The sequence below is a fragment of the Xenopus laevis genome, chromosome 4L, assembly GCF_017654675.1.
Source record: "Xenopus laevis strain J_2021 chromosome 4L, Xenopus_laevis_v10.1, whole genome shotgun sequence".
Taxonomy (NCBI): domain Eukaryota; kingdom Metazoa; phylum Chordata; class Amphibia; order Anura; family Pipidae; genus Xenopus; species Xenopus laevis.
The window spans coordinates 15,619,595-15,691,083 of record NC_054377.1 but is presented as its reverse complement, the minus strand read 5'-3'; the positions used below and the strand labels follow the sequence as shown (position 1 = coordinate 15,691,083).

The window sequence follows — 71,489 nt, the reverse complement described above, 5'->3', positions numbered from 1 at the left end:
GACAGAATTGGGAGGGGGAAAGAAGGCAGGGTTTAGATGGAGGGCAGGTGGCACACCGCCAGGTGGAGGCATGCCTAATGGAGGTGGCAACAGCCTAGGAGGTGGGGGCATTAAATGGGTATAGTGTAGAGGGGGAATAGGGGGTGGCCGGTATACAGCATTCAGTGTGGGAGACTGAGGAGGAGGAGGAGGAAGAGTCATAGTGGGTCGTTGAAGTGTCATGACAGGGATGCGAGAAGGAGGTTCAGAATAAGAGATGTTGGTGAGCAGCGGCATAATCCTTTTTGGAGCCTCGGCTGGAGGGGACAACATGGCAGGCTCGCCCGGGGTAGAAGACCCATCTGTTAAATCTGAAGATCCCTTTGAATTTGCTCGAGGTGGAATCTCTGAAGAGAGAAGAAAAGGTTGCTGTAAATCAGAACGCACAATGGAAGATTATTGGCTTATAACAGATTTAAGTGGAAGTACTTCTCCGCCAACACCTCACTGGTGCAGTGTACTACGCATTGTGAAATCTGTGGGTCTGTATTAACAAGGGGCCGATAACCTGGTGTATGGGTACTGGTACAAAACAAACATAGGAGTGTGCCAATCTAAGCTCTACATGTTTTATTAGCAGAGAGCAAGAAACCCATCATAATCCTTCAAGGTAAACCCTCCTCACAAGGACTTGGAGAGGCTTTTTGGACGGCGGGGAGCATAAGTTATTAAGGGTAAATGTCCCAGTGTGTGCAAGAAAACATTATATTGCTTTCCAGAGTTCTCCTGTATAGCATATTGCCGTGACGGGGTGTGGGGGTTGTAATTGGTCGAGAGGATTAGGAGGGGATGCTTGTTGTCTTACTCTTGCGTGAAAATGCTTCAAAGAAGGACAGGTTCTGCCGATTGGCTGGTCGCACATCCAGCTTCTTCCCATTCAGCTTCTTCTGAGGCAAATGCTCGAGTATAAGATTCATGGAGGATTCAGAGGAGACGATGACCTCTGCAAACCTGCCAAATGAACAGCCAACATATGTTTTAAGAACACAATCACATCGCTCCACAACATCGATCAATTTCCAGTGTTCCTTACCCTTTGGACTGGCCATTAGCCCTATTCTCTGCAAATTTTAATTCCACATGATCTTTGATGCCCACGGAGCGAATTAGAGCGAGCAGCTGCTGATCTGTTGTCCACTGCAGTCAAAAAAATATATATACAGAGTCAGATGCAATTTATTGGGGAGCAATACATGGCAAAAATACAGTAGAAATAGATCTGAGTACAGGAGATGCTAATTTGCACTTGATTATATAAGTATGTAAGTGGCTAAAAGGAGCAACAGTCACATAGAAATTCTGGTGCCAACTCTATGAAAAAGTGTTTGATGCTTGCATGGATCTGAAAATCCCTATAAAGATTTGGGGCATCATTATGTGGCCTTTAACATTTAGTACAGGAATCGGACACCACCATTTTTCTACTTACTTACACTTCAGCCTCCAGAGGGCAATTGACTATGGTGGCCCCAATGCTTTACCCCTTTAGTATAAAGTAGAAGATGCCAGGAGTCCTAAACAACTGGGGACTGAATGTAATCTCCTCGGGGTGTGTCACAATTAAAGTGGTCATACACGGACAGATTAAATCTTCTGATTCAGCCCAAATCTGGCAGATTATACAACATTTTATTGATCGGCAGTTTAAAAATCCCATCAAGACAAGGACTGCATTGGCTCATTGATAAAGTCCTTGCCCCGAAAGCCTGTCCAATATCACCCACCTCAAGGTGGAGCTCTCAAGATATCGTTTAGCATCTCACCTCATCCTGACCATCACTTACCCAGGAGAAATTTCCAATGTACATGGACACCCTGTTGCGCCCACTGTGGTACAGGACTTCAGGAATCTTGTTGTTTGACAGGGGAGAGGTGCTCTGTACAAGAGATGGTGGTTCCAGGACATTGCTGTTTCTGTTGCCATCAGTATAAGAAGAAGGAATCGCTGGCACAGCCAACACGTCGTCATACAGGTCAACCTGCTCAGCAGCAAACTCCGACTCCTATGAGACACGTGTAGCTCCAATTCAGAAATGAAATTGAAGAGGCCAAGAGACAGAGATAACCCCCAGTGATGGCTACTTGCATTAAGGGGATTAGAAGATATATTACAGGGCTCAGAGAATGTCCTTATGGCAATTCAAATATTATATGATATATATTATTGTACATATAGGTATGGAATCCGTTATCTAGAAACCCGTTATCCAGAAAGTTCCGAATTACAAAAAGCTGTCTACCATAGAAGAATTCTAGAAAAGTTGTGAGAGAACCATCAAAGCTCTATTTGTCCATTTAGGTGGACTCTATGAACACAGTTTGTTAATTTAAATGCTTAAGTCAAATAAATAACCCAAATTGACATGTCCACGAATGCCCTATGGTGTAACACGATTTAATTCGTATTTATCCAAAAGGCTTCCCTTTTCAGGAGCATTTTTCAGAGGTTCATAGTTCTCTCACAACTTTTCAAAAATTCTTCTGTGGTTTTTACAGTGGAAAGAAATGTTTTATAAATTATAGATACAAATTTTGTTTCTTCTTCTTTTTATTATATTTTTGTAACAAATGGACTTTAAGGGTAAGGCCAGACGAGGAGATTCGGGGAGATTTTGTCGCCTGGCGACTTATCGCCACGTCTTTTCTCCCCGAACTGCCCCAGCGTTTTTTCCCCATAGGCTCGAATGAAAAGTCGCCTGCGCTAATGCACACGCGGCGATGCGTTTTCAATAGTCGCCCAAAGTTGCCTGTGTGCATTAGCGCAGGCGATTTTGCACTGTAGCCTATGGGGAAAAGACGCTGAGGCAGTTCGGGGAGATAGTCGCGCAAAAGACGTGACGATAATTCGCCAGGCGACAAAATCTCCCCGAATCTCCTCGTCTGGCCTTACCTTAAACGAACACTGTAACACGAGCTTATGAGACACACCGTTGACATCTTGTGGCCAAAATGAATTTTACAAGTACACATAATTTATGCACTGATTTTTATCACAGATTTTTTGAATTTGTATTTTTACACAGTTTTACACACTAATGTATGATATATATGATGTATATATCATGATAATAACACTATTTGGGTAAAAAAAAATGTTATGCCACTTAGGTAAAGATGGTCACTTGATATATTTGGATATCAAGCACTGATTGGAGAATTCAAATGTGTTCGTTATTTAAGATTGGTCGAAATGGTTTTTTATCATCTTTGGGAATATATATAAATGCAATTTACAACACAGAACAATGGATCACAGAGACTTTGTTTAAAAGAAAAAAAAAATGTTAGCCACCCCCAAGTGAATGTATTTACCTGAAACCCTGGGCCGGTGCTCCTATAAGGAGAAAACTGCACCGGCCCGGGGTTATACCAATGAGCACCACAGAGCGATCCTCTTCAGTCTTCTTCTTGCGGCTGCGCATGTGCAGTAGAACAAAAAGCCGAACTTTAACTAAAAAGTCGCCTATTTCGTTCAACTGCGCATGCGTCTGCCCCAGGAATTTTGAAGAAAGAAGAAGCCGGAAAAGGATCGCTCTGTGGTGCTCACTGGTATAACCCCGGGCCGGTGCAGTTTTCTCCTTATAGGAGCACCGACCCAGGGTTTCAGGTAAGTCAATACAATCACTTGGGGTGCATAACATTTGGCACCCCAAGCCTTTCCTTCTCCTTTAAGCTAAAACATCACTAAGCATGATTTATAATGTTATAACGTTAAGGGAATTTTGTGTGTAGTCGGTGCTTCGTGGTATCAATTGTGTCACACAACTCACTGAAACTTGTGTACGGTAAAAACCCTTTTGTGAAATAAAAGGATATTGGAAACCACCATAGTCTCTGTACTTGGGGATGCTCAGTAACGCAGCAGCCAAACCAACACAGCTCATTTCAGTTCTGCCAAAAGATATAGAACATTAGAGCGCTTGATTGCTGCCTATTAATAATCTTCCAAGTCAAAAAATCAATACAAGACGGAACAAAGCAAAGGGTATTTTGATTGATCCCCGAGAAGCCCCTAGTGATCAAACGGCAGGTGCAACGTTTGCTTCAGGTCTAGTAACCCATAGCAACCAATTATACATTTGCTTTCAAATAGTGGAGCAGTAATTGCTATATGCTGATTGGATACTATGGGTTACTAGATCTAAAGAGACCTTTGCATCTATAATCATTCATTTGTAACGATCTCTAATCTCCATTTATATATGTGACCTATGAGTACCTTTAGCACTCAGTAAGTAGTACAGGTATGGGACCTTTTATCCAGAATGCTTGGGACCTGGAGTTTCCTAGATAAGGTCTTTCCGTAATTTGGAACTTAATACCTTAAGCCTGCTAAAAATCATTTAAACATTAAAATATCCCAATAAGCTGGTTTTGCTTCCAATAAGGATTAATTATTTATTAGTTGGGATCAAGTACAAGCTACTGTTTTATTATTATCATTTTTTTTTTTAAAAGTGAATTATTTCATTAAAAAGGAGTCTATGGGATATGGGCTTCCCATAATTTGGAGCTTTCTGGATAACAGGTTTCCGGATAATGGATCCTATACCTGTACCACAACACATACACACAACTGTGCAAAAGGTGCGAGTCATATGACATAACGCTCAATAATGAGGTATACTTCCCAAAAGAGTGTACTACAGGTATTGGACTTGTTATCCAGAATTATCGGGAACTCAGGTTTTCCGGATAACGGATATTTATTACCACAAGTGAAAAATTAAAACCAATTGCAAATTGTCTAATTGTATAATGACATCATAATAAAAGTTAAAAGTGAACATCCTCAAGGTCCTTTAATCAGCTGGCTTCTGCTATATTGGTTAGACCAGTGATCCCCAAACAGTAGTTCATGAGCAACATGTTACTCACCAACCCCTTGGATGTTGCTCCCAGTGGCCTCAAAACAGGAGCTTATTTTTGAATTCAAGGCTTGGAGGCAAGTTTTAGTTGTATAAAAACCAGATGTACTGCCAAACAGAGTCTCAATGTAGGTTGACAATCCACATAGGGGCTACAAAATGGCCAATCACAGCCCTTATTTGGCACCCCAAGAACATGTTTCTCCTTTTACTTATGAATGCTCATGGGTTGTAAAGGTTGGGGATCCCTGGGTTAGAGTCAGAACCAGTAGTGCAGAGAGTATAAACAGTGACAATTTTAACTACATTTGCAGATCACTTTATAAGGACTGAAAATAGTAAATGCAAATTAGAAAGCGCTTTTCCAAATTTTGGGTGAAGTTCCCGTTTAAGCAATAAACACGGCTATTTAAAGTGTGAGAGCCAGGCAAGACAAGGCCGGAGCAGCAGATTATTATATATATATATATATATATATATATACACAGCATATTAATATATATATACACAGCAGTTTAATATATATATATTGAATAAAGTACCTCCTCTTGTAAAATATAAGGATATAAGTTACCGAGGAGTTTCATGACCATCTAAAAGTACGAGGCCGAAGGTCATGGAACTCCGAGGTAACTTCTAATATCCCCTTTTTTTGCAACTGGGGGTACTTTATTTATTATAATACACAAGTTGCAGTGAGTCATGTGACAGAAATGACATCAGAACTCAGCGTTTATAACTGATGACATCAGAACTCACCGTTTACAAGGATATAATTTACAAGAAATTCATGGCTTTGTGTATTATATGTATTATATATACACATACAGCAGAAAGAGATTTAATATATATTAAGCAGATAGAGATATAACAGGAGCCAGAGGGGACTGTAAGTACAAATGTAAATGTATTACACAGAGAGAGGGACAGCAATTGGCATTTCCCCTATATATTGAGGGGGGAGGAGTTGTAGACAAGGCCAGACAATAACAAGGCTGGGAGATTAGTATAGGAATATAAAGGAATGACATAGTCCCATGCACTCAGAGGGGAGGGAGAGCAGGACCAATAGGCGCCTGGTTCCTGGGATCTATCCAGCCCTGTAGCCAATCACAGCAGCAACCAACACGCGTGTGTATTTATTATACGGACACGACAGAGAGATAAATATATGTACATTTCTCTTTGTGCCGCTCCGGGTCTCCCCCACCTGGATGAACTCCTCCTCGGCGTAAATATCAATCAGATCGGCCCCGTCCGCCATCCCCGGCCCGGATCCCCCCGAGCGAGGATGCTGAGTTCGGATAGAACTTCCCCCCCTCCCCACTGTCTCCGCTTTTTCTCCGCGGCCGTTTTGCTTCCTCTGGTTCTGTTCCGCCACACTCGTATTCTTGCCCAATGATCTCCCTGCGCTCTGGAATATGCTGAGTTCCCAGACTCCCGCGCAAACCGGAACTTCCGCCGCGTGAGATAGGCGTCACACGGGACAAACTTCCGGTAGAGAAGGTCGGGCGCCGGAAGTGTTCAGGGGTATTGACTGACACTCTGACCCGCGAGATGTTCTTGGCGGTGATGCTGAGAAGAGCCCCGGCGGTGAGAAGCTGTGACACACTAGCAAGCTTAAACGTGTCATATATGTCTCTCTAGCGCTGCTTGCACTACAGCTCCCAGCATCCTCTCTGGGCTCTAACACAGTGCTCTTCAAATATATTTGACCTCTTTGAAGTCCACTATGTCATCCAAATCCCTTTGTTATACATATAGGAACCTCCATGCCAATAGTTCAATCATTTAGCACATAATAGGGGGCTGTAAGTCTTCGCCCCTCTTAGGCCTTAAAGTGAAAGTTTACCCCTTGTGCTGAACATATTTGTGTTTTAATTAGATCACTAGTTTAACAGATAATGGCACCTGCTAGCAAAACAATTGCAAAAAAGATGAAGGAAGGGGATTGTGAAATGTCCTCATATGAGTTAACTGTTAGTATGATGTAGAGAGTGAAATTCTGAGACAATTCGCAATTGGTTTTCTTTTTTTATTATTTATGGTTTTTGAGTTATTTAGCTTTTTATTCAGCAGCTCTCCAGTTTGTAATGTCAGCAATCTGGTTGCTAGGTTCCAAATTCCCCCGGCAACCACGCCTTGATTTGAATAAGAGACTGGAATATGAATAGGAGAGGGACTGAATAGAAAGATGAGTAATAATACATAGCAATAACAATACATGTGTAGCCTTATAGAGCAATTGTTTATAGATGGGGTCAGTGACCCCGATTTGACAGCTGGATGGGGTCAGAAGAAAAAAACTATAGAAAATAAATAATGAAGACCAGTTAAAAAGTTGCTTAGAATTGGGCATTCTATAACATACAAACATTATCTTAAAGGGGAACCACCCCTTTAAGTTAGGGAGATCCAAATAAAAGAAAAACCCAACCCCCGAGCAGTCTGAAAGACTGATCCCAAGAGTCAAGAGTGAGTCTAATGTCATTTCATCCATATACGTTTGTACAGTACACAGTGAAACGAAACAACGTTCCTCTAGGACCATGGTGCTACACACAACATCGATGTACCAGACAACAGACAAAAAGTGCAAGTGCAAAAATATACAACTCCTGTAAGACAGGACAGCACAGTGCAGGGACAGGACAATACACACTCAGCAGATGTAATATGTTAAGTAAATAATACTAAATGTCAGACATGATGGATGTATTATTGTGATATGATAGTAGTAAGAACATGATAAAGAACATGATAAAGTGCAGATGTGCTCATAGAGAACAATTGTATCCACTGGCTATTTATTTATATAATAAGGTCAGATGGAGTGTGAGAGAGATCTGTCCTGTCCCTGAGTATTCAGGAGCCTTATGTCTTGGGGGAAGAAACTGTTACCCAGTCTGGTAGTGAGGGCCCTAGTGCTTCGGGACCATTTTCCAGATGGCAGGAGTGTGAACAGTGAGTGTGAGGGGTGTGTTGGATCAGCCACAATGCTGGTGGCTTTACGGATGCAGCGAGTGGTGTAAATGTCCGTGATGGAAGGAAGAGAGACACCTATGATCTTCTCTGTTGTCTTCACTATCCTCTGTAGGGTCTTGCGCTCCATGACAGTGCAGTTCCCAGCCCAGATAGTGATACAGCTGCTCAGGATGCTCTCGATAGTCCCTCTGTAGAAGGTTTTGAGTATGGATGGTGGGAGATGGGATTTCCTCAGCTTGCGCTGTTGGGCTTTCTTGGCTATGTAGCTGGTGTTGTGGGACTAGGTGAGGTTCTCCTCCAGGTGGACACCAAGGATGCATTAGCCCAAGGGCCACAGGATGTGGGAGTTACCACCAATAGCAGACTCCTCCTTTTAATTAGAGATGCACCGAATCCAGGATTTGGTTCAGGATTCGGCCTTTTTCAACAGGATTCGGATTTGCCCGAATCCTTCTGCCCAGCCGAATTGAATCCCAATTTGCATTTGCGGGGTGGGAAATAGCGTGACTTTTTGTCACAAAACAAGGAAGTAAAAAATGTTTTCCCATTCCCACCCCTAATTTGCATATGCAAATTCCTGTTCGGTATTTGGCCGAATCTTTCATGAAGGATTCGGGAATTCGGCCAAATCCAAAATAGTGGATTCGGTGCATCCCTACTTTTAATCAGCTCTACAATATTCCCCTCCCTTCCTTCCCTCTGTCCCTCCATCCTCCCCTGCCCTCCTACCCTGCCTTCCTTCTTTCTCACAAGAACCAGGAAGTTGGAGCCTGAATATAGTTTCAGATTCTCTTTTTGTCTTATTTAGCTTAGAAAATAATAGAGACCATATTTGTATGTTTGGCACAAAACCTATGTATTAAAGGAACAGTAACACCAGAAAATGAAAGGTATTACATGAGTGTTTTAAAGGAATGACAACATCATGTACTGTTGCCCATTCAGGCATAGGATACACAGTAGATAATATATAAGTTCTGAAGAATCCCACTGTATACTATAGAGCTTATCTGTTATCTTCTGTGTATCCTGAGCCTTTTCTCCTTTTTCAGCTTTGAATGGCTGCCCCCATGGCTACACAGCAGCTTGTTTATATGAACTATAGTAGTGTTTCTGAAGCAAACAGATCAGTTTTACCAGTGCAGGGCAACACTACTTGATATTTTCAAGGCTCCAATCACTCCAGCCTTTATACATTATACGTTTGGCTAACTAACTAAATTAGAAACATTTTTTATTTTGCACAGGCTATCTATTTACCCAGTTTTTATTTTTATACTGAACTGTTTATTTAAGTTAGTTTCCTTTGACAGTGTATAAAAATTAAGTTATACAGCTTTCTCCTATTCTCGATATACAGTGTAACCCATTTTGACATACGAAAGCCACAAATTAATCATCGTTCTCATTGTTACTTCTACTAATAACTTGCAGCCTATTTGCCAAGAAATATCTGAGCTCCATGACGGACACACAGCTTTCACAATATGATCGTCTGATTAATATGCCAAGCAATGACTGGGACATCTATTACTGGGCTACAGGTAACCTAAGCTTTTGTACATTTTTTTTTTCAAGCTTCATATACTGTCTTTCTCTCTATGTCCCAGCTAATATTCATAGAAACTAGGGGTGTACTGAATCCACTATTTGGGATTCAGCTGAATCCTTCATGGAAGATTCTGCAGAATATCAAACCAAATCCTGGTGATGGGAAACATTTTTTTACTTACTTGTTTTGTGATGAAAAGATGCGCGATTTCCCTTCCTGTCCCTAATCTGCATATGCAAATTAGGATTCGGATTCAGTTCGGCCAGACACTCGGATTCAGCAGAATTTGAATCCTGCTGAAAAAGACCAAATCCCGTACCGAACTCTGGATTCTGTGCATCCCTGTTAGAAACGCTTCACTTCTCTGTGTCTAGGCTTCACTGTGAACTCCCTCACCACCCATTCATTCCCCCCCCAGTTCTATCGATTCTGTTATTATTTTCTTGTAGGAGCCCAGGACCCCCCTGAAGCGTTTAATAATGAAGTCATGGATTTGTTGAAAGAATTTGCCAAGAACAAGGACATGGAACAGCGTCTACGGCAGCCTGATCTGGAGTATCTCTTTAAAGAAGCTCAGTGACCAATATGAGACATACAAGCTGTGGATTAAAGGAACAGTAACATCAAAATATCAAAGTGTTTTAAAGTAATAAAAATATAATGCAGTGGTTCTCTGCCCTGGTAAAACTGGTGTGTTTGCTTCAGAAACACTACTATTGTTTATATAAATAAGCTGCTGTGTAGCAATGTGGGCAGCCATTCAAAGGAGAAAAGGCTCAGGTTACACAGCAGATAAGCTCTGTAGAACATAATGGTGTTATCTGTTATCTACTATTTCACCTGTGCCATATAGTCTTTTTTCAATTTCCACCATTGCTACACAGCAGCTTGTTTATATGAACTATAGTAGTGTTTCTGAAGCAAACACATCAGTTTTACAAGTGCAGGGCAACACTACATTATATTTTCATTACTTTAAAACACTTTCATTTTTTGGTGTTACTGTTCCTTTAAATGTATATATTGAGGTGTCTAAGGGTGGCATATAATAACCTGTATTAGCTCGAAACAGTGAATCAAGCACATTTTAGCATGTTCACATTACCTTTGCCTCTTGTTTCTAGCAATTTATGACAACTGCAGATGCAAAAATATGCAGAGATTGTATAATTTGCTCCATGTTGAGTGCAAAACGATGTACCTCTATCATAATCTCCTAAAATATAACTATGCATGCACAGCGAACTTTGTTTTTATGTGCAATAGAAAGCTGTGTATGTAGCAAATCTATTTTTTTCTAAAAACTTTTAAGATAATTGAATCTTGAGTAAGTGTGCAGTTTTTTGAGAAGTCAGTGGGGCTCATTTATTAAACAGTGAGCAAATTTGCTCCTGGGCAGTAACCCATGGCAACCAATCAGATGATTGATACCAGCGTTGAAACTGCAGCTGACTGATAAAAAGCTAATCACTGATTGGTTGCTATGGGTTACTGCCCAGCAGCAAATTTGCCCATTGTTTTTAAATGAGCCCCAGTCTGTTTTGCAACAGCTGAAGATATGGAACTCTGCTCCAGCTTAACCTTAGCTTTATTCAGTTGACAAACTGGGAACTCTGGGCATGTTATTTAGTTTGTAACACCACAATAACTAGATTTCATTATTTCTAAAGGTGTGATCTACACTTATTAATAAAGGCATGGAATCCATTATCCAGAAACCTGTTATCCAGAATATAGGAATGCGATCTCCCATAGACTTCATTTTAAGCAAATAATTCCGATTTGTATAAAGGATTCTCTTTGTCTGTATAATAATCATAAAAAAGCAGATTGTTCTTGATTCCAACTAAGATCGAATTAATCCTTATTGGAGGCAAAACAATCCTGTTGGGTTTAATTACTGTTAAAATGTTTTTTTTAGTAGTCTTAAAGTGGACCTGTCACCCAAAAAAATATTTATAAAACACCAACAAATTCTGCAGCATCGTAATGGGTGTATACATTAAACGTATGCGAAAACATACAAATATAACCAATACAATGTGAACCCATGAAGTAGGGTCCTGACATCCAGTGGACATAGTCCTGCAAGGTGTATTTATCAAAGAATGAACTTTCACTTTCGCCCAATGATAAATATATTGTTAAAAATCCCATAGAAATGAATGGAGAGTGGTGGAATTGCACTCTAGAGGACTGTGGTGATCTCTAACTTCACTCTTTGATAAATATACTCCCTATGTCTTTTTGTGCTCGATACTTTACCTGCACCCAAGCAAGTTGCTATAAGAATTAAGGCAGGGTTCCTCATTGCCTTGTGTGTGATATAGATCAATATATAGTGGCTTGCAAAACACACACACATTGTAAACTGAACTTCGATCAGGCAGTCAATCCAGTGTTACTTTGGCCTTGCGTTTGGGATCATTGCCCTGCTGAGAAACGACCTTTCTCCCAAGTTTCAGTTGTTTAGTAGCCTGGAAAAAATGTTTTCTTTCAACATCCTGCAGCTCACTCCTCGGCAACTGGTTTAGATATTAAATCCGACTACTGGCGATTAGTGAAAGAACTGAGCAGAGAAGGACTTATCCCTCAGGCAGCCAACAGCACTGCTGCTGTAGTGTAAAACTGCTAATATCATGAAAACAGAAACTCATAGAGCTCTGTGTACAATTTTATACATTTGTTTTCTTCCTGTTTAATGTCTGCTTATAGCAGATAGGCAGGGCCATTCCTACCACGAGGCAGGGTGAGCACCTTGCCTCAGGCGGCATTAAACGGCCAGTTACAAGGGGCAGCAAAAAGCCGCCTCCTGAAACTGTAAGAACTATTGTTCATGGGGAAAGTCATGCCGCTACAGCCAACTAAGCAGTGTTACTGTTGCCATGGCTACCGTAACTATGACACCGTAGTCATTCAATCCTATGGAACAAGCCGGCTGAAGTCTGAGCAAGATTCTGCATAGAAACAGTTGCAATGGGGCGCTTTCCTCTCGGTGTCATGTCTCCCCAAATTCGGGAAAGTTTAGGGGGAAACTGCGACGCGCTGAATTGCTACAGCACCACGTATAACAACTCTTATGGTAAGGCAGCCGATGGGATGAGATTTAATGAAATGCAACAGAAAAACAGAGTTTGGATTGGGCTGTGAGGTTTGTGGATACAGGGTGGGACTTTCAGTGATTGTGCAGTGGAATTAGAAAGAATAATGCCCCCCAAAAGTTTGCTTATAAGGTTTTTTGGGCTCCCTAAACTTCCTTTTTGGTGTCAGGAACAATAATTCTTAAACCACCAGGATCGCAGGATTGTTGGTCCCCAAGATAACTGGCAGTATGGTTACATTCAGCCAAACTGCCTGACCAAATCCTGATATGGGATCCGTTATCCAGAAAGCTCCAAATTACAGGATGCCCATCACCCACAGACTCACATTTTTAAAAATTCAAATATTTAAAAATGATTTACTTTTTCTCTGTAATATCGGGACCGATTATCCAGAATGCTTGAGACCTGGGGTTTTCCGAATAACGGATCTTTCCCTAATTTAAATCTTTATATCCCAAATCTACTAGAAAATCATGTGAACATGAAATAAACCCAATAGGCTGGTTTTGCTTCCAATAAGCATTAATTCTATCTTAGTTGGGATCAAGTACAAGCTACTGTTTTATTATTACAGAAAAAGGAAATCATGTTTCAAAATTTGGATTATTTGATTATAATGGGAGACAGCTTTTCTGTAATTCGGAGCATTCTGGATAACGGGTTTCCAGATAACATATCACATACCTGTAATAAAACAGTACCTTGTACTTCATCCAAACCAAGATTTAATTAATCCTTACTGGAGGTAAAATAATGCCTTTGGGTAATGTTTTTAGAAGACATAAGGTATAGAGATCCAAATAACAAAAAGATCCCTTATCCGGACAACCCCAGGTCCTGAGCATTCTGGATAATAGGTCCCATACCTGTACAGTGAAACCTCAAAATTACATCCTCCGATTTTAAGTTTTTCCTAATTTGACACTATTTGTTTGAAGTCCCACCAATATATACTGTATATAAATATATATATATATATATATATATTGCACAATTTTTTTCTGGTCCTCTGAAAACCATAAAAAATGTAGGTTCTACTGTATGTATATATATATATATATATATATATATATATATATATATATATATATATATATGTTTGCGATCTATTGCACTTGTCTGTAGGAATGAATATAAAGGCTAAGCTGACCTGCAGGTTGGTATTCTGGGGAATCAGTTGAACCTCACTGTGTAAGTAATTAAATGACTTGCTTGTTTCTATTCTGCTGAAGGTTTATCAGATATACCCCTGGGAGGTTTCTCACATCGGGGTGCCGGGGTGTCTCACAGAAGAACGGGATATCAGTCCAACCTGCGGCCAGCGGTCTATTACTCACCCAGCTTGGACCGGCTGGATAATCCAAACATGGGGTGAGCCAACAAAACTGCCAAGTGTCTTCTTGTAGGGGTGTAAGAAGTGATCTAGGGGTATGACAGGCAGGAGAAGTGTCACTAGCAAATGATGAGTGTTATAGCTCAGCTAGCACTTGCTTCAGCCAACTGCTTCATCTCAGTACATATAAGTTAGTTATTTTGGCATTGGACTAATTCAGTAAAGGAACTCCAAATGGAAACCAAGAATTGGTGCAACCTCTGGCCTCCAAAGTCAAATTGCTTTGTTCCCTATTCAATATGTTGCCTTGATGCTTTCTGGTACGTTTTAACAGATGTCAATAAACATAAAAAGCAGGCAGGCTCAGATTTATGATTCCCCCCAATTTCCAATAGGGATGCACCGAATCCACTATTTTGGATTAGGCCAAACCCAGAATCCTTCGCGAAGATTCGACCGAATCCGCTGAAAAAGGCTGAATTCCAAACGAATCCTGCATTCCCTAATTCCCAATAACTGTATTATTTATAGTTTTCTTCTGGGGCACAGAGAGAAAACCAGTTGGGATCTAGTCCTCGTGGGCACCCTCACATTGGGAGTGGTCGACCCTTGACTCAGGCTTTCTGATGGGCCTGGTTTCCCTAGTTTGACACTGCTTATCCCCACCATATATGTAACGCAGATACTATTTCACATGTTGTACTTACATTTGTTGGGTCTAAGAGCACACACAGGCACTGCCAATGGTAGGTGTAAAGTTAAAGGGGTTGTTCCACTTTGAGTTAACTTTTAGTATGATGTAGAGTAGGGATCCCCAACCTTTTGAACCCCGTGAGCAACATTCAGAAGTTAAAGGAGTTGGGGAGCAACACATGCATAAGAAATGTTCTTGGGCTGCCAAATAAGGGCTGTGATTGGCCATTTGGTAGCCCCTAATGTGGATTATCAACCAAAACTTGCCTCCAAGCTTGCAATTCAAAAATAAGCACCTGCTTTGAGGCCACTGGGAGCAACATCCAAGGGGTTGGTGAGTAACATGTTGTTTACAAGCTACTGGTTGGGGATCATTGATGTAGAGAGTGATATTCTGAGACAATTTGCAATTGGAAGTATTATATCTATTTCAAACTATGTGGTTGTTGGGATATGCAGTGTAAGGCACCCTACACAGCTTAAAGCAGAATAAAACAATACTAGGGGTCACCCTGTATATTCCCTTTGGTTCTGGTCTGGATTAACTGTTAGTAGAGAGTGATATTCTGAGACAATTTGCAATTGGTTTTCATTTTTTATTGTTAGTGGTTTTTGAGTTATTTAGCTTTTTATTCAGCAGCTCCAGTTTGCAATTTCTGCCATCTGGTTGCTACGGTCCAAATTATCCTAGCAACCATGCATTGATATAAATAAGAGACTGGAATATGAATAGGAGAGGGTCTGAATAGAAAGCTGAGATGTAAAAAATTGCAATAACAATAAATGTGCATCCTTACAACATTTGTTTTTTAGACGAGGTCAGTGACCCCCATTTGAAAGCTTGAGTCAAGAAAAAGACAAATAATTAAAACTCTATAAAAAAAAAAAATAGTGCATGAATTGAAAAGTTGCTTAGAATTGGCCATTCTATAACATTCTAAAAGTTGACTTAAAGGTGAAACACCCCTTTAAGACCTTAAGCACATGTGGCACATAACAGCCCTTAGGGTTTCCTTGCGCTACAGGTAAAACGAATACAGATGTATTGATACAGGGTCCAAACACTTTTTGTATGGTATTTTTGCATCTAGTTGTGCACTCTCAAATAATAGCCAAAGCTCACAATGTCATTGGTGGATGCTTAATTCTGTCATGTATTATAGGCTGATGCTGCGAAACAACTACACATCAGTAACTAACAGAGATTTTGGGCCTCTGAAAGTCCCCACTGGCACAGAACCACTCCCTTATACACTCCACCCACCAAACAGCGGCTACCATAAGAGCAGCGAGGCCACAAATCCCAAGTTTCGAGCTGTGAGTATGTCAGACTTGCAAATTGTGTGTGTGTTCACTTTAAGGGGTAAAGGCTGAAACACTACATGAGGACATATAGGGACTAATTGTAGGTGCTCAATTAGCTCACACTTCCATTAGGGGAAACAATCTTTGTATGACAGGTGCCCTTTAAAGTTATTTGGAATTGTATTTGCAGTTGAAAGCAGCTTATTAAAGGAGAACGAAAGGCTAAAATTAAATAAATTTTAGCAGAAAGATCTATATAAATACACCAGTAAACCCTCAAAGTAATGCTGCTCTGAGTCCTCTGTCCAAAGAAACACTGCATTTCTTTCATTCTATTGTGTACTCATGGGCTTCTGTATCAGACTTCCTGTTTTCAGCTTAAACATCCAGGGCAGGGCTTGAGCATGCTCAGTTTGCTCCTCTCCCTCCTCCCCTCCCTGCTGTAATCTGAGCCCATAGCTATGATTGAGCAGGGAAAATCAGGCAGGAAGTGATGTCATACCAATGAAATATGGCAGCTGCTATCCTAAACAAACAGAGAGTTTCTAGAGCAGTTTACTCCGGTATGATAAAGCATTCTACAGAATAAATATAGTGTTATAACTTGCACTATTGTGGCTAATCTATTGGCAATTATCTGCTTTGCTAGCTTTCCTTCTCCTTTAATTCCTTTCTGTCCGACTTTTAAAACAATACAACAGGAGTTTGGTATCCTCCAGCCGCTTTCTAACTTTGTTGAGTCAGGAGCGCCCAGAATGTAAGCAACCGGGCAGATAACAGTAGTGAGTGGTCTCCAGGTCAAGTGCCTGTGTGCTGTGCCTTTATACAATTCATGCAACTACACAGTTGTAACATCTTCATTTAATTAAGGAGGTGGCACCTTATTTCATGTAATACATGATATATATCTAGGCCATACTTATTTATAACATACCTTCCAACTGTCCTGTTTTAAACGGTATAGTCCCGCTTTTAACAACTCAATCCGCAGTCCCACATTTGTACTGAAAAGTCCCGACTTTTTCTGCACTAAACAGCCAGAAAAAGATACAAAGTTTTTAACTCAATTGGCTTTTGACAGAGAGCTCAGAACAGCCACCAGATGCAACTAAGATACTTTTGTAACAAGTAATTGTAACAATTTAGGTAATCAGGTCTCTTGGGAGAAGTTAGACTCACAGCTTAAAGGGCAATTCACCTTCATGAGCAAAACTGTAATAACTGAAAAAAACACAGAAATATGTTCAAACTTTCATAACCTGTGGGGTTCAGACACAAAATGGGCGTGGTCAAAACATTTTCACCTCACTGCTCTTTTTGTCCCTCTTTTTATTTCCAAACATATAGTGGGACATTCACTAGTAGTTGCGCCAGGCGTAACTTCGCGGCACTTCGCCAGACGTTTCGCCAGCGCTCCGCAAATTCACTAAAATCCGAAGTTGCGCTCAGGGGTAGCGTAAGGTTGCGAAGTTGCACTAGCGTTGATTTGCTAAGCGAAGCGAAGTTACGCTAGCGATGGTTAATTTGCATACGGCCCCAAATTCAAGTTAAAATGGAGGAATATGTAGCAGCACTACAAATGCCTGGGAAACCTTCAAAACATCAAATAAAATTTTTATTTTGCCCTACACATGTGCCCACTGTATAGTTGCCATGAGTTAGGAAATGTAGGGGGGACAGAGGGGAGCCCCAAAAAATTTTTCGATCCTTTTTAGCCTATCACCCATAATATAGAAAAAACGCCAGCGTTTTTTGGGACTTAGAAAAACTTTTAACTTTTTTTGAAGCAATCCCTATCAACTCTATTGCGCTTTGCCTGGTCTGAGGTGGCGAAGGAAGTCTGGCGTAAAAGGTTGCGTTCAGAACAATGCGCGCGTTAGTGAATTTGCGTAGTTACTTCCGTTGCGCAAATTCGCCAGGTGTAAGGGTGCGAAGTAATACTAGCGAAGTTACACCAGCGTCCGTTAGTGAATTTGCGAAGTAACGAAAATGCCCAACACTACCGAATTGACGCTAGCATTAGGCGCTTCGGCGCTTAGTGAATTTGCCCCTTAGGAGGTATGTATGAAGTTTTTGACTCTTATCAGTCAATACCAATTGCCTTTGCAGATTCCATAATTTACAAAAGGTGTTATTTAATATATTTCTGTGTTTCTGTACTTTCTCTGTGCCAAGTTTTTTTCATCTTCCTCTTGTTCTAAAATATCAAGAAATGTAGTCTATAAGATATAAGGAAAGCAGCAGCAATGGACTATTGGCTTTGGGTTATGGCTGATGTTCCTTTAATGAATGTTCTTTTGGAAGGTTAAGTCCGTTCACTTTGACACGAGGGATCAGGGTGCCACTGGAATGACTGGGGTTCCCCCCGTACATCGACTGCTGCTAACTGCACACAAAGGAAAAGGGGCCCCAGAGACTGAGAATTTCTATCATGTAAGTTTGTATAAATAAGATTTTCTATAGATACACACTTAACAAATTACCACTAAACAAAATACCTGAAGCTTCATGTTACTCGGTAATAATACATTTGACTATTTGGAGGACCTAAAAATGGCGGGGCCCATAATTTCTGTATTTACTGGAAAGCTGCTCATGTTCTACTTTCCTGTTGTTGTCACAGGGTCCATCGTTTATGTCTACAGAATACAAAAGTAGATTTACTCCAGGCAATGGGCATCGGCCTGGTGAGTCACTCATTTTGTTTTCTACTCTAATGAAATATGGGGGTTGAACATTTTGACACAATTGCAAATAGAGAAAGAGAGAGAGAGAGAGAGAGATCGATAGATCGATAGATAGATAGATAGATAATAGATAGATAGATAGATAGATAGATAGATAGATAACAGATAGATAGATAGATAGATAGATAGATAGATAGATAGATAACAGATAGATAGATAATAGATAGATAGATAGATAGATAGATAGATAGATAGATAGATAGATAGATAACAGATAGATAGATAGATAGATAGATAGATAGATAGATAGATAGAAAGATAGATAGATAGATGATAGATAGATAGATAGATAGATAGATGATATATAGAGAAAAAGATGATATATAGATAGATGGATGGATTGATAGATAGAGAGATAGAGAGAGATGATATATAGATAGATAGATTAGATAGATAGATAGATAGATAGATAGATAGATGATATATAGAGAAAAAGATGATATATAGATAGATGGATGGATTGATAGATAGAGAGATAGAGAGAGAGAGATAGATAGATAGATAGATAGATAGATAGATAGATAGATAGATAGATAGATAGATAGATAGATAGATAGATGATATATAGAGAAATAGATGATATATAGACTGATGGATGGATTGATAGATAGATAGATAGATAGATAGATGATATATAGATGGATAGATAGATAGATAGATAGATAGATAGATGATATATAGAGAAATAGATGATATATAGACTGATGGATGGATTGATAGATAGATAGATAGATAGATAGATGATATATAGATGGATAGATAGATAGATAGATAGATAGATAGATGATATATAGATGGATAGATTATATAGATAGATAGATAGATAGAGATATAGATGATATATAGATAGATGATAGAAAGATGATAGAATAGATAGATAGGTATAGAGAGATAGATCATTACCATTCCCTGCTGTATGTGAATAACACGGTGGTATCTTTCAAGCCCCTATATCTATTGTGCCGCACAATTCCTGCTTCAGTTGCTGCCTAACTATGTGGAAGAATCATTACAGCTTCTTTTGCTCCACCAGCCCAAACCCAGGTGGTGCTATATGAATATATTTATGCTATATGAATGTTTCTTATCTCGTCCCGCAGGTTTTCCTCGTTCTGCTATTATTGGAGCCACAGAGAATTCAGGCTTCACTGAAGGTTCAAATATGGAAATAATAAACTATGACCCTTATTCACAGTACAGCGCACCAGTAAGCATTTTCCACAGACACCACGACCCATATTGTCTAGTGTCTTTAAATATGTCCAGCCATCAATGGATTTGTCCCTCAATGAAAGGGCACAAATCCTAATATACTGGGTAACTAGGCAAGAGACCTCCCCTGTATAGGATAGACTGGATGCTAATGCATACTCTGTCATGAATGGGAGCCAGCCCACCCCCCCTGAAACTGTAATTTATGGTGATGCAAATTTCATGAAAACCCGAAATGAGTCTAAAAATAATCTTACATAATGCCCAAGGACTGAATTCACAGAAAAAGGCGTTTTCATACTATACTTCTGCTCAGGTAGATATTATCTACCTCCAAGAAACGCATTTTTCAAAATCATCTTATCCTAAGTATCTACACAAAAGATTTCCCCTGGTCTATATGGCAAATAGCGATTCTAAGACTAAGGGGGTCGCAATCTGCTTTAAAACAGGCCTTCCAATACAAGATATTGATAAACACGAAGATTTTATAGGGTATGTTCCTGGCTCTCAAACTGTGGTTCAATGATATTAAGTTTATGTGATCATATATTATGCACCTTATTTTAAAATTTTTTGAAAAGCTGGTTGCCTTTGCTTCAAACTGGCCAGAAGGTAACTTAATAATGGGAGGAGATACGAATGCGGTATTAGACAAATATTGGGACAGACAGACTAATTCTACAACAACCAACCTGACATTGTTGCTTTCCGTTATAGAAGGTAGCAAAATTGGTAAATTATGTAGCAGCATGGGTTGACTTGACATATGGGAGAGAACTCCACCTGGGTGTTAAACAATATACCAATTTTTCTGCGCCCCATAAACTCTACGCAAGAATTGGTCATATTTGGTTTTTCCAGTCGATGACCTCCCAGCCTCAGTCATCAAAAATGTTAACAGTCCCTTGGTCCGATCACTTCCCTCTATCATACAAGATATGCAGGTGGTTACTTAAACTTATAACAAGTGGCGTTTAAATGATCTCCTGCTAAAAACGCCAGATAGGGAAGGTTATCAAAGATTATTTTGCTAATAACCTGGGGTCAGTGACTGCCTCTCGGTATGGGAAGCCCATAAATCAGTCATAAGGGGTCATCTGATCCAAATGCATTACAGAAAAAACTCCGTAATTCGGAAATAGACTGACAAAACAGCTAGAGGACTTGGTAACATCCCATACTAGAGACCCAGAAATTGACCTTTCAAGCCATATTAATAGAGCTTGGACATAGCTAGATTTAGTAATCTAAAGCCCAACTAGGATCAATGGACTAAACATCGCTTCTATCTCTACTATAACAAACCTAGCAGGCTTTTCGCTAGAAGACTGAGAAACAGGCTAGACTATACCCCAATAACAAATCTTAGAACCTCTACAAATTTTAGGTATGGCATTGGCAAATTACCAATGCCATACCTAAAATCCTTCAAGCGTTTTACAGGTTTTATAAACAACTATACGCCTCCCCAACCCCCACAACACAAACTCAGCTGGACTCCTTTAGGGAATTACAGCTTCCTAAAATATTGGAAGATTTTTAATCCATTATGGATACAGAGATCTCTGAAGAAGAAGTCAAATCAGCGATCAAAGACCTCAAACTCCCCAAAGCACCGGACCCAGACGGGTTCACAGCCACATACTATAAAAAATTCTCCCATGTCTTAACCCCTCATTTCACCAGAATGTTTACTCAACTATTATGGGGAGACTCCCTGCCACAACAAATCCTCACAGCCAATATCCTATCCCGAAACCTCACACTGATCTTACGGATTGTAAAAAGTTTCGCCCAATATCTGTATTAAACATTGACATAAAAATCCTAGCCAAAATACTGGCTGAAAGATTAAATAGAATCCTCCCTTCCATAATCCCCAGATACCAGGTGGGTTTTGTTCAAGGGCGACAAGCAGCAGATGCGATATATAAAGTCACTATAGTCATATATAGTCATATAGTCACATTTGGCTCGGTTGCATGGCCGTATCTATATTGCACACTACAAGAGTGGGGGTTTGGTCTTAAATTTACCAAGTGGATTGAAGCACTGTATCACAACCCACTAGGCAGGATTACTATATGCCCACATTCATCGCCCACGTCGTTTCCTATAGCCAGAGGAACAAGACAGGGCTGCCCCTTTGCTGTTTGAACTGATGATCGAACCATTGGCAATAGCAATCAGAACAGATCCAGATATACATGTCTTACAAATGGGACCTAATGAACATGTCCTGAGCCTATTCACAGACGATGTCACTGCACCGATTCCTCGCCCTCTCACATCCCACATGGGTCTATTTCTGTCTTGTTTTGAACCCTTCAAAAACGGAAGCCATAAACATAAACCTTTCTCCAGAATTAGTTATTCTAATATATAACATAATATAAAACTATTAACAATTAACTTTTTACTTCCACTGCTGTAAGAAATATATTACAATCCTAGGTATCCTGCTCACCTAACTTTATAACCAGCTATATCAAGCTAATTACCCATACATCTACAAAAAGTTACAAAAGACGTTATAAGACTGGAGCAAGTACTATATTTCCTGGATAGGAAGGATTACGGCAATTAAAATGATGTTACTTCCAAAAATCCTCTTACCGTATATAATCGAGTATAAGCCGAGTTTTTCAGCCCCCAAATATGCTGAAAAACTCTACCTCGGCTTATAGTCAGGTCAAGCGCAAAAACGGTCACCGGCGTCTAAGAATGGTCGCTGACATTCAAAAACGAGACGCCGGCACCTCCAATGGGAGCAGAAACCCTCAATTTTTTGATTTAAACTTACCAGAAGCTGCTGCATTTCTCACCCTAGGCTTATACTCGAGTCAATAAGCTTTCCCAGTTTTTGGAGGTAAAATTAGGTACCTCGGCTTATACTCGGGATGGCTTACACTCGAGTATATACGGTACTTGTTTTGAGTGCCCCCATACCAAACTTAAAAAATGACTTTATAGCTTCCCAAATAGCTCAGATTCCAACACTTCACGTACAACACCACTGTGGGTCGAATTAGAGAACTTCTTAGCGCATCTGTACTCTGCGTGAGCTTTTGTGTGGACCCCACAGAAGGACCGACCACAGATCCTAAGCCCAAGCCTGCTCCACACACTTACTCTCTAACAACAAATGTATAAAAGGGCAGTCCAAGATTGCTAGTACTTTTAATGATGTAAAATGTACTGCCATGTACCGGTATATCATTTTTAATAAATGTACAAATAAAAATATTTAAAAAAAAAAAGATAGACTGGATGCAATAACCCCCAAGCTCCCAGACTTCTAACACTGTCTATTTCTGTATGGCAGAGAGGATACCACCGTATGATGGGATCAAGTATAACCAAGACAGATTTCCTGCCACTGACTACACTACAGGTGAATTTGACTTTTATTTATGGCTTATTGGGAGTAGGACAATGGAACAGATAACTGAGAAGCTGGAATTTAAACTTTACAACATTATTGGCAAAATTTTAGGGAAAGGGGTTAAAGGAGAAGGAATGGATACAATTAAGTAAGCTTTATCAGAAAGGTCTATATAAATACACCAGTAAGTCCTCAAAGTAATGCTGCTCTGAGTCCTCTGTCAAAAGAAACAGTATTTCTTTCCTTCTGTTATGTACTCATGGGCTTCTGTATCAGACTTCCTGTTTTCAGCTTAAACCTCCAGGGCTAGGGCTTGAGCATGCTCAGTTTGCTCCTCTCCCCTTTCCTCCTGTAATCTGAGCCCAGTGCTATGAGCAAGCAGTTAGAGAATCAGGCAGGAAGTGAGGTCAAACCAAGCTAATATGGCAGCTGCTATCCTAAACAAACAGAGAGCTTCTAGAGCTGTTTACTCAGGTAATCTGAGCCCATAGCTATGATTGAGCAGGGAAAATCAGGCAGGAAGTGATGTCATACCAATAAAATATGGCAGCTGCTATCCTAAACAAACAGAGAGCTTCTAGAGCTGTTTACTCAAGTATGGTAAAGCATTCTGCAGAATAAATATAGTGTTATAACTTGCACTAGTGTGCCTTATTTATTGGCAATAAACTGACTCGCTACCTTTCCTTCACCTTTAACAGAAAGTTACTTCTCCATGTCAATCAGGGCTAGAGATGGGGTCTAATGCAGTGCTGCAAGGTTACCGCCCCAAAATGGCAATTTGAATGGCAACTTCTAGGAGCCCCGAAAGCAGAAGGCAATACGAAAATAGCAATTATACATGTAATATAGTCATGGGGCCCCTACTGAGGCTGTGGGATCAGGGCAAATGCCCTCTCTACCCTGCTCTAATATTATCCCTGTACATGATAATAGATCTGGAACCCACACTTTATATAACAGGGTACACAGTCAAATTCATCATGAATTGTACTCTCTCCCCGAGCTGTGGATAATAGCAAGGGAGACAAAAGGGAAATGGAATAAAAACAACAAATAAAAGAATTAGCCTGTGCCTTCTGATTCAGAGCATTGCAAGTTGGAAAATAATTTATGACAGGTTTCTCTTTTTTTCACTCATTATTCTTGCTGACATTTAAAGGCAGAGAGCCTCTACATCTACATCTATGGATTCTGTTATCCAGAACACTTGGAATCAAGGTTTTTCATATTGGGTACCATGTTGTGATGCTACTACAAATCTAATTGAAGTTTTTGCCATCAATAAGCGCAAGGCACCTCGTTATTATTCAAGGGTCTCTGTGTGTCCCCTACAATACACTAAAATCAGTATTTGTAATATACAATGGTACAAAAAAAACCTTTAAATACCTTTTAGTATGATGTCGAAAGTGATATTCTGAGACAATTTGCATTTGGTTTTCATTTTTAATTATTTCTGGTATTTGAGTTATTTAGCAGCTCTCCAGTTTGCAATTTCAGCAATCCAGTCGCTAGGCTCCTAATTACCCTAGCAACCATGCACTGATTTGAATAAGAGACTGGAATATGAATAGGAGAGGTCTGAATAGAAAGATGAGTAATAAAACGTAGCAATAACAATACATTTGTAGCCTTACAGAGCTTTTGTTTTTAGATGGGGTCAGTGAGTCCCATGTAAAAGCGGTAGAAGAAGGGAAATAAGTCAAAAACTATTTAAAAAAAAAAAAAACTATTAAAAAAAATGAAGACCAATTGAAAAGTTGTTTAGAATTAGCCATTCTATAACATACTAAGGGTTGGGGCAGATTCGGGGAGATTTAGTCGCCTGGCGTTAATCGCCTCTTCTGCGTGTCGACAATCTCCCCGAACTGCCTCCTGTCTGCTTGAATGAAGAATCGCCTGCGCTAATGCACTTGCGGCGCTTCGACTTCCGAAGTCGCCCAAGGAAACTTTGGGCGACTTCATTAGTGCATTAGTGCAGCCGATTCGTGGAGATTGTCGCCCCGCAGAAGAGGCAGTTTGTGGCAGATTGTCGCCCCGCAGAAGAGGCGATTAGTCGCCAGGCGACTAAATCTCCCCGAATCTGCCCCAACCCTAAAAGCGAGCCACCCTAAATGAATTCGTGTCAGGAAGCTGATGCCCAGATTTAACCTGGTCCTACAAATAAAATGTGCGAAACCCTGTTGCACAGACGCTATGTAATTGAAGTTGTGCCAAAGATATGTGTCTCTTTTCTTGTAGGGCAGAGAACCATTGCCAGTTTTGGCCAAGAAAGCAGAGAGGGACAGCGGATTTACTCGCGAGGCCAACACAGCGCTGAGTGTCAATGTGAGGTTCACTCTTCTACTAGTTGCCCTTGGGTGAACCAAATGCATTATACAAAGTGTCAGCCTGCAGGCCGAATGGATAGATACAGCAATACTGGCAATGTACATGGTCACACTATATTGTTCCATTCATTCGGGACAACAGACCTTTTCTTTTCATTTCATTGGCTGATCCACCATTCACTGGCTGGTCATTGGCAGATAACGTTTTTAGATTGGACAGATATTCTGCATTTTGACAGGTTTGCAGGGTGGTCTTTTAAAAGTGAACCCAACCTGATATATATATATATATATATGCCCAATATGGATAAAACTGGCCAAGCTGCCTAACCAAACCTGGGCATGTATGGCTAACAGGGATGGGCGAATTTGACCCGTTTCGCTTCGCCAAATATTCGCCGCCAGCAAAATGTCGCAGACGCCCATTAAAGTCTATGGGCGTCAAAAATATATTTTGTCGCGCGGCGAAATTATTTTGTCGCGCGTCTTTTTTTTTTGACCAACGTCTCCATACAAGTCTATGGGCGTCTTTTTTTCGGCGAAACGAGGCGAAAAAATTCGCCCATCCCTAATGGCTAAGGATCAACTCCAATATAGTGAGATTAGAAAAACATCTGCATCATATACAATTTGGCAAAAATCTCCCATTGACTCCATTATATCCACATTTTTTAAAAATGTAATTGAATTAATCCTTATTGGAAGCAAAACCAGCCTATTGGGTTTAGTTTACAAGATTTTCTAGTAGATGTAGGGGCATATTTATCAAGGGTCGAATTTTCGAATTGAAAAAACTTCGAAATTTGAATTCAAAAAGACCAACCGAAAAAGTTTTTTTTGGGTTGAATAGGTCCGTATTCGAATCGAATTAATAGCACAATCGATCGAATACAATTCAACGTTTTTCCCAACAAAAACTTCGATTTTTCAAAGTCCACCAATTGTCTCCAAGTAGGTAGGTTCTAGGAGGTCCCCCATAGGCTAAAACAGCGATTCGGCAGGTTTTAGGTGGCAAATGGTCGCAGTTGAATATTTAAAGAGAGAGTACATGATAAATTTCAATATTCAATTTTTTTCAAATTCGAATCGAATTTGGACGATTCCCTAGTCGAAGTACACAAAAATAGCTCAAAATTCGATTTTTTTTTCATTAAAAAATTCACCTCGACCTTTGATAAATCTGCCCCTTAAAGTATGACGATCCAAATTACAGAAGATAAGAATTTCTTACCTGTAAATTGTCTTTTCTTCAGGTCCCCTCAGGCAGCACACCAAAGAGATATAGGTCCTCCTACTAGGGACAGGAAACAACATAAAAACACCCTCCCATCCCGACATTCCCCTGTGTTAGTTACCAAGATCCACACACACACACAGAGGTTGCTTTGACAGAATTTTAATTAGGAGGAGGGATAAATGGTGCTGCCTGAGGGGACCTGAAGAAAAGACAATTTACAGGTAAGAAATTCTTATCTTTCTTCAGGTCCCCAGGCAGCACACCAAAGAGATTTTGAAAAGATCAATGGGAGGGAACAAAAATTGCCTGTAACACTTTCTGGCCAAAAGCAGCCTCCCTTGAAGAAAATACGTCCAGCTTGTAGTGCTTGGAAAACGTATGCATCGAAGTCCATGTTGCAGCTTTACAAATCTGCTCTGCCGATGCTTCCGCTCTCTGTGCCCAAGTCGTGGCCACTGCTCTAGTCGAATGTGGTTTGATTTGATAACCTGCTTTAACCACCTTGAAATCGTAGGCTTCGAAGCAGCTAACCCTCTAGATGGGCCTGAGAAATTGAGGAAAAGATTATTTGATTTCCTGAACTGCGCTGATCTAGACAGGTAATAAATCAAGCAACGGATGTGGGTAAAAGGATGGTAATACAATCTCCTGAGAAGAATGAAAAACTGAAACCACTTTAGGAACAAAGGAGGGAGGAAGTCTCATCACCACTTTGTCAGGAAATACCTGAAGATAAGGATCTTCAATAGACAGACTTTGCAATTCCCCCACTCTCCTAGCTGAAGTGAGAGCGACCAATATTATAGTCTTCAGCGTCAAAAGCTTAATAGGAATCGAGGAGATAGGCTCAAACGGGTCTTCGGACAACACAGATAGGAGAAGATTGAGATCCCATGGTGGACAAACATCCCTAATAGTAGGTTTCAACCTACTTGTTGCTTTGATGAACTGTTTGATAAGGAGATTCTCACCTAGCGAAATGCTTTTCATTGCTCCCAAAGCCGCCACTTGAACCCTAAGAGTAGCTGGTTTCAATCCCATATGAAACCCCTCTAGCAGAAACTGAAGTATCTGAGGAACAGAAGCCTTGTAAGGATCGATAGAGCGGTCTCCACACCAAAAAGAAAATCTTTTCCAAATTCTAGAATAGATCTTATTAGTTCCTGCTTTCCGACTGTGAACCATGACGGCAATAACCTCTGACGATAGCCCCTGCTGTGTTAACGACTGCCATTCAGGATCCACGCTGATAGAGCTAGTCTGCTGGGATCCGGATGGTTCACTGGCCCCTGGTGAAGCAAAGTTCTGCTGGAGCCCAACAAAACAGGATCTTCCTCCGCCAACTCCAGCAGGAGAGAAAACCAAGCCCTCCTGGGCCAGTATGGGACTACCAGAATGACTCTGGCTTTGTCCAGCTTGATTTTCTTCAGAACTCTGGTAATCATCGGAAGTGGAGGAAAAATGTATCCCAGACTGCCTCCCCAACATTGAAGCATGGCATCCACTGCCACTGGTCTGTCCTGTGGAAACTGGGAATAAAACCTTTCCACCTTGGCATTCTGTCTCGTAGCCATAAGGTCTGTGGTCGGCCGACCCCACCGCTGACTCAACATCTGAAAGATTGATGGACTTAGAGACCATTCTCCTGGCAATACCAACCTTCGGCTCAGAAAATCTGCTCTGAAGTTGTCCGAACCTTTTATGTACACTGCTTGTAGCGTCTGGAGATGCGTCTCTGCCCAAAAGAGGATCTTGAGGGCCAACTCCAGCAAGCTCTGACTGTGAGTCCCTCCTTGTCTGTTCAGATGAGACACTACAGTGGTGTTGTCTGTTCTGATCTTTACTGATCGACCTCTGGTTAAGTGTGCCGTTACTTTGAGAGCTCTCCAAACAGCCAGGAGCTCCCGGTGGTTGGAAGAGAGAGATGCTTCCTGGGGAGACCACATGCCTTGCCAGACATTCTGCTCCAGAGTCGCTCCCCACCCTTGCCCGCTGGCATCGGTGGTGAGAATAAGCCATTCCTTTATGACCCATGGTACACCCCTGGACAAGTTTGGGTCCTTCCACCAACTGAGCGAGTGCCTCACATGAAGGGGTAACCTCATGAGATTGTCCAGAGAACTCTCTGTGCCATCCCAAACTCTCAATATTGCTCTCTGAAGAAGCCTCATGTGCAGTCTGGCCCAAGGCACTGCCTCTATAGTTGCTGTCATCGTTCCTAGAGCTGACATGGCCTGCCTGACTGGGACTTCTCTCTGCTGAGAGAGACCAAACAGGGACCTGCACAGGCTGATCTTCCTCAGCTGAGGAAGGAAGGTACGGCTCTGATCTGAGTCCAGCAGGACCCCTAAAAACTGTTTCTTCCGAGACGGCTTGAGACTGGACTTTTGATAATTGATTCTCCAACCTAAAGTCTCTAGACAGGAAATCGTCTTCTGGAGATGACTGAGAAGAAGACTGCTGGAGGACGCTTTTACTAGCCAGTCGTCTAAATAAGGCACAATCGGAATCCCCTGGGTCCTTAGAAAAGCCACCACCACCACCAAGACTTTGGTGAATATTCGAGGAGATGAGGACAGACCGAATGGTAGAGCCGCAAACTGATAATGACTTGTCTTGTGCTGATCTCTGATGGCAATCCTCAGAAATTGCTGATGTTCCTCCCAAATCGGAATATGGAGGTAGGCGTCCTGAAGATCGATTGTAGCCATAAAATCTCCTTCTTGCAAAATTGAGACTGCTGATCTGACGCCTTCCATCCTGAAATGAATCTTTTTCATGAAGGTATTGAGATAAACTAAATTGATGATCATCCGGAATTTGCCTGACCGCTTGGGGACCAAAAAAACGGAGGAATAGATCCCTCTTCCTTCCTCGCCTCGTGGAACAGGAACCAAAACACGGGACTGCACAAATTCTTGAACTCCCCTGAGAAGAAATGTTCTCTTCACAAACTCCCTGGGAACTCTTGTGCAAAGAAAACGAGGTTTTGGGTAAGAGGCCAACTCGAGCCTGTACCCTTCCTTGATGATACTTAGGACCCAAGGATCGCTGGTGATCCTTGTCCACTCGTGAAAAAAATAACGCAGTCTTCCCCCAACCGGACTGAATAATTTGGCGTCAGAACTGATCCGTCTTGCGGGATCCTTCAGACTTAACTCCTCCTTTCTGAGGCTTCCCCGGCCTGCCACGTACGGAGCGAAAAAAAGTCTTCTTTCTTCCTCCCGAACCTTTATACTGACTTGATGGCCGAAAAAAAATTTTCTGAGGAAAAAATCGTCTGTCTTGAGGCAAAAACTTCTTCGTTTCACCCAATTTGGAAACTAGAACTTCCAACTCTTTGCCGAACAAAAAAGGGCCTTCAAACGGCATGGCACACAGCCTATTCTTCGATGCCAGATCTGCCGCCCAATGCTTAAGCCACACCGCACGTCTACCAGCTACTGCCAACGCCGAAGACCTAGCTGCCATCCTAATGCTTTCCACTGAAGCATCGCACAAATAATCAGCCGCCAGCTTAATAATTTCCATTGAAGACCTCAAATCTTCACGGGGGACTCCATCTTCTATATCTTGATCCAGCTGAGTAAGCCAAAGCCTAATAGAGCGAATAACACAAGCTGTAGCAACACCTGGCCTAAATCCTGCTGCAGAGGATTCAAAAAGCTTTTTGAAAGCAGCATCTACTTTACGATCCATCGGATCTCTGAAACTAGCCCCATCCTCAACAGGAATAGTCGTCTTCTTTGCCAGTCTGGCCACTTCTACATCAACCTTTGGTGAAACATCCCAAGCAGCCGACACCTTATCATCAAAGGGAAACAACGCCTTTAATTTTTTGGGCAGTGATAATTTCTTTTCAGGTCTCAACCATTCTTTAGAAATGATGCTTGAAATAACTTCATGCACAGGAAAAACTCTGGGAGATTTTCTGCGACCCAAAAACATCAGGTCTTGTTTCGAGCGAGGCTTATCTTCATCTTTAAGATCCATAGAGGATCTGACAGCCTTCACCAAATGGTCAATATTTTCTACTGAAAATACATAAGCATCTTCCTTAACTTCTTCCTCATCTGATGAATCCATCAAGATATCATGTATGTCGGGCGCCTCCAGCTGGGGGGCCTCAGAAGTACTTGCCTGAGGTTGAGGCTGCGCAGCAGTTTTAAACATTTCAAAGGTCTGCTGCATATTAGTTTTAAACCAGTTCATGAATTGAGACATAGATTCGGGCACCTCTTGATGAAAATTTTCTTTAAAACAATCCGGACAAATTCTCTTCGGAAAATCCAGAGGAAGCCTAGCCTTGCATAATGCACATCTTCTAGACCTTTCTCCTTCTTGGTCTCTGGTCTCAGAGCGGGAAGACATGGCTGAAAGAAAAGGAAGAGAAACAAAAAAACAAATTTGTCTACAAACATCCCCACAAATTGGCACTGACACTAAACAAAAGGGTGAAACCTACCAGAGCAGTAATCAACCCCTACAGCAGCCGCAGTGAAGGGAGGCCACAAGGTAAAGAAAGAAACCGGCTTTTTTTTTTTTTTTTAAAAATTACCGCCGGGTCAACACGTGACCCGCAACCCGGAAGTAATCCAACAGCGCAGCAGAAGAGGAACGGCTATTCTCTCAGCCGCATACAGCGAGCACCGCCGGAACGTCACGTGATCTGCCGGCTGCAACCAGGAAGAAACTCACCAGCGCAAGGAAGAAGCGGCTCCAACTTCATGAACAGCCGCACGGATACAGCACCAGCTGGCGCCTTAACTCCAGTACCAGGGAGACACTCCGCTCACCGTGAAGGGAGGCCACACATGCAGGTAACTCCTCTGGATTCTTGTCTCCCGCAGAAAGCACCACTAAGCCCCAGCTGGAGCCTTTATTTTAACCCCTTCCAGGAGAACTAAAAAACCGTGAACCCGCAGCTACGGGTGAACGGTAGCCCTAAAAGAAAAAAATAGGAATCCTGCTGGACGCCCATACTACTCACCTGATCCCTAGAGGACAGGAAACAAAAACACAGGGGAATGTCGGGATGGGAGGGTGTTTTTATGTTGTTTCCTGTCCCTAGTAGGAGGACCTATATCTCTTTGGTGTGCTGCCTGGGGACCTGAAGAAAAGATATATTATCTGGAAAACCTGTTATTTTCTTTTTCCGTTCTACTTTACTAATTTAGTCATATTGCGCAGCTCTAAATTCTTCTTCTTTTGCCCTCACTGATACCAAATTTCCTTCTTTTACTACTAATATTTTGTTTTTATTGAATTTGTGATGTGACTCACTCAGACTTCCCAACCTGGTGCCCAGACTGGTGGTGACACTGGAAACAGCAATAGACAAAACTTGGACATGTTGGGACAAGTCTCTGTGGGTATAAAAGTAAGTACAGGGACCAGAGCAATGAATTAAATGTATTTAAAGAGGTTGTTTGTATTTAAATTTACTTTTAGTATGATGTAGAGAGTGATATTCTGAGACAATTTGCAATTGGTTTTCATTTTTTATTATTTGTGATTTTTGACTTATTTAACTTTTTATTCAGCAGCTCTTCAGTTTGCAATTTCAGCAATCTGGTTGCTAGGGTCCAAATTACCCTAGCAGCCATGCACTGATTTGAATAAGAGACTGGAATATAAATAGGAGAGGCCCTAATAGCAAGATGAGTCATAAAAAAAGTAGCAATAACAATAAATATGTAGCCTTGCAGGGCATTTGGTTTTTAGATGGGGTCAATGACCCCCATTTGAAAGCTGGAAAGAGTCAGAAGGCAAATAACAAACACTATATAAAAAAAATAAATGAAGGCCAATTTAAAAGTTGCTTGGAATTAGTCATTCTATAACATACTAAAAGTTAACTTAAAGGTGCACCAGCCCTTCAAGGGTAATGACACATTTAGAGTTTCACTTTAGACAAAGAAATGATCAAGACCAGTAAAATGTATAAGGGTAAGGCACCTTTAAAGCCTGTTGTAAGTTGTAGTCCAGCAACCTACAGTCCTGTAGGTGATCTTTTCGGGTTCTTTTTTGAAAGTTTGGGAAACAAGAAGCTTTTTTTTGGTGGGGGGGAGGGGGGTGTTGCTCTACTTGGTGGCTGAAAAACATTCTGCCAAACTACTTACAAGGTGGCCAGTTTGAAGCCTAAGCTATGAATGAAGATTTAGAGACTTGGTAGCCAATTTATCAAACACAGTAAAAAAGAAATAATCATTTAATAAATATGTGGAAAACCACAGCAAAAAAAAAACAAAAAAAACATAGGAAACATGGAAATAGTTGACTTTTATGTAATGTCCATGTGCTGGTTCTGATAACTGCCTGTTCTTTCTTCTGTAGGAACCTTCAGGATACAGTCAAAATAATTCCCTTTATCTGCAGCCACAACAGCAGCCACCGCAGCAGTATCTGACCAACTACAACATGAGGTGCTAAATGCCAACTCTAAACCCAGAATTCATCTTAAATGCACCCCAAAAAATACAAATATACCACAATGGAGTCATTTAGTTTTCTCCTCCATTGGTTGCTTGAAACAGCGACCCTTGTCAGGTTTTTTTTATCCCACATCTTAACCTGTAAGTTAAATTGGGTTCCCTTTAGTAAAGGGAAAGTTTTTGCAATTAAATAAGGTATATGATTGAACCAATTATCTTGGGTTCCCCGAGTTAAAGGTTAAGAACCCCTAGTTTACAATAACCCCAATTCAACAACAGAATCTTTTTTTTCTCCCTGGTGCCAGATTCACTGATCCAAAACCAGTTGGGAGAGACAGAGAAGGCTGGACACGAGGCGGGATCCAGAAACAACATTTCAGTGGATTTTCTTTAAACAACGAAGATCACGTTCCTCGTATCTAAGCCGAGGGTGAGAGCCAAGTTTATTCATCATTTTGTATAGTAGCCAAAACCATTTATTGCTATGTGGGGAAGCAACACCTTTTTATTACTTTAGTGCTACTTGGATACAGTACGAGTAGCTTCAAAAGTTGGACACTCATTCGACCTTTCTTCATTTAATTTTTTTTTTTTTAAGCAGATTTTAATCTTTTTTTTTTCCCTGTAGGAAGAAAATCAGAATCAAGTGCATCTTTCAAGATGAAGCATTGAGAAAGGAGTATCAAGCACCTTGAGACATTTTGGACGATACTCTGGATAATAAATACGCCACCCGTTCTTCACATCAATTGTATTCATGTTTTATGATCATATGATGTAGAGATTCAAGCATGGTTTGAAAACTGGTACAGGGACAGTGGCTATAGGATAACAGGTATAGTAGGGAAAGATGGTGCCTATAGTAACAGTGGATAATAGTCTCTGGGAAGGGAGTGTGACTGTGGGATAACAGGTATAGTAGGGAAAGATGGTGCCTATAGTAACAGTGGATAATAGTCTCTGGGAAGGGAGTGTGACTGTGGGATAGCAGGTATAGTAGGGAGAGATGGTGTCTATAGTAACAGTGGGGTAATAGTCTCTGGGAAGGGAGTGTGACTGTGGGATAACAGGTATAGTAGGGAAAGATGGTGCCTATAGTAACAGTGGATAATAGTCTCTGGGAAGGGAGTGTGACTGTGGGATAGCAGGTATAGTAGGGAGAGATGGTGCCTATAGTAACAGTGGATAATAGTCTCTGGGAAGGGAGTGTGACTGTGGGATAGCAGGTATAGTAAGGAGAGATGGTGCCTATAGTAACAGTGAGGATAATAGTCTCTGGGAAGGGAGTGTGACTGTGGGATAGCAGGTATAGTAGGGAGAGATGGTGCCTATAGTAACAGTGGATAATAGTCTCTGGGAAGGGAGTGTGACTGTGGGATAGCAGGTATAGTAGGGAGAGATGGTGCCTATAGTAACAGTGGGATAATAGTCTCTGGGAAGGGAGTGTGACTGTGGGATAGCAGGTATAGTAGGGAGAGATGGTGTCTATAGTAACAGTGGGATAATAGTCTCTGGGAAGGGAGTGTGACTGTGGGATAGCAGGTATAGTAGGGAGAGATGGTGTCTATAGTAACAGTGGGATAATAGTCTCTGGGAAGGGAGTGTGACTGTGGGATAGCAGGTATAGTAGGGAGAGATGGTGCCTATAGTAACAGTGGGATAATAGTCTCTGGGAAGGGAGTGTGACTGTGGGATAGCAGGTATAGTAGGGAGAGATGGTGCCTATAGTAACAGTGGATAATAGTCTCTGGGAAGGGAGTGTGACTGTGGGATAGCAGGTATAGTAGGGAGAGATGGTGTCTATAGTAACAGTGGGGTAATAGTCTCTGGGAAGGGAGTGTGACTGTGGGATAACAGGTATAGTAGGGAGAGATGGTGCCTATAGTAACAGTGGGATAATAGTCTCTGGGAAGGGAGTGTGACTGTGGGATAGCAGGTATAGTAGGGAGAGATGGTGTCTATAGTAACAGTGGGGTAATAGTCTCTGGGAAGGGAGTGTGACTGTGGGATAGCAGGTATAGTAGGGAGAGATGGTGCCTATAGTAACAGTGAAACAATGAAACAGTGAACAATGAAAGAGAGAGTAAGACAGACAGAGAGAGAGAGAGAGAACACAATTACATACCAGGAGAAGCAGTCACATAATACCCATGATATGTTCAGCAATACAGCTCAATATTCTGTCAGAGCCCACAAACCCAGCTACCAGATACAACCTGTTGTACTGAATATACAGTAGTTAAAGGAACAACAACCTTCAGCTCAAGTACAATTTTTAGGAACCACGAATAGCTAATGATTCACAGGGTGAAAAGTCCTAATACTTTAGCAAGTATTTGGGGCTGTCACGGACACTGACCGGTTGCACAACTATAGTCTTATTACCAAGATACAACCGTGCCCATAGATATTAAAGATCCATGACTAAAATCAAATGCACAGTTCTAATTGTCAGATTCACTTATGCAGAGATGTAAAGTGGCGACAGCCAATCAGGAATTCTCTTTAGAGATATGAAGAAAAGGTTTGTTTGTGGCAGCACTGTATAAGCACATTACAATAACTCCGGCCATTCTACACAAGCATCTGTATTTGCCGGATATGGCAAATCTGTCATTGAAACATTCATGCGGTTATGGTAAAAGGTGCTCTCCCTTATATAACCTTTATTTTTAAAATGACAAGTCTCTACAATACAAATAAAGAGCCAGTTAAAACAACAACAACATAGAAAAATTTACATGGGACAGACATTCAGACAGATGGGGGAAGCATCAGTGTGGAGTAGTCCTGATAGTGAGAGTAAAGTCTGCCCTTTCCTCAGTATTTGAGGCCATAACCCACAGCAAGATGGTGTCTGTTGCTGCTGAGTGGAGGGGAGTGCCATACAGCAGAGCTGGTGCGCTTAAAGTAGCGAGGTTTGCTCTTATTAAACAGTTCCTCCAATTTGGGGCTGTCAATGGTGCCATACATACGGTCCACATCTATGGGTTTGTAGTACTGCTGACGAATAGCCTGAGTAAGTAGGTTACCTGTGGGGAAAGAAAAACAGTTGTAATTGCAGGGGCTGCCGTGATTGGTTCATACAACAGACACAACCAGCTTTAGACCAATCTACTTACCGGAAGCCCAGGCTGGAATGGGTTTTCTCGGCTGACTCTCGTCATCAGTGGAGTCGTCGCTGTTTAAATCCATTCCATAGTTGTCTTCGTTCACTTTAACCGACGGAACTTTGCAGCTCTTGGGAGTCATCTCATAAGATTCACATGCAGGCGAGTTCTAGAGAAAAAGGGGCAAACGGTGAGCTGGGATAACGGAATGGATTTGCTTTTTCACATATTTTACTTTAGCAGTTAAAAGGCAAACTATACCCCCCAAACAATGTAGGTCTCTATAAAAAGATATCGCATAAAACAGCTCATATGTAAAAACCCTGCTTCATGTAAATTAAACATTTTCATAATATTTTTTAGTGGTATGGGCCATTGGGTAATAATAGAAAATGGTCATTTTAAAAAATAAGGGCCGCCCCCTGGGATCGTAGGATTCACGGTGCACACAAACAAACCATTCATGTTAGGTCACATGAGCCAATTAACAGACAGTTGTGTCTTTTGCTTTCACACTTCTTCCTGTTACAGTTAGAGCTGCAGTATTTCTGGTCAGGTGATCTCCGAGGCAGCAAACAGACCATCAAGGGGTTCAAGGCAAGAGATGTAAAATACTTAAATATATATTCCAGTTTGGCAAGATTCTTTAATATGCTGCTTAATATGATATAAACTGTTGCTGAAGTATTCATTATGGGGGTATAGTTTTCCTTTAATATGCAACATCAGAAAGTCTGCCCATATATTCTATGGGTGTAGTATATGATTACACACACCTGCATGTCTACAGTAACATTCATCACTGGAGCGCTTGCTGCTACTGCTGCTTGTTCCTTGGCTTTTCTCTGCTCCTCCTCCTGGAGTCTCTTTGTTTCCTGCTCCTTACGCAGCCTCTCTTGTTCTAGGCGTTCCTGCTGCTCCTGCATAACAGAGTAACGAGTGCTTTGCTCACTTAAATAGCTTATAAAGGAGTATATTTATCAGAGTGAAGTTAGAGATCATCACAGTCGAGTGAAATTCATTTCTATGAGATTTTGAAAGGCTTTTCAAAGGATGAACTTTCACTCATTGATAAATCCCATAGAAATGAAGGGAGAGTGACGGAATTTCATGTGTTTCCAAAACCACTACAAACGCATCACGTCTTTCAAATACTTTTACAGAATTCAACGAGGTGTGATGGTAGGACCATGTAGCACATAACTGACTTGAGTGAAGTCAAGGATTAGTAAACCTATAAAATAAGTGAATGTAAAATTAACAAGGGTATTCGTATAGAAAAGATCCAAATGTTAATTAATTCTCACCCTTTTCTTGCGCTCTTCTGCCTCTCGTCGCTGCTGTTCTTTCTCCTGTGCTGCTCGTTCCAGCTCTCTCTGTAGCTGCAGGGCCTTTTCTTTTTCTATTCGTTCCTTTTCTCTGCAGCAGCACAAACGTTTTGTAATCAGTCATAAGGAAAGGCCAACCGTACAGTTTAATTTCAGTGTCCGATAGACAGCAACACTCTTAGTTACTTTAAAACTATGGTTTCAAATGACTGTTCTGTAGCTCGTACCCAAGTGAAACAAAGGTCCAAGATTATTATAATTAGAGGGAACTTTGTGTTTTTGAAGCATTTTGATTTGTAAAACACAAGAGAAGAGGTACTAAATTATATCTTTGCCACAGATATATAGAATATACCTTTCTGCTCTGAGCCGCTCCTTTTCAGCCAACAGCTGCCTTTCTCGCTCTTGCTCAGCTAGCCTCTTTGCCTCTGCAATTTTCTTTTGCCTTTCCAGCTCTTCCTCTTCTCGTTTCTTTTGCAGAAGTTCTTGATGCCTACGCTCCTCTTCCTCCTATATGAGCAAAGCATAAATGATTACAAATGCCATCATCCAGGAATTGTTCTGGTATGCTGGTGCATTTAACAGGTTAAACCAACCATTTGTTTGACTTTTAGTCTCCGGGCTTCTTCCTCCTGTTTCCTCCTGCACTCAACTTCCTCTTGTTTTTTAGCCGTCATTTTTTTCTTTGCCTTCTCCTCTGCCATGCGGTCCTCTCGCACCTGCAAACAAACCCAGATTTGTAAGTGTTTTACACACTTCAGGCATTGTAGATAAAATGGCAGAATACTGCAGTTCAATCAAGATTACAACTTTCCGTTAATGCTCAACACCTTCTGCATCTCAGTAACAAAATCCCTGAACAAGAGATTTTACCTTCTCGCTCTTCTCATCAATCTGTGCAAACTTCTGCTCAATTTTCTTCTTCTTTTCTTCCTCTAGTTGCTCCACTCTCTCTCGTGCTTGCAGCACTTTGCGTAACCGCTCCTCTCTGCGCCTATGTATGGAAAAAGCACAAAATTGGTTTTGCACACCAAGAACACAATTTTCTGTAAGAGTTTATTTTCAGAAGCACAAGACTATCATGTTTGACATGGTCACCCAGATGAAGGTTCACAGGCCTGATTGCCGTTAGTGAAGGATACAGTTCTTAAAAACACACAGCATCCAGGTGAATACTCTACTGTGCCAGTTTTATTGAGCACAAGGGCTACCTGGGAGAAAGCAGCAAGTTGGCAGTGATGTCCTTTGTACTGGTATCCTCATATCAAATGTTGTAGAATTGTTTTCAGAAAGATGTTTTTCTGAATTTCAACAGAACCTCAGTTTAAACAAGAATACCTCTTGCATTTCTGCATGATGCAGGTTTCAGGTATATAAAACTGCAGCAGTATCTATTAGAATTGCCTCTGAACTGGATTTTTTTTTCTTAAATCCCCACAAGCAATATGTGGTTATTTCTTTTTTGTATGAGGGGCACTTACACTTTCAGCTCCTCCTGTTTGCGCTTCTTGCCCTCCTCAATTTTCTGCTTGCGCTGAAGCTCTGCCTCTTCCTTTTTGCGCAAAGCATCAAGGCGCTGCCGTTCCTTTTCCTGGGATAGATATGCAACAGTGAGAACCACTACTTTCAACTGGATTCTATAGCGGAGATGCTCAGGGAAAATAGTTCTGACTCCAAGGGTGCCTTTACACAGTGCTCAGAACCTACAATATTGTTTCAGCTGGGACACCAAGAAAGTAGTTCCAGATCCTCAAGAGTGCTGCTTATAACATGCAACCCATCTAGCAAGCCTGGAAATAACAGGAGGATTGCAGAAAAAAAAAAACCCAGATGGAAGAACGTGATGAGTGAATGGGTGCTGCACAGCAAAATGAACAACGGAAGTAAACCCTACTTTCGGTGTAAAGAAATGGGAGCTGCTGTGCTATCAGCCAAGCTGCATTAGATCCCCTCTACCCTGCACCCACAGACCCAACACCAGTGACATCTAAACAAGTCAGAAATTACTTACTTCAGTCTTCAGTTATTGGGAAAGAAAAGAAAAAAATACTAAATAATAATGCAAGCTGCTCAGAACACTCCATATACTTAAAAAAAATAATTAACGGCATACGGTCAAAGATAATTAGATCAGAATTTTCAGCACAGTACAAGGGCCACTATGCCCTCAAACGGTCTGGAAGGTGCCGGTAAAATACAGGGGTAAACTATGCGGAGGCAATGTCAAAACCCATTGCTTGAAAAACAACACTTTATTAAATCTCTGAAAAAGAAATATCAAACTGGGGTTTCTAGTGTATCTAAAAGTGCAAATAGTCCAAATCTCACCTTAAAGGAAAAGTTCAGAGTAAAAATAAAAACTAGGTAAATAGATGTAATGTATAAAGGCTGGAGTGACTGGATGTGTAACATAATAGCCAGAACACTACTTCCTGCTTTTCAACTCTCTTTGTTTCCACCGATTGGTTACCAGGCAGTAACCAATCAGTGACTTGAGGGGGAGAGGGGAACATGGGTCATAACTGTTGCTTTTGAATCTGTGCTGAATGCAGAAGATGAATTGCAAACTCACTGACTTAACTCAAAATTAGAGAGCTGAAAAGCAGGAAGTAGTGTTCTGGCTTTTATGTTAGACATCCAGTCACTCCAGCCTTTATACATTACATTTTTGCCTAACTATCTTAGAATTTTTATTTTATTTTGCACAGCCTAACTGAACTGTTCCTTTAAGAGTCATTCAGAATCCTGCTTGCCAATGCTCCAAGCACTGTACCCCTACAATCTATTTGGAAACCAGTGCAATACAGGCTCTCATGCAGATTTACATTTTTCCTCATAATTCCTAAAGGGTATGTACCAATGGCTTTGCAATTACCACATATACTCGAGTATAAGCCGTCGTGTATAAGCCAAGGTACCTAATTTTACCTCCAAAACCTGGGAAAGCTTATTGACTCGAGTATAAGCCGAGGGTGAGAAATGCAGCAGCTTCTGGTAAGTTTCAATCTCGTTTTTGGATGACTATTCTTAGGCGCCGGCAAATATTCTTAGGCGCCGGCAAATATTCTAAGGCGCCGGCAAATATTCTAAGGCGCCGGCGACCGTTTTTGCGCTTGACCCGAGTATAAGCCGAGGTAGAGTTTTTCAGCATATTTTGGGGGCTGAAAAAACTCTGCTTATACTCGAGTATATACGGTAAGTGCTACATTCACTGCACACAAGAGACCCTCATTCTCTTACCTTGGGGTCAGTTTTAAGGGGTGTATTGCGTTTGATAAAGGATTTCATTATTATGTTCTTTCCAATAGATCCCGGTGTCATCATGAGCAACTGGTTCTTTTGTACTGTATGCAGAAATGATTTCATGTGTGGAGGAGGCCTTACAATCTGCAAAAAAATGATGGTTGGATTTATTACACATCTGGTTTGGCCAGTGAAACATAGACCTCAATCTAACCACTAGGATAGTACCTTGCTTGGGGGGCAAGGAGGCGATGGAGTCTTTTTTCTGGGAGGTGAACGCTCCTCTTCAGATGGCCTCTCATCATCTGACAGTTCATCCACTGCTCGCTTGTAACTCTTTCTTCTATTAAGAAAGTAATTGTTATCAGAATACATTCATACCCAGCAACAAGATACAGTGGATGATGATGTAGTAAGAACCTACCTAATATTCTGAGCATCTTCAGTGGTCTCTGGTGTGGGTTCTGTAAAAGTATACAAGTGATTACTGGGACAGTGTTACAATAACCATGTTGTGTTTTTTTCTGAAAGGACTTAAAATAAGTTGTAAAGTATAAAACTGTAGTGTAATGTTAGTAATGCAATTGTAAAGCACCCACAACTGCCACCTAACTGCACTACTTATGCTCGCACAATGTTTAAATCATCGCTCTGTACATACTATGGAAAAATGGTCCTTAATATTCAAAGAGCCATTAATGTGCTCCTGGACATGTCCTCTAGTAACACAATTAGAGAGGTTTCTAGAGTTATGACAAAAGGTTTTGACCACAGTCAGAGGCTCAATGGAGTCACAGGAATAGTAAACTGTAGGTCAGGCCAATTCCAGCTTTATGAAAGGCACATGAAATTGATACAGTTATTAACATTTCCATGGGAAAATATATAAAAAGGTTATTATGGTCCTTTACTATAGGGGAGTCTAACTACTTGTTGACTAAATATATCCACTGTACACATTCATAAGTAGAATTAATTTATTACATTAAGTGAAGTATTTAAAAGGGTGGTTCACCTGTAAGTATGTTCTAGAATGGCCAATCCTAAGCAACTTTTCAATCAGTTTTCCTTATGTATAATTTTTGAATTATCCGCCTTCCTCTTCTGATTCTTTCCAGCTTTCAAATGGGGGTCCCTGCCCCCATTTAAAACAAATGCTCTGTAAGGCTACACATGTATTCTTATTACTCATCTTTCTAAGTACAGCATTTCCTATTCAAATTCTAGTCTCTTGTAAAAATAAATGCATGGTTTCTTGGGTATTTTGGACCCTAACAACCAGATTGTTGAAACTGCAAAGAGCTGCTGAATAAAAAGCTAAATAATAAAAACCTTGCAAATTGTCTCAGAATATTGTTCTTTACATCATACTAAAAGTCAATTTAAAGGTGCACAACCCCTTTAAGTATCGATTTCTCTTCTCTGTTTTGCTTAGTTGTCCATTAATGAAATAAATGTAATCCGGATACCTGCTCATCAGTTTGGTATATACACAGATACCGTACCCTTGTGCCTTCTCACCAAGAAATGCATTCCAAAGAGTGAAGCAACCTCACCTGCATTCCCTGCCACCATCTGCCTTGTCACTTTTCTTGGAGGCTCCTCCGAGTCAGGCAAGTTACTTATAGCAATCTTTTTAAAGGCACGTGATCGAAGGGAGCGCCTAGGGCTCTCTGCTGCTGGAGCCTAAATGAGAGAAAGATGATGGTAAAACTTGTGAGGGCTTTGATGAGCAAGTGAACAGCCCAAAGTTCACTATTTTACTATTCTCCAGTAAAAGAGTTGCCGCATCAGTAATGTTGATGGGTATTTTTAAGGGTCAATTGCACTCATTATGTATTCAAAGGGGGTTATTTATAAACACTGGGCAAATTTGCAACTGGACACTAACCCATGGCAACCAATCAGGTGATTGCTTTCAGTGTTCAACCTGCAGCTCGCTGAAAAAATAGCTAATCACTGATTGATTGATATGGGTTACTGCCCAGGGGCACATTTGCACAGTGTTTATAAATAAGCCACAAAGTGTTTTTTATTCAACTGTTCACAATTTAATAGGATAATAGAGCACCTAAGGAATTCTTAACACTTCTAAACAAACAAGTTTTCCTTTTAACAAAGTCAAAACTTAAGAGCTGAAGATTGTGATTTTATAAACATGGTGAACTATACTGTAACTGGAGACTACTGAATGTATAAAGGGCCTCCTACACAGTTTCTCTGCTTTGGGTAAACCACCAGACTTGCTTGTGAATTTAGCTACAATTTCAAGGGACATGTAGGATAAATAGAAAAACCCTAATTTTTTAGGCAATGTATACTACAGGTATGGGACCTGTTATCCAGAATGCTCGGGACCTGGGGTTTTCCGGATAACGAATCTTTCCATAATTTGGGTCTTCATGCGTTAAGTCTACTAGAAATTCATTTAAACATTAAATAAACCCAATAGGCTGGTTTTGCTTCCAGTAAGGATTAATTATATCTTAGTTGGGATCAAGTACAAGCGACTTATTATTACACAGAAAAAGGAAATCATTTTTAAAAATTTGGATAAAATTGAGTCTATGGGAGACAGCCATTCCGTAATTCGGAGCTTTCTGGATATCGGGTTTCCGGATAAGGGATCCTATACCTGTATCTGGTGCAGATTTCACTTTGGGATAAGAATATCTTTAAAAATCACCCCTTTATTAGAGCTCCCCATAGATGCTTTTTTGGTCCCTGGCAAGAGTTTCAAATGAGTGGTAGGTGTGTCCCAAAGGTCCCTGCTAGAAGCACAGTAGGACGGGGGGGGGGGGGAGACAGCTAATCACAGCCCTGCAGTCACATGAGCAAAGATAGGCTTTGGTTCCTTGTCAGGTCAGCGTAGCTGCACAGCCTGGGAAAGGAGGCAGCAGGAAGTGATGGAACAGATGGATGGGACTAGTAGGGTTTTGCAGACATTTATAATAAAGTAACCAGAAAAAAAAAAAATTACATTCCTTCCATATCCAAGAATAAAATGCACTGATACATTTGTTTTTTTACATAAAATCTCTTTTAATAAGCCCTGTTCCAAAAAGTTCTCATTGGTGAGCCATTCCAATACCCAAAAGCCCTAGCAGTAGAGGACTGTCCTCAAGCACTATTTGAGTGGTAAACAAGGAGAGAGAATCAAAGTGTAAGGTGGGTATAAGGAGATTTGCTCTTACCTCTTCTGATACAGTTTCACTTGGGACAGTTTCAGGTCTGCAAGATAAGTGAATAGAAATGAATAGGAGGACTCTTGCTCGATGAAAGCTACTTGAGATTTGTTTTGTGCTCTACTCACCGGATTTTGATAGTGATCTCATCATCAACCATTTCAATAGAGCTCTGATCTACAGAAAAAAAGCAGAAAGAAAATTTAATAGGCACCTCTTTAGTTAGTATATTAAATGCAAGTCTTACAGCCCTCAGTACAAATTTCTGGCCAAATCAGTCAACACAATAAGAGCATATATAAATAATGGCGTAAAGACGAATAAACTTTGATCCGACCGAAGATGCTTACAAGCAAACTTGCCTATAACATGCCAAAATATTAAGGGGGGGGGGTGAGATCCATCATAGAATATTTAGCATGAATCTCTTTGTGTAGTTGATGTCAGAAGGCAAAAGGTATGTACATCTATTTTATGTTAGACAAGTCTGCTGCAGGACAAGGGACATTGATTGGGTTTTATTTTGGGAAAGGGGGTTAAAATGTTAGCATTTTTTAAGCAAATGCCCATTTCATGTAAATTAGGAAACTTACAGCTCCTCTGGCTTGATGTAGAGGAGATCTCCATCGCTGCTTTTTTCTGTGAAATGGACTGCCGAATGGACTTCCGCACAGCTTCACGAGTCATGCTTTCCCTCTTGCTGGCTAAAGAGAACTGACTGGCTAGTGAGGCCCGGCGGCTGCTTGACTTTCTGACCACCAGGCTACGACGCACTGAACGGCGGTCGGATTTTGATCCTGTGGGTGTTGCACTTTGATTGGAGAGATTCAGCTGTTGCTCATTAGCAGGACGTGGGGACTCACAGGTCAGGTCCACCATTTCCGCTTTCTGCTCTGGAGTGGAGCTTGCAGCAATCTTAAGTTTACCGGCAGCTCGGCTTTTGTTCTCAGGAGTAACTGGGACTGCTGGTACTGCAGAATTTACTGTTTCAGAGACATTGTCCTTTGTAATTTCTGGGACAGTCTTCAGCTCAAAGTCTGACTCTATGAGCTTCTGCTCTGCACTTCTGCGTTCTTGCTCACTGATCTTAACCTGGGCATTTTTTTGACAGATCTGTGAGGGTGACTCAGGCAAAGCCTTTTCTAATACAGGCGTACTTTTAATACTAGCTTGGGCCCTTGCCCTGGTCATCCTTTTCAGCTGTGCCGGTTCTTCCTGGATAGAATCATCATTTGCTTTGTTCTGATTTCTGACCGAAAGCCTGCGTACAGAACTGCTCCAACTAGCATTGCTTTGTCTACGGGATATCCTGTGAAGTAAAAAAAAGAGTGAGATTCATAAAGTGAGGCAGGCATTTAACTGTGCAAACACTGCTAGTATTCACAGTAAAGGTAACCTTAAAGGAGAATTCAACTATTATTTTCCGGCGCAGAGTCAGGCATTGGAGTTCCACGCAGCCATCTTCCGTGTCTTCGGAAAACAGTGGGAGACCGAAACTCGCGAACACTGCCGAAGCACCAGAAGAAGACATGGAGACCCGGAAGATGGCTGCGTGGAAATCAGATGCCAGACTCTGCGCTGAGAGGTAAGTATAAAGTTAGGGGCATTTCCCCGAGGGGGCAGCTATGCTGGGTTTTTTTTTCTGAATTCTCCTTTAAAGAGGTTGTACATCTTCCAACACTTTTCGATTGGTTTCAGATGGTTCACCAGAAATTAAGACTTTCCAATTACTTTCTATTTTCTATGTGTGACTGTTAAGTGTAAAGTTTAATTTTTCACTTTCGAAAGCAGCTCCGGGTGGGGTCACCCCTGTAAACTGTTCTAAATTGATCCATTTCTTATCTTTGTCACTGCTGAGCAGAATCTCTGGGTTTCATTACAGGCAGCTGTTAAATTGATACAATAGTTGCCAATACTCCAGAGATGCTGCTGAGAAATGGATCAACTAAATGTTGCAAAATTGTAACAGTTCAGAATCTGCACCTGAATTACTGAGCTGCCAGACTCAAACACCAGAGACAGGGACATTTAACTTTAAACTTAGATTTTGGAAAATGGTAAAAAGCAAAAGATGGAAAGTAATTGAAAAAAAGTCTATTTCTGGTGAACAATCTAAAAAACAAATGAACTGAAAAAAGCACTGGAAAGTGAACAGCCCCTTTCAAGGAGAAGGAAACCCTGTAGAAAAAAAAAACCTGTACCCCCCCCACGCCAGGTAGACCTCCCTCCCCCTAGGCTAACTACACCCCCCTGGGGAAATGCCCATACTTTGTACTTGCCCCTCGGCACAGATTCTGCCAGCAGAGTTCCGCGCATACATCTTCCGGGTCCTCTGTAAACTGACTGGGAGACCGGTATTTCGGCGCATGCACAGTTGGGAGTTAAGTTGCTGGTTTTCTGCAACCGCGCATGTGCCGAAATTGACGGAGATTGTGGATATCCCACTCAGCTTGCCGAAGACCCAGAAGAAGGATGCATGGAACTCCGCTGCAAGAATCTGTGCGGACGGTAAGTATAAAGTATGGGGCATTTCCCGGGGGGCAGTTATCCTGGGGGGTACAGGGTGTTTTTCTACAGGGTTTCCTTCTCCTTAAAGCTTCTCACAGAAAGCAAGGGCATAGACTGGAAACATGCTAATGTAGCAGCAGCAGAACTGCAACTCCCAGAATAAGTCTGGTTTCAAATTGCTATTAATATCTTATCCCAATTTAAACAGAATCTGTTCAGTACGTTAACCAACATCTGCCTGTGTTCTGGTTTAATACTGGCAACATTTTAGCAAGTATCATCATCGAATTAGTGTCTTTATAGCCATGCATCCATTACAAACGAGAGCAAATTCTTTTAAATGATGTACTCTCACCTGCGCCCACTGGGATCACGATTCTCATCTGGAAGAATGGAGGTTCTTTTCTTCCGGCGCCTCTTTTGAGATGGAGTCTTTGGCATCAGCTCAGGTTCAGCATTAAAATCACTGAGGGAGAAATTAAAACGGTGATGCCTTTGTGAAGATTCTCATTCATCCAGGTCATGGTATATCTGTAGAAATAAGTCAACTCAACTGGACTTGCTGTGGTTTTTTTTACCTTGAAGACGTTTCACCAGTCACCCAACCGGATATTTCAATTGTGAATTAAGATGAGATGAGTTGGATGACTGGTCAAACGTCTTCAAGGAAAAAAAAAACCAAAGTCCAGTTGATTTGACTTATTTCTAGATATAAAATAGTGATACTAGGGTCATGGAAGACATTTATCTGCTCTTTGGAATTGCAGTGTAAACTATACATCCCACTAAGCCAATTGCATTTAAACTATTATTCCCCCTTTAAACTAAAAATGATACTTTTCCTAGAGAACTATTTTTGCTCACAGTTGACTACTGCCCCACATCAGTTACTATCTAGTAAGCAGAATAGGTTTAGTAAACGAACCAACGCTATAAATAGGATGTCTTCCCTTACAAACAATAGAAGTAGGCTTGTTTCTGTTAGAGCCCTCAAGCAGAACTTACTGCATTCCAGATGTATTACACACACTTCTATCTATAACTTGTATATCAAACAAAAGCCAACAGGCTTTTGTAGATCAGTTCAGCAGAAACATTTGTAGATTAGCTCTTGCACTGGAGGAAATGGATTTCTGACAAATTACCATATTTCTAATCTTTCTGGATACAGGGGTTTCCATATAATGCATCTATTGTGTAACTGTAAATGTTAAAGTCTTACATAGCCAATCTGGGTTGTCTAGCAAGAAGGCATTTCAGCATATCCAGGTGATCAGCATCTGTGTCAGATTAGTTCGCTTTTTCAAACAAGAACAAAGTTAAAGGACAACAATGTTCTTATTGCCTGGGTGCAGCTCCCATAGCAACTTTTTCTTTTTTATAGTTTTGGATAATTTGCCTTCTTCGGACTCTTTTCAGTTTACAAATGGGGGTCATTGACCCCATCTAAAAGCAAATGCTCTGTAAGGCTACAAATGTATTGTTATTGCTACTTTTTCTATTACTCATCTTTCTATACTGGTCTCTCCTATTCATATTCCAGTCTCTTGAGAGCTGCTGAATAAAAAGCTAAATAACTATAAAAAAAAAACCCAATAAAAAATGAAAACCAACTGCAAATTGTTTAAGAATATCACTCTCTACATCATACTAAAAGTTGATTTAAAGGCAGAGACAGTCAGATTAGTCACCCGGCAACAAATCTGCTCTTCTTCGGGGCGACTAATCTCCCCGAACTGCCTTCCCACCGTCTAGAATGTAAATCGCAGGTAGGATGACACTTGGAGCGCTTCGTTTTCCGAAGTTGCCTCACGAGTGTCATTCTAGCTGGCATGAAGGCAGATCGTAGGACATCAGTCATCACAAAGGAGAAAGGAGATTTGTCGCCGGGTGACTAATCTCCCTAAATCTGACCATGTGTCTTTGCCCTAAAGGTGAACCATCTTTTTTTATGGGTCATACAAAACTCACCTGCTGAACATCTTTCTTGCCTCCTCTTCAATCTCCAGAAGCCAAACCATGTGCTTGCTGTCCAGAGTTCTAACAAACTCCTCCGTCTTGCGGGCGCACACCTGCAAGAGGTGGGACAGGCACTCTGCATCGTTCATGGTGGAACCTGCAAATTTTTTTTTTTAAAAAAGGGTTTTATTAACAGCAAACAAAAACACTATAAAGGATGTTGACAAATTAACCAGGCTTTTTACAAATACAACTTGTGTTCAGGGGGCCAAATATACAACACGTTGCATAATATGATGACCCCCAATTTAGTGTATGGAGAGTATAGGTATCAATTAGGACAAACAGATTTGCTGCAGTCTCTTCTATGCATAGAGCCCAGCAGAAGAAACTGTGTCCAGAGATGCTGCCAACATTAGTCACTAAGCGCTGGCTGGCTGCCAAAGGGTTGTCTAAAACCGCTAACAACATGAAAACTAAAGATGCAATGATTGTACATATGCTTGTACATTGCAAAATGGCAGAGAAGAGCAGAGATTAAATCTATATTGCTGTCAAGATATTACAAAGTTTAGACTGTAAGCTGGGAATTATTAATATTATCATGTCAACAAAATTTAAACCGCTTCAAAACTGTCGCTAGTACTTTCACAGACCAGAGGCCAACAGTGGATTAAAAGTAACTTTATTTCCCCAACATTTCGCCTCCTAACGTGTTTCGTGTACACGTAGTCATGGGCTATGTATATGTTAACACATGAAACGCGTTAGGAGGAGAAATGTTGGGGAAATAAAGTTACTTTTTAATCCACCCTCTGGGTTATGAAAGTGCATGCAACAGTTTTGAAGCGATTGTCGGCCAGGCCTCCCTAAGTTAAGGGTTTGAGCGTCGCACCCGAGCCAGAGTGGTGGAGCGGTGAGTAACCCGATTTGAATGGGCATGAAAGTAACAATCTAAGCGACTGGTCCAGGGCATTTGCACCTGGACCCACCCAGTAATAGGGTGAGCGATTATAAGGATTTCGGTGTGTTACCTCAATGTATTAAAATTATTGGCTGAGGGGTTAGAGCACATCCAAAAAAAGTTTGTTTACAAATATATAACAAAATGTAAAGACAATTATAGGAATTAGATCGCTTATTAGGTAAAGCAGATAACCAAAACGTTGTGGATTATAGGAAGGCCATCTCCAAGAGGTGCATAATTCTTTTTATTTTTATTCTCTCTCTAGAAAAAGACAGTATGTAGTGGTTGTTGGTAGCCAAATCCATATTGGTGCCAGAAAAAAATCCTACTGGGTTTATTTAATGTCTATATGCTTTTAGTAGACACAAGGTACAGAAGAGCCCAGCTACCAACCATACGGGATAACTGGTCCTATACCTGTAGCAATACAGCAGTAACCCAAACTGACATGCTGGGCTTCCAGGATTATCTAGGCCAGTGCACCCCAACCCCTTCATTGCAACACTTTTTACATCTGAATGTGGCTCACGTATAGAAAAGTTTGGGGACGCCTGAGCTAAGTAAACCGACAATCTCCAGAAGTCCCTGAAATGTATCAGTATGATTCATCTACATATAAAAGGGGGCCCAGCGCAGGCCATTTCAATCCAAGAAGGGGGGGGGGGGCAGCTCAGACCTTTAAAGGTGTGGTTCACCTTTAAGGTAACTTATGTTATAGAACGGCCAATTCTAATACATTTTTCAATTGCTTCTCATTGCCTTTTTCTTCGGACTCTGCAGCTTTCAAATGGGTGTCGCTGACCCCCTTCTAAAAACGAAATACTCTGTAAGGCAACAAATGTGTTATTGTTACTTTTTATTACTGATCCTTCTATTCAGACCCTCTCCTATTCATATTCCAGTCTCTTATTCAAATCACTGCATGGTTGCTAGGGTCCTTGGGACCCTAGCAACTAGAATCCTGAAACTGCAAACTGGAGAGCTGCTGAATAAAAAGTTAAATAACTCAAAAGCCTCAAATAAAAAAAATGAAAACCAATTGCAAATTGTCTCAGAATATCCCTCTCTACATCCTACTAACAGTTAACTCAAAGGTGAACAACCCCTTTAAAACCTACAAGTGAGGGAGGCCACGTAAAACGTAAAGAGGGGCAGCTCAGTCCATTTAAATCCAAAAAGGGGGGGGTTCAGCTGAGGCCAGTCAAACCCAAGGGGGGCTCCCCGGCCTATAGGCAGTTTCCCAATAATGGAATGAACATCACAAGGGCGGAAGCGTCGGACAGTCAGTAGTGATTAGCAGGAAATTCGGGGTAACAAGGAAGTAGAGATGTGAGGGACAGGGTCGTGCAGGTGAAAGGTCTGTACGTCACAGCAGCGCATGGAATCACTAGAAGCGGAGATCGTGCGTCGCTCACCGCATTCTATGAGGAGCACGCCACGCGCAAGGAAAGGGGTAACACTCACCCGACACTTACCGATTCCGGGTCCCGTACCGTGCGCTGTTTTGTAACCCGCTGTTATTTGGCTTCCCTGCGCGTTTTCTCCCCACCCCGTCAAAGCAAGCGCTGCCTTTCCTCTCCCGCCCAAAGCGTTCAAATGCTTCAAAAAACTAACGGCCCGAGCTGAGAGGCTGTGACGTCAGTAGGAGGGGATTGCGAACCCGGGATCGCTCCTTGATTGGCCGTGACGCTGGTAGGAGGGGATTGCGAAACCGGGATCGTTCCTTGATTGGTTTACTTGACGCCTCAGGGGGCGGGCGGGCTGTCTGGGGTAGGGAAGTCGCTCTATGGTAGTGGAGGACTCGTAAATGCGGTGGTGGAATTCTGAGTTCAGATACCGTCTGACAACAATGTTATTATAAATGGGGGCGGATGGGGCTGTAGAAGTGTAGTTTTTATCCGCACCCAACAAAAGAAAAACGAGTGTATTTACTAAAAAATCTTCAGTAACTGCTTTAGGACATGTAAATGTGAGGTGCACATGCTTTTCTCAATGGGACCGTGAAAGGTCTTTTGGGGGAAACTCGCCTTATTTTAAAATATACAGAGAGGGGAGCATAAAACTGACCCTAGTGAGCAGGGCCACCATTAGAAATCAGAAATCACAAGAAAATAATCGGACCCCTGTGCCCCGCCCATCCCCCAAGCCCCGCCCCATATCCCGCCCACTCCACACAACGGTTAGAAGACCACACAGACATCAGTGCTAAACTCCCCACACACAAGCTATAAAAAGCTATTGATGGTCAGGGCCCCCTTAAAAGTATTTTTAAAAATTGGTGGTCAGGGCCCCCCTATTAAATTAAAAAAATTGGGGCCCCAGAGAATATTTTTTAGAAAAACATTGGCGGCAAGCGGTGTCTTCGGGCTTTTTCGCCGCTTCGGGACTTTGGCTTTTCAGCACTTCCACATTTCAGCTGATTGTGACTTCAGAAATGGCCGCACGGCTTCAGCAGGCTGTGGATTCAATTTGTGATTCATTTCAGGTACAAAGAGGCCCAATCTGCTCCCACCAGCCAACTAAATACCGATTTTCTATGGGTCCATAAAGCAGCCCCTCTGGCATTTGCCAGAGCCACAGATTGCCAGTCCGGGCCTGGTAACAACCCTACTTGGAGGGCGCCAGGCACCTACCTTCTCTGTTGCCTTGCGTACCCCTAGTCCAGCCAGTGTCCCCTTACTGAGCAGTTCCGCTCCACAAAATGCAATGTTTGAGCAGATAACAGAAACCCCCCTACACTGGTCAATTAGCCGCCAACTAGACTCGCATATGGCTTTTTTAGTCTGGAATTCTGATCCGCTTCCCATTTTAGATATATTGTGGAAGTCAAAGAGCCTTCTGCACAGAGGAGCTATTGTCACTATCCTTTATTTTAATAGGCTGATGTTAGGCACAGTTTTAAAAATGCAATTGTGGACAAAAAAGAGACAAAACTGTTGGGGCCCAGACAAAGAGACAAAAGCTGTTGGGGCCCACCAGGAGCAAAGCCGGTTCGAGTCGCTGCCCTTGGAACTGTCTGGTGTGTCAAAGTCTGGGCTGGGAGTAGGGTTTCCCGGGCGGCTGTGCAGAGGGCTGGAGTTGCCCTTCCCTGGGATCTCTTACCTGCAGCCAAAGTCCGGCTGAAGAATGTAGTCTATGCTGAAGTTAGTGGTCCAGTGGGGACCACAGGGTGCAGAGAGGCCCCTGGATCTGGCTCACTTAGGGCCCCAGGGCTTTGCTCAGTCTGTTCCTCCATGATATTACCTGTGTGCCCTCATAGCTTTGCTGCCGAGTGTGGAGTGCGGGGGTTGGCATCAGTTAGAAGGGGGGAGAGTAAAGGTCTCTCCCCATAGCCCCAGCAGCCTTATGCTTTGCCTTTTGCAGATGTGGTTGGAGAAGACACAGGCAGAGGAAGAAGAGGAAAAGGATGGGGACCTGCAGATGCCCCACTCCCCTGCGCTGCTCCTCCACCAAAGACCTGTCAGTAGAATAGCCAGGGAGGAGGAATCGAGCGACGCAGGATGGATGGTCGTCCTGTTACCTTTTCGGAAGAGGAGCGGAAGTGGAGTTTTGGTTAATTATTTCTTAATAAAGATTTTGTGATTTTAAAGTATTTGTCTTGGTGGGGGTTTTTTTCCGTTCTAAACTAACAAATTTAAAAAAAAACATTTTTTTGGATGTTACTGGTCCTTTAAGTTCTCAAAAATATAAAAGCCTTGAACATCAACTTTAATGACTGGTTCAAGTATAAGTCCACCCCCCCCCCCCATTGACTTATAAAGAATTTCAACAGGTCTGAGTTTTAAGGGTCAGGGCACACTGGCAGATTCTGGGTGATTAGTCGCCCGGCAACAATTCTGCTCTTCTTCTGGGCAACTAATCAACCCAAACTGCCTTACACCGGCTAGAATGAAAATTACCTGGGGGAAGGCACTCGGAGTGATTCGTTTTCCGAAGTCGCCCGAAGTTTCCTCGTGAGGTGACTTTGGAAAACGAAGTGCTCGGAGTGCCGTCCCCCAGGTGATTTACATTCTAGCCGGCGTAAGGCAGGGGAAGGCAGTTCGGGGTGATTAGATGTCCCCAAGAAGAGGAGATTTGTTGCCGGGCGACTAATCTCCCCGAATCTGCCTGTATGCCCTGACCCTGATATTTTTGAATTCAATGAATCTTAATAATTTGAGATTGAATCTCTCCAGGGATCTGAATTTGCATGGAAGAGGTTTTGGAAGACTAGGCCACAGTCCCCTTCCCCTCCTCTAGAGTGCAGTGCTTGTTTATATTTTATATTATTCTGCTTAATAGTCTAGAAAGGCATGTTTGGGTTTGGTTGTCTAAAAACGAGATTCCATGCATACATTCATGAAGCTATCCCTGTAGCGGCTTTTATATAGCAAGTATGTTGTATTTATGGTGTGTTTATATTGCATTTACTTTCCCTTTTCTGTTTAATTAGCATCTATTCAGCATATGAGAGATGTCATATTGCTCCACACATGAGTAAGATTTTATTAATTATTTTTCATTGCTCTAAAATTTGCTGCCATAGCATGGACAGGGCAGGTTTCCTTTAGTCCTTAGGATTTGCACTAGGGATGCACCGAATCCACTATTTTGGATTCGGCCGTACCCGCATATGAAAATTAGGGGTGGGAAGGGGAAAACATTTTTTATTTCATTGATTTGTGACAAAAAGTCACGATTCCCTTCCTGCCTCTAATTTGTATATGCAAATTAGGATTTGGATCGACTGGGCAGAAAGATTGGGCTGAATCCGAATCCTGCTGAAAAAGGCAGAACCCTAGCCTAATCCTGAACCAAATCCTGGATTCGGAGCATCCCTAATTTGCCCCCACCCCAGCATTCTCCCAGGGCCAGATTTGTGGCACCTGAGTATAGGGTGGCAAAATATTAGGGGTGGCATGCGACCCAGCTGCTTTCTGAAGAGCAATGGGGATGCCCCGGCGCATGCACTTGTGGGGAGGGGAGTACAAGTGCTTGGACCATGCGGCCTAGGCGCATCCACATAGAAAATCCGGCCGGCATCTTCCAGTTACAATACACTGGAAAGGCCTAAACAACCAATATCATGGTTTGGGAGAATTAACGTTGTGAAAATGAAAGTGATGCCACGGTTACTTTACTTATTCCAATGCCTTCCGTTGCCTTTCTCAACCACATGCCTAAAGCAATTTCAGGCAGCCATTACAAAGTTTGTGTGGAACGGCCAGGATTAAAGCATCTGCGTTACATAAAAGTAAGTCAGAAGGTGGACTCGCCTTACCAGACTGCCTCCGCTACCACAGAGCAGCAATATTGAATAGAATACTTGACATGGATCGAAATCGAGCAACAATCTACGTGTACCCACCTCATCCATCCACCATGGGTGGATAAACTACATCGCAGGATCATTCATGCTTCACATCCGTCATTAAACTATACTCTAGAGATCTGGGACTCATTGAAAGCAGCCACAAAGTTCACAAGTTTACCGTCACCTTTTACCCCAATTACTAACAATCCAGCACAGGGCTGCCATCAGAAATCGCAGGGCCCTATACGAAAAAAATTTCATGGGCCCCCTGGGCTGCGCCCACCACAAGCCCCACCTACAGGTCCACCCCCCACCACACACTTAAAAAAACAAAACATTGGTAGTTATGGTTCCCACATGTTAATAAAAAAATATTGGTGGTCAGGGCCCCCCCATTGAAAAAAGAATTTGTGGTCAGGGTCCCCCATTAAAAAAACATTTGTGGTCAGGGCCCCCCATTAAAAAATATTGGTGGCTAGGACCCAATTGGGGAAAAAAATTGGCGGCCAGGCCCCCCCCACGTTATAAAGAATTGGTGGCCAGGGCCCCCCTTAAATGCCCATGTAAAAAAACTTTCCCCCCAATATGTTTAAAAAAAAAATTGGTGCCCAGGGCCCCACCACACAACAGGGACCACAAAGGGTTACATTTAGGGGGGCCCTGCCATGTTACACTTACTTCATTAGTGTGGCCCACCTGCTGTCAGTGAGCCGCCAACTACAGAAGGGAGGAGGGGAGCACAGGTGGCTGCATCTTCTTCCAGTGACAGCATTTTCTTCCCTTATTGGTCACAGAATTTCAAGTCCTGGTAAAGCTGCATGGTGATTGGATGAGCTGGAGAAGTTCAAACCTCAGATATCCAATCCCTGAGCAGCTCAACTGGGACTTAAACTCAGTGACCAATTAGGGGAAGAAATGGACAGAAGATACCTCCCCTTGTGCTCCCAGCCTGCCTTCCCGAAGTCAGCAGCTCTCAGAAAGCAGATGGGCCTGGATAATCAAGTAAGTGCGGCATGGCCAGGCCCCCCTTACCCTCGGCGCCCCCTACAACTCTCCCCCCTGTCAGCTGTCCTGGGTAGCAGTGCAGCAAACCAAGTGCAAATCATGAGGGTGAGAGTATCTGGAGCAGAGAAACTGTTCGCTATATCCTCACCCAGCTGCCTCTCGACCTATCCATCCCTCTGAGGCCTCTTCATTTGGCAAACAGCAGATCCAATCAGTGTAGCACAGAGACAATTCTCTTTTGCCCTGTGCCGACAAACCAAACAATATTGAGGATATATCCCCCATTCACTTTTGAATAGGTTGTTATACCTACTGCCTACCTGCCCAATTGGCATGTAATGGAACTCTTGGATCCCTGGCTAGTATCATGCCCAATATATAGGAAAGCAAATCATAAAAACTGAAGTGCTCATATTTCTGTTCCATTGCTTTTGCATAAGAATTGTTTTTTCTGATACTGAGCAGCGTTAAACAGCTCATTCACTTTTACCCCTTTTCCCCAAGCGAGATGCTGTGCAGCCTGTGCGCCCCCTGGATAAAACTGGCTCCTGTACTTTGGCTCTACAGATAAAGAAGCCCAAGAATAGGGAAGGAAATTATTACAGTGAGGGCTGAGTGCAACCAGATAATGAATTGCCAAACTTTGTGCATCCACTGTACAGACATCAGCAGAGGTGCCCGTGCTCTGTAGCAGCTGCCTGACCCCAGGGGAGCATCACAACGCTCAAGTTGCATTCTGGTTCCTTTAGTCCAGTGATCCCCAACCAGTTGCTCATGACCTACATGTTGCTCACCAACCCCTTGGATGTTGCCTCCATTGACCTCAAACAGGAGTTTATTTTGAATTCCAGGCTTGGAGGCAAGATTTGGTTGCATAAAAAACAGATTTACTGCAAAACAGAGCCTCCTGTAAGCTGCCAGTCCACAAAGGGGCTACCAATAGTCAATCACAGCCCTTATTATCCAACGTTGTTACACATATTCTGGTCCTGCCCACTTAATATTCCATTTTGGAATACCATTAGACAAACGATAAACCATATTCTAAATTTTGATATACCTGACGATCCGGCTTATGTGTTATTGTTCCATATGGATAAGCCACATAACAATTTCACCTCTACTATCGAACCCCTCCTGCTAAATGCAGCAAAAATGCTGATTCCACTAAAATGGAAACAGACTTCTATCCCTACATTACAAGAATGGTATAATAAGATAGAAGAATTACATAAATTTGAACAACTATCCCTTTTTGAAACTGATCGCAACCTCAGTTATACTACAAAATGGTATAGGTGGCTCTCATTTAAAGAGTCCGATTATTATAAACAATCACTCCCCTAGGAGTTCACTGTAGCCTCTTCTCTTTGTCACAATCGACACGCAGCTTTGTGATTCATGTTTATTGCTTATTGTATTACTGTTACCTCTGAACATTTTTTGACAGTTTCATTACATGAGCCTTTATTTCCAATTGTTAATATGTTGGCAATGCTTGTGTAATTTGTTTCTATCACATTGTATTTCCTTCCCTCTTTCTTTATCCTGACCCTCCCCTCCCTTTTTTTTATTTCAATTTTTGTTCCTTTCCATATACTGTCTTTGTGTAAAAAACTCAATAAACGGTGATTTCAAAATAGTTGCTGTGGTAAAGGGCAGAGATATAGTAAGGCTTTATCTTACCTATAATTGCTACTATTGTATTTAAGGGTAAGGCCAGACGAGGAGATGCGTTTTCAATAGTCGCCCATAGTTGCCTCAGTGAGGCAACTTCAGGCGAATATTGAAAACGCATCGCCGCGTGTGCATTAGTGCAGGCGATTTTGCGCTGTAGCCTATGGCGAAAAAACGCTGAGGCAGTTCGGGGAGATAGTCGCGCAAAAGACTTGACGATAAGTCACCAGGCAACAAAATCTCCCCGAATCTCCTCGTCTGGTCTTACCCTAATGTAGACTCCAGAGTCGGGTCAGTGGGAGCCAAACCAGAGCAAGACAAAAACACTGTATTCTCTAAGCGCATTAACCATGGCGTAACTATAGAGGAAGCAGACCTCGTAGTTGGAGGGGTCCCGGGGAACAGGGGGCCTGGATTGTGGGGGTCTGTTTCTTCTATATCTATTAAAAAAAACCTTCCACCCCAACCCCTCTCTTACCTGTGATGAGGAAGGGGGATTCAAGTTGAGCAGGAGTGGGTGGGTTCCGGGTGGGACATGGGCGGTTGCAGAGGCGGGACAGAAGTGACCAGGAGGATTGGGATCAGAGTGCGTTGGGCCCGAAGCGCTCTAGTTACGAAACTGTTAGTCTCCGTTATTTTATAAAGACTTAGGGGCAAATTCACTAAGATGCGAAGTTGCGCCAGGCGCAACTTCGCTGCACTTCGCCAGGCGTAGTTTCGCCAGCGCTCCGCAAATTCACTGAAATCCGAAGTTGCGCTCAGGGGTAGCGTAAGGTTGCGAAGTTGCGCTAGCGATGATTCGCTATGTAAAGCGAAGTTACGCTAGCGGAGGCTAATTTGCATACGGCGCCAAATTCAAATTTCAATGGAGGAATATGTAGCAGCACTACAAATGCCTAGAAAACCTTCAAATCAGCAAATAAAATTTTTATTTTGCCCTACACATGTGCCCACTGCCTAGGTAAGTTGCCATGAGTCAGGAAATGTAGGGGGGAAGGAGGGGAGCCCCAAAATTTTTTTCGATCTTTTTCAGCCTATCACCCATAATGTAGAAAACACGCCAGCGTTTTTTGGGACTTAGAAAAAATTTTGACTTTTTTTGAAACAATCCCTATCTACTCTATTGCGCTTCTCCAGGTCTGAGGTGGCGAAGGAAGTCTAGCGTAAAAGGTAGCGTTCAGTACACTGCGCAAGTTAGTGAATTTGCGTAGTTACGTCGCTAGCGAAAATTCGCCAGGCGTAAGGGTGCGAAGTAACACTAGCGAAACTACGCCATCGTTCGTTAGTGAATTTGCGCAGTAACGAAAATGACAAACGCTAGCGAACTAACGCTAGCGTTCGGCGCTTAGTGAATTTGCCCTTTAGGGCCTTATTTATCAAAATCAGGAAATTTCTCATAATGTTCGCTTAAATAGTGCAACCAATTCCGCAGATTTTTCCCCTTAATTATCAATTCATTTTTCCAAAAAGTTCCAAGATGAAATCGTAAAAAAATTTAAATCGTACGAATTTTTCAAGATTTGACACTAAAAACTGTTTTTTAATGGATTTTTGCCCAAAAACCATGAAATCTTTGGATTACTGCATAAAACCCAGAGCAGATCAGGATATCTTCGGCACTTCGCCCATTGGCTTCTCGGTAGGTGTGTGTTGGAGTACTTTTTTATTCGGTCTTAAAACACACTCGGAACCCCAAAATTTGAGGGGTTTTTCTTCCAGAAAAAATTCAGATTTTATAGTAAAAACTCAAATTTGTTGAGTTTTTGGCATTCGGACATATGATAAATGACCCACTAAGTATCACATGCACATCAAAGGCGGGGTCATCGGGCAGGGCTATGTTTGGATGTTGCAGCAACTGAGCCGCTAGCCTGGAGCTTTATTGCGTTACGCTCACTGGTCTATAGGTTACTTTAAAGGAGATGTAACCCCCTCAATATTTTACCTAATGAAATTATAAGCATCTTTCCAATACATATGAAATAAACACACATTTGGAACATGATGGAAATAGTCCTGTAGTCAACAGTTTATGTAGATTTTATGTAGAAACACACCATTCAAATAAATAAAAACATTGCCATACAATAAGCTGTGATAATAGCCGAGTAGTACAAAACTGCATTTCATTTTGAAGTACATTGGTGCACAAAGTACATGACATAGTGAAACATGATTATACATTGGAGTTGCTGCCCTTACACAATTTTTAAAGAAGACATAAAAAAAATCCCTTTTGGAGGATGTGAATACTGACTGGTTATACCTGGGACATATACAGTACTGCAGATATTTATTGAATGCAAATTACTGTCCCAGTACCATGGACACAAATATTGCGCTCATATTGGCACCATTTATTAAAGGTACTTGTGTCCACACAACACATGCTCTACATTGTACTGGAGGGTATCTCTGAGGTTCTGTGCTCTCACACAAACCAAGAACACACATACATGCTAGGTTTCATCAGCCAATGAGTGGACAGTGCTGTTGCTCTCACACTTTTTATTTCTGTGAGTGGAGAGAGAGAGGAAGAGAAATATTTTGAGGTAAAAGATGTGAAATGTACTGATATTTATATACTGATTTGATACTGTTCTTTTATAAGTTACTTATTAGCATATCAATTATCTGTATGTCACTGTATGTATGTGTGTCACTGTGTGTGTGTCTGTATGTGTGTCTGTATGTGTGTCACTGTGTGTGTGTGTCTGTATGTGTGTCATGTGTGTGTATGTGTCACTGTATGTATGTGTGTCGTGTGTGTGTGTGTATGTGTCTGTATGTGTGTTTGTATGTGTGTCACTGTGTGTGTGTCTGTATGTGTGTCATGTGTGTGTATGTGTCACTGTGTGTGTGTGTGTGTGTGTCTGTATGTGTGTTTGTATGTGTGTCACTGTGTGTCTGTATGTGTGTCATGTGTGTGTATGTGTCACTGTGTGTGTGTGTGTGTGTGTGTGTGTGTCTGTATGTGTGTTTGTATGTGTGTCACTGTGTGTGTGTCTGTATGTGTGTCATGTGTGTGTATGTGTCACTGTGTGTGTGTCTGTATGTGTGTTTGTATGTGTGTCACTGTGTGTCTGTATGTGTGTCATGTGTGTGTATGTGTCACTGTGTGTGTGTGTGTGTCTGTATGTGTGTTTGTATGTGTGTCACTGTGTGTGTGTGTCTGTATGTGTGTCATGTGTGTGTATGTGTCACTGTATGTGTGTGTGTCACTGTGTGTGTGTGTGTGTCTGTATGTGTGTTTGTATGTGTGTCACTGTGTGTCTGTATGTGTGTCATGTGTGTGTATGTGTCACTGTGTGTGTGTGTGTGTGTCTGTATGTGTGTTTGTATGTGTGTCACTGTGTGTGTGTCTGTATGTGTGTGTATGTGTCACTGTATGTATGTGTGTCACTGTGTGTGTGTGTGTGTGTGTCTGTATGTGTGTTTGTATGTGTGTCACTGTGTGTGTGTCTGTATGTGTGTCATGTGTGTGTATGTGTCACTGTGTGTGTGTCTGTATGTGTGTTTGTATGTGTGTCACTGTGTGTCTGTATGTGTGTCATGTGTGTGTATGTGTCACTGTGTGTGTGTGTGTGTGTGTCTGTATGTGTGTTTGTATGTGTGTCACTGTGTGTGTGTGTCTGTATGTGTGTCATGTGTGTGTATGTGTCACTGTATGTGTGTGTGTCACTGTGTGTGTGTGTGTGTCTGTATGTGTGTTTGTATGTGTGTCACTGTGTGTGTGTCTGTATGTGTGTGTATGTGTCACTGTATGTATGTGTGTCACTGTGTGTGTGTCTGTATGTGTGTTTGTATGTGTGTCACTGTGTGTGTGTCTGTATGTGTGTCATGTGTGTGTATGTGTCACTGTATGTGTGTGTGTCACTGTGTGTGTGTGTCTGTATGTGTGTTTGTATGTGTGTCACTGTGTGTGTGTCTGTATGTGTGTGTATGTGTCACTGTATGTATGTGTGTCACTGTGTGTGTGTGTGTGTGTGTGTCTGTATGTGTGTTTGTATGTGTGTCACTGTGTGTGTGTCTGTATGTGTGTCATGTGTGTGTATGTGTCATTGTATGTATGTGTGTCACTGTGTGTGTCTGTGTCTGTATGTGTGTTTGTATGTGTGTCACTGTGTGTGTGTCTGTATGTGTGTCATGTGTGTGTATGTGTCACTGTATGTATGTGTGTCACTGTGTGTGTGTGTGTGTGTGTCTGTATGTGTGTCACTGTGTGTGTGTCTGTATGTGTGTCATGTGTGTGTATGTGTCACTGTATGTGTGTGTGTCACTGTGTGTGTGTGTGTGTCTGTATGTGTGTTTGTATGTGTGTCACTGTGTGTCTGTATGTGTGTCATGTGTGTGTATGTGTCACTGTATGTATGTGTGTCACTGTGTGTGTGTGTGTGTGTCTGTATGTGTGTGTGTTTGTATGTGTGTCACTGTGTGTGTGTCTGTATGTGTGTCATGTGTGTGTATGTGTCACTGTATGTATGTGTGTCACTGTGTGTGTGTGTGTGTCTGTATGTGTGTCACTGTGTGTGTGTCTGTATGTGTGTCATGTGTGTGTATGTGTCACTGTATGTGTGTGTGTCACTGTGTGTGTGTGTGTGTCTGTATGTGTGTTTGTATGTGTGTCACTGTGTGTCTGTATGTGTGTGTATGTGTCACTGTATGTATGTGTGTCACTGTGTGTGTGTGTGTGTGTGTGTCTGTATGTGTGTGTGTTTGTATGTGTGTCACTGTGTGTGTGTCTGTATGTGTGTCATGTATGTATCACTGTATGTATGTGTGTCACTGTGTGTGTGTGTGTGTCTGTATGTGTGTCACTGTGTGTGTGTCTGTATGTGTGTCATGTGTGTGTGTATGTGTCACTGTATGTGTGTGTGTCACTGTGTGTGTGTGTGTGTCTGTATGTGTGTTTGTATGTGTGTCACTGTGTGTCTGTATGTGTGTGTATGTGTCACTGTATGTATGTGTGTCACTGTGTGTGTGTGTGTGTGTGTGTCTGTATGTGTGTGTGTTTGTATGTGTGTCACTGTGTGTGTGTCTGTATGTGTGTCATGTATGTATCACTGTATGTATGTGTGTCACTGTGTGTGTGTGTGTGTCTGTATGTGTGTCACTGTGTGTGTGTCTGTATGTGTGTCATGTGTGTGTATGTGTCACTGTATGTGTGTGTGTCACTGTGTGTGTGTGTGTGTCTGTATGTGTGTTTGTATGTGTGTCACTGTGTGTCTGTATGTGTGTGTATGTGTCACTGTATGTATGTGTGTCACTGTGTGTGTGTGTGTGTGTGTGTCTGTATGTGTGTGTGTTTGTATGTGTGTCACTGTGTGTGTGTCTGTATGTGTGTCATGTATGTATCACTGTATGTATGTGTGTCACTGTGTGTGTGTGTGTGTCTGTATGTGTGTCACTGTGTGTGTGTCTGTATGTGTGTCATGTGTGTGTGTATGTGTCACTGTATGTGTGTGTGTCACTGTGTGTGTGTGTGTGTCTGTATGTGTGTTTGTATGTGTGTCACTGTGTGTCTGTATGTGTGTGTATGTGTCACTGTATGTATGTGTGTCACTGTGTGTGTGTGTGTGTGTGTGTCTGTATGTGTGTGTGTTTGTATGTGTGTCACTGTGTGTGTGTCTGTATGTGTGTCATGTATGTATCACTGTATGTATGTGTGTCACTGTGTGTGTGTGTGTGTCTGTATGTGTGTTTGTATGTGTGTCACTGTGTGTGTGTCTGTATGTGTGTCATGTGTGTGTGTATGTGTCACTGTATGTGTGTGTGTCACTGTGTGTGTGTGTGTGTCTGTATGTGTGTTTGTATGTGTGTCACTGTGTGTCTGTATGTGTGTGTATGTGTCACTGTATGTATGTGTGTCACTGTGTGTGTGTGTGTGTGTGTCTGTATGTGTGTGTGTTTGTATGTGTGTCACTGTGTGTGTGTCTGTATGTGTGTCATGTATGTATCACTGTATGTATGTGTGTCACTGTGTGTGTGTGTGTGTCTGTATGTGTGTTTGTATGTGTGTCACTGTGTGTGTGTCTGTATGTGTGTCATGTGTGTGTGTATGTGTCACTGTATGTGTGTGTGTCACTGTGTGTGTGTGTGGGCACTGAGGAGCGGCAGCGCAGAGCGAACAGGGCTCCAGTCACGTGTCTCAGGGCGATACCATTATATGAGTAGGTTCCTCCCGCGTGGGCAGTGTATAGGGAGCCGGGGATTCTCTGTTTTTTTTCTCCCCCTGACTGATTGGGGGGCCGTTACCTTGGCTAGGCTCTGCTTCTGATTGGCACAATTTGGGCTGCTTTTCAAGTGACAGCAGCTCTTTAGCACAGGATGCCAATCTGCCAGAGCTGGTTTTGCGCGCCATATGTGTCAGCAGGGTTCAGTGTGACAGTGTACACTCAAGTCTACAGGTCCCAACACTAGAATTTGCTTTATGGCAGTGCCATGTGGGCTTACCTATGATGCATTGGGTTCAGGGCATCATGGCATTTGTAAACATTGGTGCTAAACTGTCAAGTCCAAGTGCAGTTGCTGAAAGCAATCAAACTGCAAATAGCTTGTTACCAGTTACAGTTCTGGGCAATTGCCCTGGTGCAGTTTAGCACCTGCCTTAGTAAATCAGCCCCCATGGTCTCTAAAGAAATGCCATAGTGTTACACTCACGTGAGCTTTTCTTTAGGGCTTTATAAACCACTTGCTGTTGTAGACACCTCTAATATCTGTACCTATCTGTATCTATCCAGCTACAAGTACATTTCCCTGTGTGGCCTTACGTGTGCCATGTGTATGCGATTTGTTTGTATACAGTGTATTGTGCATTTGTTGCTTAGCACACCCTTCTTCAGGTGTCAGAGGGGCTGCTGTATGGTTTCATAGAAAGTTACCATATAGTGGGCTGGTAGCAGGCTATTTGGGCCTCTGTGGACTTGGAATGGCAGGGCCTGTTAGTGTGTATGTGTTACTGTGTTTGTGTTTTGCACCACAACTTTATACATCACCTTAGTAGGGACTGCCATACAGCTCTCCCTGCCCATTTAAAGTGATACGGCTTACTTACAATTTGTAAAATTAACACGGTAATTAGGGGGTGTGGCCACAAAAATGGGCGTGGTCACAAAAAATGTTGCCACGCTACGCGCGGCTAAACTTTTTGTCCCTCTTTTGATTTACAAAATGTTGGGAGGTATCAATGTAGTCAGGTCTGTTTGTAGTGGTGGCAGGGCCAATGGCATCAGGGAATAATAATAATAATAATAATAATAATAATCCAAATTTTTAAAAATGATTTCCCTTTTCTTTGTAATAATAAAACAGTAGCTTGTACTTGATCCCAACTAAGATATAATTAATCCTTATTGGAAGCAAAACCGGCCTATTGGTTTTATTTAATGTTTAAATAAATTTCTAGTAGACATAACGCATGAAGACCCAAATTACAGAAAGATCCATTATCCAGAAAACCCCAGGTCCCAAGCATTCTGGTTAACAGGTCCCATACCCAGAGTTGTAACTAGATGTTACTGGGTCCCACAGCAAATACATTTAAGGGCCCCAACATATCTAGAGGTTGTCCTGTATTACCAGTATAAATTTAAAATGGTCATTAATTAGTGCTTCATTGGGGCCCTATACCTTCTGGCCCCCCCCTGCAGCCGCAGGGTCTGCTTCCTCTGTAGTTACCCCCCTGCCCATACCTGTACATACAAACAAGATGGGGATATAACAAAGCACTGTGCAACTGCAACCTAGCTTTTGCTGAACAGCACCCACTGGCTAACAGGGTGCATCTGAGCATGAGCCACAATTATGGCAGAGACACACGCTCAGATTCGGGGAGATTTAGTCGCCCAGCAACAAATCTCCTCTTCTTCGGGGCGACTAATCTCCCCAAACTGCCTCCTGCCAGCTAGAATGTAAATTGCCGGCAGGATTTCAATCGGTGCACTTTGTTTTCCGAATATCGCCCGAACTTCGAAAAAACTAAGCTTTCCAAGTGCCACCCCGCAGTTCGGGGAGATTAGTCGCACCGAAGAAGAGGCGATTTATCACCGGGTGACTAAATCTCCTCGAATCAGAGCATGCGTCTCGGCCCTTAGGGTAGGACTACAGAAACGATTTTGTCGCGATCCGGTGACAAGTCGCATGCAACAGAAATAAGGTAAGAAATAGAATTGTCACTTGGTGTCGCAGCGTTGATCCGACGCGAAACGACTGTTGGATGCAGACGCAGAGTCTGCATCCGACAGTCGTGTCGGATCAACTCTGTCGCATGAGACTTGTTGCAGGCGTTTTGTTGCAGCGTGCCGGATCACGCCAAAATCAACACATTTACATTGTTTTGGGGGGGGGGCAAATGTAGAAAAAAGTAAGTTCACCCCAGAAAACCATATATTTTCGGAAAGTACACATTCCCGCGAATCCAAATTGGGTATGCATGTCTTTGTACTCCAAAGTACCAAGTCGCAATCTTTCCTAAATTTGCTGATTTTGGTGACATTTCCAAAAATGACTTCAAAATTTCTACCCTGCAGCATCGTATTACCCACATACTTTTAGGTATCAAGACAAATCACCCCAAATATGAAAGCCTAGGGTCCTCTGAACAGTTTGATGCCCAATATGTATAGGTGTACCCAAGCACGTGAAATTGGATTTCATGTTTAATTTGAAAAGGACTTTTATTATACAGATTTTGGTGTCTGGATGACAGGTCCACTTTAAGCTGGTGCACATTCTCTGTTCAGGTTGGTCAGTTCATTCATAAACTGGACTGTCAGACCGGCTCGGCAGCTTATTGGCCCGTGTATGATCCGCTTGACAGGCTTCTCCGATTGATATCTGGCCGAAAGTCGGTGGGCATATCGGGTAGTGATCCACTCATTTGGCAACATGGCCAAACGAGCAACCTCTCTGTGTATGGCCTCATTTAGTGCCTTTTATTGCATATGGGGGTAGTGTCCTAGCAAAGCCAATTATCACTATTGTCTATTTTGTAGCCGTGACAATGGAAGTTAGCTCATAGTACAAATGAGGCAAATGTTTCCTTCCTCTGGATCAACTAGCAGTTAGGCAGGTTATATAAAGGTTTAAAAGGTTGTACTTGATGGACGTGTGTCTTTTTTTCAATCTAACTTTCTATATTACAGAACCCCTTGCCTTTGGAGGTGGAGATGTCAGCGGGTCGCAGGGAGAAAAATAGGCCACAGTCAAATAGCCGTGCTGGCAAAGAGATTACGTTAAGGCCACTTGTGCAGCCGGCACTCGTGATACCTGCAAAGAAACTCATGGTGAGAATTTTTTACTCCTTTTAAATGACCAGAGGCTTGAAGATTTCATTTCAGGACTTTTTGTATTGAATATGGCAAAACAAAGATTGAGGAGAAAAGGATTACCCTGGTCGTCCGATCAATGCGAATCCCCCATGCTTGACAAAAGGGGTTACCCTGCCTGCGTTACCCAAGTTGTGCCAGTGAATTTCCTTGCTTCTACATTGAAAACAAAGATTGACTCTATGCATCTACTGCTCATAAACCTAAAAAGAAGCATTTTTGTAATGTACTTCAATTAGAAATGTTGTATCCTTTCTTGATTTTTAATAGAGGGAGGGCATTCTTAAAATTTTATATACAGGTATATGATCTGTTATCTGGAAACCCGTTATCTATACAGCTCCGTATTAAGGAAAGGCAGTCTCCCATAGACTCAATTTAATCCAAATAAACCGTATTCTTAAAAATTATTATCTTTTTCTCTGTAATAATAAAACAGTAGCTTGTACTTGATCCCAACTAAGATATAATTAATCCTTATTGGAAGCAAAACCAGCCTGTTGGGTTTATTTAATGTTTCCATGATTTTCTAGTAGACCTAAGGTATAAAGATCCAAATTATGGAAAGACCTGTCCAGAACGCCCCAGGTCCCAAACATTCTGGAGATCAGGTCCCATACATATATATATATATATATATATATATATATATATATATATATATATATATATATATATATATATATATATATATATATATATATATATATATATGTGTGTGTTTTTGGACATTCATTCTTTTGATGCCAATGATTGTGCTGGGTAAGCATGAAACATGTTATGCTTTTTTGTGGGGACTAATGAATTGCGACTTGTATAAATAAATGTCATTTTTTAACTATAAATACACGAGTATATGTTTTTGTGCTAAGGTCATGTCAAGCAGTGACATGACCATTACATTACCTTATATATTGTGCATTGTGATGAAGTGTGACTCTAGCATTGAGCCAGGGATGCTTTTTCTTGGTGTGATTTGAGTTTACCCCATTTCTTCAGATTTCAAGGCTAACCACTATGAATATTAAAGAATGCTATCAGGCTGATGCACTGTTGGACTGTACATTTCCCCAGTGAATTGAACCACTACTCTTTGGGGAAAAAATACACCTGCTTGGGCTTCTATTCCCCTGGATCCATTGTGTAGGTTTGAGCTTTAGCATGTGCAGTATATTAAAGTTGTAAAATGTTACTATATTACTCCAGGAGCCCTAAGCTGTTTTTTCCTCCCCTTAAATATGTATTTCACTTTGGGGTGCCTAACATTTTGGCACAGGACTCAGGCTTACTTGTCCATTTTTGTTAAGCTTTACTCCTTCATGTAGGCCAATGGCACACGCAGATATTCTCATTACATGAATGGAGATTGCACCAAACACTTAGTTGAGGGCACACTTAGGGGCCGATTCACTTAACTTCGAGTGAAGGATTCCAAGTAAAAAAACGTTGAATTTCGAAGTGTTTTTTGGGCTACTTCGACCATTGAATGGGCTACTACGACCTTCGACTACGACTTCGAATCCAACTATTCGAACTAAAAATCGTTCGGCCATTCGATAGTCGAAGTACTGTCTCTTTAAGAAAAAACTTTGACCCCCTAGTTCTCCATCTAAAAGCTACCAAACTCAATGTTAGCCTATGGGGAAGGTCCCCATAGGCTTTCCTAAGTTTTTTTGCTCAAAGGATATTCCTTCGATCGTTGGATTAAAATCCTTCGATCGAAGGAATAATCCTTTGATCGTTCGATCACACTAAAATCCTTCGAAATCGAATATCGATTTTAATTCCCAGTCGAATATCGAGGGTTAATTAACCCTCGATATTCGACCCTTTGTGAATCGGCCCCTTATTGTTTTTTATCTGCTGCTGGAGAAAACACAAAACCTTTAAAACATGCACTTTCAGGCCTAAATTGTCCCCAGCAGATGCCCTACCTATTAGCAAGCACTTCAGAGTGTTGGTCAGGAAAGGAGCAGTGTTTTTCACCAGCAAAGAAATGACTGTGTGTGCTTGTGTTTTGATGAAAATCAGGTATAAGTTGAGTCAAGCATTCCCAGTGTATAGATTGTGTCACTTCCAAACTGCATTGTGGCTGACTCACTTGGTGCAAATCCACTGCACCTGTTGACAAAATCCATTTTTTTGAAGCTATCATCAGTTCCGGGGTGGTGATAGCTCTATGGTTCCCCTGTGTCAGTAGGCGTACTTGTGCACAATTCATCAGGGAGCCAGATTGCCCCCAATTCCTACACATATGGAAGCACTGGAGCCTGTGTTGACACAAGTCTCTTACTGAACTGCATCCACAGGTGCTCTGCATTGCATCCGTTAATGGAAGTCCTGCAGTTGTGGGTCTGTTTCTAAATGACCCCTATTGATGTAAAAGCATGATATTGAAGGAAGGTTTATTGATGATAACCGTTGTTGTTGCCCAGAGCCTGTGGGCGTCTTCATGGTCACTTCAAAGGCCGTCAATGTGACGGCAGGTTGGTGTGTAGCAAATTCGGCAAGAAAAGCTTACTGCAGTTGGAGATGGACCATGTGGGGAATTTGGTTCCCTAGTCTAGTAAATAGCCTGCTTTTGGGGCTGCATTCCCAAGCATTTTCACCCTGGGCAATCTCATGCATTCAAGTAGTTGATGGAAGTGGGTAAATAGGAGTTGCTCCATAGGGGCAGGGCCGGGGATAGGAGAGGAGGCTTTAACTGAAAGAGTACAGCATTCCACGCAGCATGCAGCATTATCAGAACCGGGTGTTTAGTATCCAGGCCATTTTTCTGCATCCGGAACTTTTAGTTGGTCCTGTCACATCCACACCCTGCACCTGGGCCATGCCACTGTGTATAAATAACTAACCCTTTGTGTTTCTGACCCATTCTGTAATGAAAATTCACCCTGGTGGTCTAGTTGGCCGGCGGGGACGCCCGGTGCGACTGGTTCCTCTGTCACAGGGACTCCTATGGCGCACGGTATTCCTCAGCGATTTATGTTTCCGCGTGATGATGCCACTGCGTTATGGCGCAAAATTCAAATTATTTAAAAGGGCCTCGGGCTAAAACTCATTGCCCGTTGTTAGGTCTAACTTGTTAGCTCCTGGGTGTGATTCTTATCCTATTTGAGACCTGTTTTGACCCTTACCTGCCTGACTATTCTGAACTCTGCCAATCCTGACCCTTGCCTGCCCCACTATTCTGATTCAACCCGGTATTGACCCTTGCCTGCCTGATGATTCTTTGAACTCCGTCTGCCCTGACCCGGCCTGTGTGACAGAGCCGGACTGAGGGTAAAAAGCAGCCCCCACACACACACACAAACACACACAGAGACACACAAAAACACACTCCCCTCCCGCTACCTCTCTCCCCGGAGCTTCGTGTAACAAGACTGGAACTCTCTGACGCCTATCAACCTGTCTGCTGGCCAATCAGAGGGACGCTGCCTTTCCCCGACAGATAGCCGCCTCCCAACCTGTCTGCTGGCCAATAAGAGGGACGTTGCCTTTTCCTGATTGCTAGTCAATCACAGGAGGAGGGAGGAACGGAGGAGGAGGCAGCTCAGTGTTTGAGAAGGGAGAAGCAGAGCCTGCGCGCTGTAATGCCCGGCCCATTTTAAAAGTAAGTGGAGCGGCCCTTCGGGCAAATGTCCGAGCCGACAGATTGTCAGTCCGGGCCTGCTGTCTGACCTTGCTTGAACTGTGCCCGCACCGGCCCTGCCTGTCTGACTACTCTTTTGTCTATTCTTAGAACTGCACCTTCCGTCCAAAACCTTGCTAACGCCCGTGCCCCTTTGCCAGTCCAAAACTCCTCTCTTACTAAGACCTGACGGCATCCAATTAGCGGAGGCCTCCTCCTGAAGTGAAAGGCGGCTGCTACAGCCAGAAGCAGAGCCGAGACCAGGGAGCCTAGCACTTGTTCTGGATTTAGGGAGCTCATCATGACACATTCCATTTCAGTTTGTACAGAATGTGACTGCGGATATAATTAGAGTGTATAGGATTCCATTTCTTTCCATCTACACTGGAACAGCTGACCGTGCATTTTGTATCAAACATGGAGTCAGAGACTAAACATTTAATTGGTAAATTTTATTAACATGTATACAGATTGAAAACAATTAATATAAAACAGTAGATACATCTCCACTCCAATGGCAAAGAGGTGTGGGTGCTTTAAATTCCATTGTTGGGACCAGGCAATTTAGTGACAGCTTTTACCAAAGGCATAAAGCCTAGTTGGTCATCTGATATTAGGGAGTGGATTACTTTTTTCAATCTATGCACTATAATTTTGGCCAGTATCTTGGCATCTGCTGTCAGTAATGAGATTGGTCTATATGATTCGGGCATAGTGGGGTCTTTGCCTGGCTTAGCTAGAAGTATTATAGCAGCCTCGTACATAGATGGTGCTAATTCCGTGCTCCGTATAGCCTCTTCGTACACCCGGAGCAATAGGGGAGCTAGTGCATTGGAGTGTTGTTTGTATAGTTCAATGGGCAAACCATCAGCCCCAGCTGTTTTCCCGTTTGGAAAGGAGTCTATGGCCTCTTGGACCTCAATTAGGGAAATGCTAGCCTTTAAGTAATTCCGGTGCTTAGAACTGCAGGCTGTCACGGCTTTGTTGAGTTGCTGCATTTGCTCCGGCAGAGGTTGGCAAAGATCCT

The 71,489-nt window shown here is 42.0% G+C and overlaps 4 protein-coding genes across 7 annotated transcripts in view; 2 read left to right on the top strand and 2 right to left on the bottom strand.

Moving 5' to 3' along the window:
* Positions 1 to 6,441, bottom strand: part of cpsf7.L (cleavage and polyadenylation specific factor 7 L homeolog) — an 11,452-nt gene extending 5,011 nt beyond the window's left edge. The window contains exons 1-5 of one of the 2 annotated variants that reach the window (XM_018256855.2): positions 6,085 to 6,441; positions 1,824 to 2,042; positions 1,073 to 1,176; positions 845 to 990; positions 1 to 386 (exon numbers count right to left, since the gene is read on the bottom strand). The exon at positions 1 to 386 is cut by the window's left edge and continues 56 nt beyond it. In XM_018256855.2, the coding sequence (XP_018112344.1) occupies positions 1 to 386; positions 845 to 990; positions 1,073 to 1,176; positions 1,824 to 2,042; positions 6,085 to 6,171 (942 nt within the window). In that variant the 5' untranslated portion in view covers positions 6,172 to 6,441. 2 annotated transcript variants of the gene reach the window in all.
* On the top strand, positions 6,329 to 10,121 carry sdhaf2.L (succinate dehydrogenase complex assembly factor 2 L homeolog). Its single transcript, XM_018257026.2, has 3 exons — positions 6,329 to 6,372; positions 9,327 to 9,436; positions 9,894 to 10,121. Exons 1-3 carry the CDS (start codon positions 6,329 to 6,331, stop codon positions 10,022 to 10,024), a joined length of 285 nt encoding a protein of 94 aa, XP_018112515.1. The 3' UTR covers positions 10,025 to 10,121.
* A 2,266-nt stretch (positions 10,122 to 12,387) lies between these two features.
* Positions 12,388 to 33,973, top strand: ppp1r32.L (protein phosphatase 1 regulatory subunit 32 L homeolog). Its single transcript, NM_001095293.1, is given in 12 exon segments — positions 12,388 to 12,526; positions 13,781 to 13,919; positions 15,738 to 15,891; positions 18,184 to 18,312; positions 18,503 to 18,566; positions 19,727 to 19,833; positions 23,167 to 23,235; positions 25,471 to 25,557; positions 32,084 to 32,176; positions 33,133 to 33,221; positions 33,536 to 33,660; positions 33,859 to 33,973. Coding segments are annotated over 11 exon segments (1,155 nt in total). The 5' UTR covers positions 12,388 to 12,420; the 3' UTR covers positions 33,654 to 33,660; positions 33,859 to 33,973.
* A 1,890-nt stretch (positions 33,974 to 35,863) lies between these two features.
* Positions 35,864 to 51,172, bottom strand: incenp.L (inner centromere protein L homeolog). Of its 3 annotated transcripts, none has more exons than XM_018256530.2 (19): positions 50,995 to 51,169; positions 48,576 to 48,720; positions 46,960 to 47,070; positions 44,690 to 45,405; positions 44,225 to 44,273; positions 44,106 to 44,142; positions 42,468 to 42,597; positions 41,336 to 41,375; positions 41,140 to 41,254; positions 40,909 to 41,055; positions 39,680 to 39,685; positions 39,150 to 39,259; positions 38,542 to 38,662; positions 38,265 to 38,387; positions 38,024 to 38,178; positions 37,648 to 37,759; positions 37,117 to 37,260; positions 36,353 to 36,509; positions 35,864 to 36,262 (listed from the first exon to the last, which is right to left on the bottom strand). In XM_018256530.2, exons 2-19 carry the CDS (start codon positions 48,710 to 48,712, stop codon positions 36,051 to 36,053), a joined length of 2,622 nt encoding a protein of 873 aa, XP_018112019.1. In that variant the 5' UTR covers positions 48,713 to 48,720; positions 50,995 to 51,169; the 3' UTR covers positions 35,864 to 36,050.
* Positions 51,173 to 71,489: the final 20,317 nt, after the last annotated feature.

What these genes read in the sequence shown, in the direction of transcription:
- sdhaf2.L (XM_018257026.2), top strand. Translation starts at nt 6,329, where the DNA reads ATGCTGAGTTCCCAGACTCCCGCGCAAACCGGAACTTCCGCCGC. An exon ending in CAAACCGGAACTTCCGCCGC is followed by an intron (nt 6,373 to 9,326) that starts GTGAGATAGGCG and finishes AATAACTTGCAG; the next exon opens with CCTATTTGCCAAGAAATATC. An exon ending in CATCTATTACTGGGCTACAG is followed by an intron (nt 9,437 to 9,893) that starts GTAACCTAAGCT and finishes ATTTTCTTGTAG; the next exon opens with GAGCCCAGGACCCCCCTGAA.
- incenp.L (XM_018256530.2), bottom strand. Translation starts at nt 48,712, where the DNA reads ATGAACGATGCAGAGTGCCTGTCCCACCTCTTGCAGGTGTGCGCCCGC. An exon ending in GATGGTGGCAGGGAATGCAG is followed by an intron (nt 41,376 to 42,467) that starts GTGAGGTTGCTT and finishes ATACTTTTACAG; the next exon opens with AACCCACACCAGAGACCACT. An exon ending in GACTAAAAGTCAAACAAATG is followed by an intron (nt 38,179 to 38,264) that starts GTTGGTTTAACC and finishes TTGCTCATATAG; the next exon opens with GAGGAAGAGGAGCGTAGGCA.